The sequence below is a fragment of the Hippopotamus amphibius genome, chromosome 5 (genome assembly GCF_030028045.1).
Source record: "Hippopotamus amphibius kiboko isolate mHipAmp2 chromosome 5, mHipAmp2.hap2, whole genome shotgun sequence".
In the NCBI taxonomy this organism is placed as follows: Eukaryota; Metazoa; Chordata; class Mammalia; order Artiodactyla; family Hippopotamidae; genus Hippopotamus; species Hippopotamus amphibius.
The window spans coordinates 106346217-106418305 of NC_080190.1; the positions used below are offsets into that span (position 1 = coordinate 106346217).

Sequence of the window (72089 nt, forward strand, 5' to 3'; positions counted from 1 at the left end):
CACATTTTTAAAAATATAGAAATAGATCAATCAATTGATTGACGGATTGAAGATTGGAAAAGATTGATAGTACATACTTTGCCATCTGTAGATATGAACACAGAACCACCAGAACAGCCGCCATTTGTAAATAACTTATATGGTTATTTATCAGCATACATCCCTGAAAACCAGTTCAGGATATAGACGTATCTGCATAAACATTATTTGGAAGAATATACAATAAATGTTAACATTTATTTGGTAGGATTGTGGATAATTTTTCATGTCTTTTTTATTTACTTACACTTTTCTATATTTTTATATTTTTTAAACTAACAGTATCATTATTCTTATAATCAGGAAAAAAGACTATATGTTTATTTGGGGAAAAAAAATAAAGCAAAGGAGATGAACCCAAGCAACTAATCAACCAAATAGCACCATTTCCATAAATTGTGAAACACAAATGGTGTTTGTTTCCTAAAATAATAAATGCTTTGATTCTAAATTTTTATTATATAGTGTTCTGATTAAAATAAATGCTTACTGGGACTTCCCTGGGTAAGAGTCTGCACTCCCAATGCAGGGGGCTGGAGTTCGAGCCCTGGTCAGGGAACTAAAGCCCTCGTGCATGCTGCAACTAAGAGAGTTTGCATACCACAGCTAAGGAGCCCACGTGCCACAACTAAGTAGCTGGCAAGCCACAACTAAGACCCAGCGCAACCAAATAAATAAATAACTAAATAAATAGTAAAGGGGAAAAAAAAAGGTATCCCTGTCAGAAATTCTACTTGAAAGAACAGAGATATGCCTCTTAAAAAAATGCTTATTGAAGAAAATTTGGAAAATATAGTAAAAAATTTTTTTAAATCTTCCTAAAAATTAAGATATTGGTGTATTTATTTTTTACACAAAATTGGACACATCTTATAGTTTGTGTCTTTATTTCTTAATATTTAGATAAGATGATATACTATTATCAAATGTTCTTTGAAAATATTATTAATGGGTAATAACAGTTAATAATAATTAACTGATAATTAATAGTGAGAATCTACCATTGTTTATTCCTATATTCTTGGAAATATAGGGTTTTTATTTTTTTATTCTTCTCTCTTACAAATAACACTTTGAAAAAGAAACTTGTATAAAAATCTACTCTTCTGTGGCTTAGTTTTCTAGGAGTGCATTTTGGGGGCATGAATGTTTTTAAATGACTCTTGAAACATATTACTAAATTGCTTTCCAGAGAGCCTCTTTCAATAGTCCCAGTCATCTAAACTCACCTCATACTTACCAATTTAGAGTATAATTTAAAAATAAATCATCCATTTTCTAAAATGTTTTAATTTCTATTTGAAAACTAGTTACATTGAATTATTTTTGTGTGTTTATTTGCCATATAAATGACATTTTGATGGCAAAGAGCTATTATCATAGCACTATATTGATGACAGTTATCTAACAAATAAATTATGGGCCAGAAATTTTATTGAAAGATTTTTTTAAAAGTTTAACAAAAGCTTTTTAAAGAATTTTATCTATGACTCTTTTTTGTATAGATTTTTTTTTTCCAAAAAAGTGATAGCCTTGGGACTTCCCTGGTGGCTCAGGGGTTAAGAATCCACCTGCCAGTGCAAGGGGACATGGGTTTGATCCCTGGTCTGGGAAGATCCCACTTGCCATGGAGCAACTGAGCCCATGCACCACAACTACTGAGCCTGCACTCTAGAGCCTTCGAGCCACAACTACTGAGCCCACCTGCCGCAACTACTGAAGCCTGCATGCCTAGAGCCTGTGCTCTACAAGAGAATCCACCACAATAAGAAGCCCACACACCACAAAGAAGAGTAGCCCCTGCTCACTGCAACTAGAGAAAGCCTTCGGGCAGCAACAAAGACCTAAAGCAGCCAGTAAATAAGTTAAAAAAAAATTGTTGTGTAAAAAAAAAAAGTGATAAGCCTTTATTAGTCCACAAGAGGAAAGTATTCTGATCTTACAGTATTTTAATTTCAGTTGGTAAAGTGGTACAGAATTTTTAGTATTTGTATTAAGCCTAGATCATAATTGCTCTTCTACTAGATCATTAAGGATAAAAAGAACTATATTCAGCTTATAGCTCATGGTATTTTTCGCTGACACGTTTGTAAATTAACATTCAAAAGGATTTTTTATTTCTGTGGAATATTTTTCATGCAGTTAGTATGTGGTACTGTCAGGTAACTGCAGTGGCATGTTTGCTTACTTTAAAAAAATTAACTTTTAATGTTTAGGCTTAGATGCTTTAATACACAGGGACTTAGAAATATCAAGGGGGGAAAGCTTTTCAAAGAAACACACATAACTATAAACGTTTCTCACCAAACCTTACCTGCTGCCAATCACCATTTACTATAACCCTGGTATCAACTCCAGTCTTAATTATAACGTTCCTTTCTACATTACTGTAAATCTTATCTTAGTATCACACAGTTCTTAGGTCAGCTTTTCTATCTCCACTTCATGTGGGCTGCTAATCCTAACTAAAACTCTTTCACATAATTGAATCAATGGCTTTGGTTGTCTATTTTTTAGCAAGTCCTGATCACCTAGGAATAGGACAACTTACAATTGGCTATTCTCTCATTTGGCAAAAGTAAAAACCAGGAGAAAAGAGGCATGTGGAGATCACCATACACTGAAACCATAGAATTTTCCAACATCCTCATCAGCACGGGGTTGGTTTTTTAAACACTCTTCAGATAACTTCCTAGTTAGCAGCACTATCCAAGTGTCACAGAACCCATTCACCGTGATTCACTCCCCAGCAATTTCTAATTTTACAAATAATTGGAAAGAGAATGCGTCAGAAATAGCTTTTAGGAGAAAAGTTTTTATTTATGTAGAAAACATTTTAAGACATATTCAAAGATTTTTACTAATAAGGATTTAATGGGTTCCACGATAACAGTCCCATGAAGATCATCCCAACACGCTAATGTGTATGCTAAACGGATGTTCAAGAATTTCACAGCATGTCTATTCATTTAAGTAAATCTAGATTTCAATAACAGTTAACAACAAAAAATGACTTTTTTGTGTGTATTGAAAATTATAAATTATTTGCTACTAACTCTCCGTATGTACTGTATTGGAAAAATTGGTTGGAATTTCAAAGCAAGTTCCTAAATATAGTCTTGGACTTCTTTGACATGTCTTAAGCAGGAACAAAATAATTACGAGTCATTTTAAAAGTCTTGGACCTAAAAGGAAAAAGTTTAATTGCACCTAGGTAAGAATGGGCACAGCACAGAAACTACTGGTTACATCCTGGCAAGAACAAGAACAAGAACAACTGAAAAATCAGCTAGGGGTTGAGCGTGTGTGCTTCTTTTTTAAATGCTTGGGCATTCACCCAGTCCTGTGGCTATATGACATTCCTGGGCAGGGCATGCTGGTAGTGGAAATAGTGAAAGTTATTCAAACCACTGAATTCTCCACTCTACAATATGGAAACTGGCAGACTTTACCTCAAACATAAGTTCTCCACCCTCTCCCTCACCACCTCCAACCTCACATCTAAAATATTAGGTTAAACACATAAATTACTTTAGGTCTTTCTTCCAGCAGGCACTCAAAGAGAAGCTGAAAAAAACCTTAGCTATCCTGATTTTGAGGGTTGTATAGTGTTTATAGTTATCAACTTATAAATTTATACAAACTACATATCTATAAATACAAAAACAAATAGCCTCTGTTAGAAGTTGTCAGAAATGAGGATGGTACAGTTAGGGATTTTTGTTTATCAAATAGCTTCATTGTGAAAAATTACATCTAAGATCAAAGATGATTTGGTGTTTTTCTACTGCCAATATCCAAACAAGCAATTGGCAACACTTTTAGACTTGGGAGAGAGTTCCTAATCAGAAGTGTGAAGTCACAGATATCTCACCTTAAAGCAGGGTAAGAAGATAGGTCTCATCTTGAATGCCAACACCAATGGGTTAGGAGTGACTGCCCATAGCACCTTGTGCAGAACAATGTTTCTAGCCGTTAGCTCTGTCTGCCTCACGTGCCATGCCTGACTTAAAACTAAGACGTTAATTGGCACACCCAGATTTGTGCCAGAGTCCGTCACTTAGTAGCTGTGATCCCTTGGGCAAGTTATTTGATCTCCTTAAGTCTCAGTTTCCTCATTTGTAAAACAGGAATAATAAAAATGTTTAATCTTATCGGGTTGTTTTAAGGATTAATAGATTAATGTTAGAAAATAGAGTCTGCCCCATGATAAGCGCTCTATAAACAAAAGCTACTATTACTATTATTAATATCATCCGTGAATGTTTTTAAATTAAGTCCGTGGTTAAAAAATTTTTGTAAGTACTAGGCCCTGAAAGCATAACAAATAAGATGAAAGTGTAGCTGTTGTAGAGGTTTGGCTGAAGGCCCAAGGACCCCACCTGCTTCTGCACCACCCACCTCACCACACTCAGAGAGACATCTTCAAAGAACTCCTAGGATCCCAGAACCTAGTTTGAAAATCTGTGAAGAAGGTTATTTATAAGTGAAAAAACAATGCTGTTCTTTTGAGGTTTGCTCTCCATTTGTTAGCCAGTTAGGCTTAAATAAGAAAAGTCATAGTCAGGGCAAAATGGCCAAATTTAAGGCAGAGAGAAATTCACTAGAAAGAAACTGCTCCTGGAGGTATTAAGAATCAGACAGTAAATTTACATGGTTACCATTAGAATAAGAAATTTTTAATTGAGATTATTTTTGGCAAATAAAGTAGGATTAAAATTCAGTGAGTTTAAGGATAAATTAGATCCTTGGTTTCATATTTATATCTAAAACATGGCTAGATTTAGTCATAAGAATTTAGCTAGAAAAAAATAACTCCCAAGGGCCAAAGATCAGATTAAGGTAAGCAAGGGGCTGAAAGTAGGAACTCACAAGAGTGAGTGGAGAATGTGTGAAACACCTGTCAAGCACAAATGCAAGCAGGGAAAAGAAATGTGCAAAGTGCTCACTTCGAAAATTCACATTGCAAATAAGTTAATTAGATTTATAAAAAAGGAATATTGTTACTAGCAATTATCCTATAAAGTATATTTTCTCCTCAAGGATGAATTTTAAAATAGAAATGCCATGGTGTGTTTGAATAGCTTATGCTAATTAGTCGCTGTAGAATACAAACAGCGTATGTGATAATTTAGATCACTGTTTACTAAAGAAAGAACAAAGGGTCTCTAATAGAGCTAAAGAAATAGACATGATCTGAATGATAATAATTATCTAATATACCAAATTGACTGGATTCATTAAAGGAAAACATTCTTTAATTATTCACCAAATTTACCTGCTCAAACAAGGTAAGTTCATATGAAATTCTATAGTTTATTCTGAAACGTTTCTACATCACATCTACAGATCATGAAAACTTTTGCTTAAGAAGTACTCTTTTCAATATATTTTCCTCATAAGACTTATGTAAGTCCCTTCTCTAATGACCGTAAATGAGAGAGCCACATAAATGTGTTGTAACTTTACTGTTTAAAAATTTTGGAAAGCTTTCAACTCTGAAACTAAAATATAAAAGACCTTAAATATATATACCATATTCTAATTATTAATCCTACAATGAAAATACTTTGAACATACTTAAATTATTATGATGGGACTCAATTACATAGTACAGTTTCAACTGCTTACAACTTTTCTTTAATGGCATGATTAAGTTTTGCTTTCTGTGTGTACATATGGATAAAAAATAAAATGACAGTCTCTTAGATTATACAAAATGCCAGATTTTGCCTTTGCAGTTGCCTCATTAATCTTCTCCAACAATGAATTATGTTAATAAGGAAAAAAAGTGTTAAAAAGCAGGACATTAATAACAGTGTGATATATCGGAAACATTCTCAAATCTGATTTTTCAAGTCGCTTCATTTTATATATATATTTATATATATATTCATTTCAAGTCACTTCCATTATATATGCTGAAAACGGACTTTACAGTGGCAAAGCAGCCAATGCAAATTTATTCATTTTCTGCTTGCAAATAATATTACGTCTGCATCATTTAAGCTTAGTTTCCCCCAAAAATGGCAATTCTGAGGTTCAGAGTCACAATGATACTATAAAGAAATTGCTCACATTAAAAGTGGCATAATGTCAGTGAGTTTAAATACTTGAAGAGTAAAAACATCCCCTTTTTTCCCTCTCATATTCATAAATGGCTAAAAATTGCAATGAAATTGATCACCTACACAGGCAAGATGTCCTCAGATTCTCAGCTCATGTTCTTGGATTTTGTGCTGAAACAAAGGTGAAGGATATGGTAGTAACTTTCAAACAGCATGCAGTAAATCTTACAAAAAGCATTTTGGGTAACTATTATTATGGAATTTCCAGACTCATATTTTTAGAGTTCAAACACTGAGAAGAAATATCATGCCAATGAGTGTTCAATAACTTTTAGGATTTAAACTGGCTACCTAATGAAGACAATACTTCCATTCCTTCATCTTGGTGATATAAAAGCACCAGGACTGTACTCATAATCTTTTTCAAATTATGTATAAAAATAATGAAGTAGCCATAATTGTAAATCTATCCTGCTGCTTAAGGAGAGGGATGGCTTGGGCCTGAAGGACCTCAAGTTTTGTAAGAATTTAATAAAAATGAAGTATTTCTCACTGCTTTTAGAATATGATCTGAAATGCAATTAAAGGAAAAAATAACTCACATCATCCTTGTAATATACTTTCTAAAGGGAGTTGAATCATTACATTTATACATGTTAAAATTGTACTGCATTAAGAAATCACTTATGAAATTCTTGAAAGCCTAGGATTAAGCAACATTTACATTTTTATATCAAGCTGCAAACTTAATCTTAACTTGGAGAATCAAGTTTAATCCTATGTTAAGTGTTATATACCAATGCCAGCAAATTAATATTCCACTGTACAAGAAATACTTCTGGGTGCTTTTCTTTAAAATCTTTTTTGGGCATCAATTTTTCATATTAAATATTTGATTCTTAGCTTTAAAATGAAGAATGAAACATTAAACTGGAAAAGAGTGAACAGTATGGATTTCTGATATTATATTAGTACTTATGGGAATGAAAACATACTGTTTCCTAGCAATGGAAAAAATTTAAGGCCCTAAGTACTCCTCAAATACCGTGCACAGCCCTTCCCAGTTCCCACAGTTACACAGACCATTATGTGGGAGGATGCGAAGCCAAGCAGCATTGGGAGATGGAATAAACAGCTTTCAACTCAACTCAGTTCAGAGAAGAACTAACAGATGGATCTCAACCTACTATGGCTGCTCTATGAGCTGAAGAGGAACACTGATGGGATGAGTTCAAGCAGAGGCTGGATAAACACGTGTAGTTTTTCTGTTTCCTTCAGTTTGGAGATTTTATTAGTCTATATAGTTAACAGAGATACATACATGTTGATATGACATAAGGTCAGCTAGACATCATCTCATCAAATAGTGTTTACATGGCTGGCATGCATTAAATAGCTTCAGAAAAATCAAGGTTATAATTTTTCTAAAAGTAACTTTGCTAAGCTCATGATGAGACTCCATACTCCACACATGTAAATCTAAAGACCCTTGACGTCATCCATGAGAAAGTAAAGAAGTGACCCAAATTGGGATGTGATTGAAAATCCTTTGCACATCAAACAATGCATGGTGTCATTTCAACAAATATTTGTGAACTCTGAAGAGAGGTCAATCAAGCTTTAAGTCACTGTGATCATCTGGGACCAAGAACACCAAGGGAAAGAACACTGGGAGAGTGCCCTGCCAAGAATTAAAAGAATACCCATGTGTACGGGGTCAAGTAAGAGGGTTGTGTGAAGGAAATCGGTCATTAACAGTGCCAAGTGCTGCAGAGGTGAGGATCTGGAAACTAGTCAGTAGTGGCCTTTAAGAAGGTAGTTTCAAATATTGAAGCTGCAATCTAGGTTGCAGTGGGCTGAGGAGTGAATGGATGCCCAGGTAGGAACCCTGCTGTATATTCTCAAGTGACGATGTTCTCAGAGTTCCATCGTATGTCCTTTCCAGATATATTTGACACTCCTGATGGGACAGTACCACATTAGAAGAGCAACAAAACTTTTTCTGAATCTCTGAGAATCAGACCATCTGTTTTGATTAATTTTAAGCTTAATTATAAGGAAAAAGTCTTGGAACTATTTTAGATATATGTTGAAATTGTGTTTTACTAGAAATTTTGACTAAGAAGCATTGTGTTCAGTATTTGGTTCATTTGCCATGTACTTGAGTCTACTGCTGCAAGACACTGAGCAACACAGAAAAAATCATCCTCAATGGGGCTTACAGTGGGAATTATGTGTGTTTGAAACAATGGAATAGGCTTCTAATTCAGTTGGATAGTCTTTAGCTTGGGGAATTTTCTTCTTCAGCACAATAAAGTGTTCTTCAAGTCAGATACTTTGGCTTATTTACTCACAAGCTTAGCATTTTCAAACTATGTCCAAGATGACTGACAAGTCTAATCTACTGACACCTTTTATAAGTGTAGATATTAATCAAAGACTCCCAAAACAGTTCACATTCTAAAGGCTATGGAAAGTCAATAGTACTCGACTAAGGTCGAGGTCTGATATAAAAGAATCTTCTAACATAGATATGGATAGGATTAAGTGGCAATAAAAGGATCTAATTTAGCAAGGTACACATTTTTATCAGCAAGTTAGTCTCCTCTTATTAAGCTCTGAGTTTACTTCTGAATTGGACATATTCTTTCTCTCATTTAGCAACTGGGGAATGGGGAGAGGGAACACTTTGTGTACTGGGGTATGGTATTTAACTGAATTCCTGTTAAGGTCTTATTGTTTAATCACAGCCAAGATGGTATCTAAAATGGTGCCATCAAACTGAAATCTTGTTGCTACCCCAGATTTGTAATTCTGTAAAGGAAATAATTCATTGATGTTAAGAAGGCACATCATTCCTCAATGTATATATTGAAGTATTTACTGTTGGGCCCTATACAGAAAGGGTTTGCTGACTCCTATTATAGATTATTAGAATCCCAACCAAAAAGCAAATTGTAAAGTACACAACACACACACGGAACATGAGATGATTGGGATTTTGAACACTGATTAGGTATTTGATATTAAGAGATTAATTTTAGTGAGGTAGCATAGCATAAATACGCTATGCTAAAAAAAAAGCACATCAAAATTAAGATCTTAGGATATCACTTTCCTTAATAACTTGGGGCAGGACTTCCCTAGTGGCGCAGTGGTTAAGAAACCCTCTGCCAATGCAGGGGACACAGGTTTGATCCCTGGGCTGGGAAGATCCCACATATTGCGGAGCAACTAAGCCCGTGTGCCACAACTACTGAGCTCAAGTGCTGCAACTACTGAAGCCCACGTGCCTAGAGCCCACGCTCTGCAACAAGAAGCCACTGCAATGAGAAACCCACACTCAATGAAGAGCAGCCCCAGCTTGCACTAGAGAAACCCTGCATGCAGCAATGAAGACCCAACACAGCATCCCCCACCAAAAATAAAAAAAATAAAAATCACTTGGGCTGAGGGACTACAGAAGCTTGTGATTTCACCCTTTTGAGAAAAGGTGATATTCTTTCCCTATTCAAAAAATATGTGGAATGAACATTAGCCCCAAGGCCCTACAATTTTACTGAACTGCTTTATTGGATAGGAAACCTCTAGGTCAAAGGTCCTTCATCATCTAGGTCCCCCAAATAGTAGGTATACTCTACTAAGGTGTCAGTTTCCTTGAGTACACTGATGGGTTTTCTAGGAAGAGCTTGTCTAATCCTACAGACTTGTCCCGTATAGCTGACAGAGAATTGGGAGGCACCTAGAAAGTAATAAATTTTCAAGGTGAAAGTATTCTTTCTCCTTTTTAATACGTTGAAGAAGGACAAGGCAAAGTGCTGTGTATGCATTACTAACTTAATCTGCACCATTTTATGGTTCCACCATCCTATCCCTGAACTCCTCTCAATTACTCTTTTTTAAAATTGCTGAAATGAAAGGCCTCTTTGATTAAGTTCCCTGATTGTCTAACTTTGCATCTTTTCCCATCCCAAATGGCTTATAGAAGAATAGATAACAGAACATACACTGTGATCCCATTATCCATCATAGGTGACTGTTTTCTTACAAGTTGGTATTCAATACATCTGCTGAACACATGTATGACCAAAAAGGAAGAGTCCATTGACTGAAATGGGAGCTTACATTTCGAGTGTGGTGTTAAGCCATCAGTAGTAACAAAGAAGGGCCAGCAAATAGACTAGGGTGCCAAAGGGTCGGTGACCTTCAGAAGGCACAAATAGGGCAAGAGTTTAGGAGGATTAACGGCTCAAAAAAAACTGCCTGAAGTCTAAGGTAGGATTCTAATAAACACCCTTAAGCCGACGAAATACTAAAATCTTATAAGGAAGCAAATTTAAGACTACTCATCAAAGAAAAACTATACCTACATATATAAAACTCTAGTTGTTTACCTAGAACTAAAGTAATTCTTAAAATAATTTCTTCACATTTCCTTTGCCATAAGTGAGAAGTATAAGACCCTGGGTTAGTACTCTTGGAGACTGATCCAATTCCTGTAATTGTCACTGTTTGGAATGAGCTAATTGTTTTAATGATTTAAGTGACAACTACTTGAAAAATTAGTGTGGTAAAACCTGCTTTGGAGAATCACTCGTCTCATGGAAACACCACCGTCTCTGTTTAGGAATCTAGGTGCTACCAAAATCCAAGAGGAGGACATAAGAACATAGTACAGATAAAAACACATTTGTCTTTCATATGGTTAAATATAAATGCCAACACCCAACATGACTCTTTCAAAAATACAAAAAAACCATATCAGTAACTAAAACATCAGATCCAAATATTTTTATTGATGCACTGTTGCGGTCTACACTACATGAAGGAATAAGCTCCAATAGGGTTCCTTTCTAGTTTTTTCACATCTTCCTTATATAAACTGAACATTTAGATGTTAGTGGTGGCTATGCCAGTCATTAATTTCAAACTTTGCAGCAAGTGGCCGATACTTAATCTTGTCACTTAAGTTATGGAGATGGTGTATGTTAAAAACCACAAGACTACTTGCCTTGAGATCTCTATGGTAGTGTTTGCCAAAGGCTGGGTTTGGTCATTGTGTTCTTGGGGAGTATGCACACCTATGGTGGTGTTGGTGTAAAGGGCCCCAAAGGCTTGGTGTGATCCCACATATCCTATGCATGGCACAACACAAACTACTTCTAAACAAAATTAGCTTGATAGCTATATTGCCACGAGATACTAGCAGGTAAAAGCCTTAAAAATGTTGCTGATGTTTTTAGATAATCATTCACTTAGGAAATGATTTTGGGCTCAGACTATGTGCCAGGAATTTTATTTGAATATCATCTGTAGTCTCTAATTTCAAAGTTTTCCCAAATGTTAAATATTTATTGAATGAGTTTGTTACGGGGAAAATACTGAAATGCAAGTTGAGAAGCCCTGGTCTAAAACTGACTGCAAAGTCATTGTAGTTCCCTCTCTGGGAATCAATTCTGTATTAGTTATCTCTTAAGTCTTTACAGTTTCTTTACACCGAAAAAAATTCTACAATTATCACGACCATTTTATATGTTGTCTCTCAACAACTGTTGGGACATGTTCCAAGAAGACTGTCTTTTGTATATCTTTCACTACAACTCTAAAACATACCTAATTATGCTTGGAAGACTAGTATTTTCTTATTGCCAAACTGATTCTATTGGGGGAAAAAAAAAATTCAGAAGATAGTACTAATAGCACGTAAGGCTCCATGCAACTACGGAGCCTATTTTTTATTCACTTCAATTAACTGAACAGATTTCCTGTGGTCCATTTTTAAATTTCCTTTAGTTCAAAATTCAGACAGTTATGACACACACTAAGATCTACAGGACCTTTAACTTTCTTATCTAACTATAGATCCAATAATTGAATTTCCTATGCCAGCTTCCAGGCATTGCTCTGTGACGACCTGTAGTGAAAAAGAAAAAAGCCCAAGTAACATTTTTTTCCATAAAGCTAAACATGAATTTTCTAAGTTTCAACTGTGTCCACTTGGTGTCAAAATATCCTTCATGAGACTTATGCATAACTTTATCAACATTCTAAGCAAAACAAAAAGTTGGTAACTACAGTGGTCCAAAAAAAATTACAACAAAAAAAATTCACCTTGAAATAGAAATTTCTGGTCAATATTGCCTTAGCCAAAATACTTGTCAGGTAATCTTTCACTTTATTTAGGACATCTCCTGTGGTGAGGGGGTTTGGTTTTTTCCTGAAGTAATCCCACTTTATCTTTAGTTATTAAAAACTGCTTTTTAATCTTGAGCACTCTGAGTAGTTCCACTTAATCCCTTGGAACCATAGAGAACGTATCCATATAAACCATATATAATATATCTAATTCGGCTACATGACAGTTCTTTTAGAAGTCTAAAGATACTAGGAATTATATGCAATACAGGCATCCCATCAATTCACCATTTTCCAAACTAAATCAAAATTCTCATGTCTTTAATAATTAAATCTGGATATCTGGTCATTCTATGATTTCCTTTGTTCTATTACACTACCACTACAAAAACCTTTTAAAAAAGTATGTTTTTTCACCAAGACTTGAAATTTATATATTTACTTATAATCCATTAATCCACTCATATGCAGCAAATATGAGATGAAGTAGTTTGCTTTTCAACCCATTTCCAAAAGTATGTACATTTCAGGCAAAATATTTCAATGTTTTCAACAACCTACAGAGAATTCCAAAAAACTAATAAAAATGAAATATGCTGATTACAAATCACTGCTATCTATTAATTAAAGCAGCTCTCCAAGCATTACTAGGAGGTAGTTTGGGTCTTTTATGCACTTCATATAAAGAGAGACAAACCAAAAAACCCTTAATAGTCTACAGTTCAAACTTGTAAACCTTAAGTACAAAGGTATCTGAATTATATACAAGTCAAAGTTTACAAAGGTGTTCCCATAACCCCAATTAGTCTAAATTAGCATATGTTAAAAGCAAAGAAATCTGAATTAAATGTCAGAGTCAACAAAATTCACAAAGCCAGAAGCAGTTCAGTGCTCACAAGTTTATATTTTTAGGTTTGATAAAGATTCTTGTGTATTTTCTAAATACACAGACAAAACAGTTGTGGAAGTTTACATACATGTCTTAGGACACTTATACTAGGTAGGTAAATTACATTAAAAAATTGGTCTTCGTAAAAGATCTTCCCAAAGAGCTTTTACAAACAGCAGGCAGAAGAAAGTGTTCTTTTATGTTTACAGTGTTTAAAATGCTGATTCTCCCATTTCATAATGGCCTCAACCATCCTTCTCCTCAACCTAAAATTTTGTTCTCAATAGCCAGCATACTCCAAATTAAGTACCCAATGTTATAAAATTCAGGGCTAGAAAACATCTTTTTAAGTGTGCTTATCCCTAATAAGGATTTTAAACTATCTTGACCGGTTCAACCTCACTTGAAAGTAGGGATACAGCAGGAAAAAAATCTTTCCATTTAAAATCCTAAAGTGACTAAGAAAAAACACCTGTTAGTTCTAAGCATGTATATTATGTACCATAGTTAAGTTTAAGGATCTGGGTGACTGAACGGCACAAAAGTTGGGGTTCACATCTAGTTCTTCAGTTAAAAATCATCCTTTTAAAAATGAAAATGCTACAGCCAATTAATAGCATGTGCTACACTGAGGTTGGGTATCTCATTTATAGTCATGTGATATAACAATTGGTGTATTAGGAGGAAAGAGTAGTTAAGGATATTTGGGGGAGGAAAGATTAGACACTCAAATTCCTAACACAGCTGTTTTATACAGAAAAGATGTCTCCATAGACAGACCCCTTTAAAGAGCTAAAATCCCACAAAAGTTGCCCGCTAATAAAAAGAACATGGGCTTCAGAATCAGACCTGGTCAAAACCCAGCTCTACCACTTAGTAACTGTGTTACATTAGTCGAATTAAATTAGGCAAATTTCATCCAGTCTTTCCTCTTTTATAAAATGGAGACAATAGCACCTACTTGTAAGGGATTTGATAAGATAATGTAAAGCACAATGGCATGTGCAGGCACTAAAACAAAAACGCTACTTTTGGAATTATTCAGAAAAATAACTTTTTCATCCTATGTTGATAACATCCTAAAGACATAAATAAAGCTTACTTGGTTTTAAATTTTATGATTTTTAAGACCCATCTTCCACCACACTTTCCCCTGTATCATCCTACTCCAGTCATCTTCAGGCCTTTTAACAACACATTGTATTAATACAAATTTCTAAGCCTCAATCTTTTCATTCCCTATTTTTTCCCTATTCTCCCACCCCTCTCCCCACTTCCTTTCGTCTTGGCTCCCATGTATTATTACATGGCTAAGATAGGTCACGCCCCTATTATGCACCAGGCAGTGTTCTAAGCGCTTTACATGAATTAACTCCTTCATCTCACTCTTCATCAGGATGGCTCTACCAAAACCAGCTCATGTTTTCCCTCCCAAATTTCAAAGCTACACATTACTGTTCAGTTTCCCCTTCCTATAACGTTTCTTTTCTCTTTTTTAGCTCAATTGCTAGGGTGCTAAGATTTTGTAAAATACCTAGTGAATATGAAAAATGAGGGCCAATAACAATGAAAAAGCGGGGACCGTATGAAGTAACTGTTTCTGAGACTCATAAGAATACATGATCTTGATTTATGAGAGGGTCTGTTACTACAAAATGAATAGGAAATGAACAGTTTATACTCTTCCCCTTCATTAAATAAAAGCTCTAAAATATTTTTCATTAAAATATAAGTTACAAGAGAAAAATTCAGCAAATGTGTAACACATAATTCCGCCAGGCTCCACAGACAAAATTATGAATATTCCATTGTTACCTCTCTGAGACCAATCATAAGTTCTTATTATCTATCAACTTCCTGAAATTGTACTGTAAGTCAGAAAAAGAATATACTTAAAAAAATAGAAACATCCAGTAGTATACCTTAGTACTAAACTATTTTTTTAAAAAAAGATCTAGAAGGGAAAAGGCAGTCCCCTCGAGATCATGAAACAAAATAAGTTAGGCAGTCAGCAAGTAGAAAAATCTGTCAATTCTGTTTCTGGTAAAATGTTTAAAGAAACTTTTATATAGGCTGAGGCTAATATATTCAAGAGTATAAAGATTTTTCCTTTGGATTACCTTTCTAAAAACAAACTCTTAAAGTATCATATTTCAGTTGACTAAAAATATAGCCAAATCTGTCACAACACAACATAAAAGGTAATGGACAATAATTATAAAATATTTTAAATTAACAGTAACAAGCCATCTACATCAAACCTTGTTTCCAACTAAAACCAAAACAAAAGCACAACAATCCCGTAGTGTACCAAGTGTGTATTTCCATTTACTGTATGCAATCTAACAAAAATTTGGTCATAATTTACCAAATATACATAAACGATTTAAGTCATAAAAGAAAATTCAGTTTAAAGAGAGTAAGTTCATATCTTAAGAAAAAGTAAAAGTACATTAAGAATGTAAAGCCAAGTCCAGTTTCTATGCAATAAGTGAACTGTAGTCTAATAAAGCAGATTTAGGTGATTTTCAGATATATATCTTTTCTCTTTAATATATATTTATATATAGACAGATCTACCAATTGTAAACTATGGTTTATTTTAAAGGAGAGGGATAAATGGGATGAAAGAAATCTTTATACTATACTTACATATTCACAAAGCAGAACATTTTACGTTTAAAATACTTTTCCATTCATAGTATCTTTGCCCAGCTAACATCTACTTTGGACCCCACCAGAATTCCATTTTACTCATTTGTCTAGAACATTGAGAAAAAGATGTACTCTTCAGTCTTAAACAAAAATCAGACCAAAACCATTTCTGTCAGTGTTTCAGTTCTGTAGAAACTATGATAAAGTTTTGGTGACAAATGATGCATCTAACCATGTAACTGTACTTTATCTTTGATTTATCCGAGCAGAGACATCAATGTCTAACGTTAAACCATTTTTCTACTGAAATCAGAGACAATAAGAAAGCTTGTCTCTTAAAAAACCTATCATCTTTTCAACTTTGATCAGATGGAGCACCAAAAGGATTATGTCTGTCAAAGTGTACTTCGCAATTTTTTCCACACGACTAGTGTAATTTAGTTACCTGATATAAAATAGGAAAATATACTCAATTTCTATTTAAAAGAAAGCTGAAAATACGATATCCCTCAATCACATATAATACACAATATGTTCCTGATAAATGTTGTGCATGATAATATCAATTATGTGAAATGCTGCTCTGAGTCAATCAGCTAATTCATCTCTCATCAGACTAAATAAATCTGGCAATTTCAACTTACCCCTTATACCCTGCAGAATTTAGTTAGAATAAAAATTGTAAAGCCTCTCAATATTTCATTTGTAAGATTTTTGCAGATTGTTGAAATCATGGTGACTACTAGAAAGACTATATATCAAGATGTAGTGACTTCAAGGAATTGAAGAATAAATTATCATAATTTCAAACACTGAATACCCAAGTATGAAACAAAAGAGAATGCACTTTTTGTGTTAATTTTAATGATAAAAAAGGGCACAGGAGTAAAAACCTGATATTTCACTTATATTGCATAACAAGCTAACCAAACTGGACATGGAGGATAAATTATAAAACAAATCATTTCACTTATCATTTCTATGACTTTTCTTTTGATTAGATTTCTGTCTTTTCAAATAGGACTGAGGTATAGTACACTGGCAAAAATAAAAAGAAGCAAACAAGAGTAGTGCCAAAGTAACAGATACCCAAAACCAAATGCCTTGTCAGAGAAAGTCATATAGTAACCATGTAGCAGATTAGAGCAGCAGGATAAAGTTACTTCTAAATCATAATCATTTTGGTGGTGTTTGTCAACCTCACCACGGTACTCTGCAACATCATTCTTCATGTGTAAAGTAGTAAAATTCATGTCAAAAAGGAAAAGGGGAATGGAGGAAGTCAGTTAGTTCATTCCAATAAATTACCTCTCCAGTTCTTATAAACATGCCCATCAGCACAAAATTGAGAAATAATACCTAAGACTTGGTTTAAGTTATGAAGCAAATTAAAATGGAAAATACAGAAAAGTAGAACCAATGGGGTTGAAAACGCCCCTCACTGAAAATCTGTATTAAAAAAAATAAAATTAATAAAAAATAAAAATAGAAACAAAACTCTACTAGCACAAACTAGCCTGAGTGGTTTGGTGGACAGAGTGATTAGGTCAGCTGTCACTGTACTCTTAATAAATGGATTTTCTCCACTCACGTTAGAGCGGCACATGAATGTAAGCTTTTAAGAACAGGTACTATATTTTCATAGGACCCATATAGTTACTGTATATGCTATAAATAAAAAATAGTTTTACTTTGATAACTGACTGAAGATGTGTGGACTCCATGTAATCCAACCACAAGGTTGTCTGCTGTACAGTCCTGTGCAAATATAAAAAAAAAATTTTTTTGCTATAAGGCTTTGACCCTACAGTTTTCACAGCAACATAACTACCATCCAGCATGTACCATATTTTGCAAGCCTTCAAGTTCAACAATTCAAATTGTTGATTCATATTATGTCCAAATGCAGCATCCTTGAGGAGTATAGTAGGTCAGTTAGTCATCTAGAGACATACAAACATCTCCTGATTCATCCCATCGAGATGCATCATTCTGATCTTCTCCATCATCAACCAGCTCTTCATCAGCTTCTCCTCCTCCGTTCCCCTCATATTCTTCATCCCGAGGGAAATCTGTATCCTGTCCCTGATCTACACCTTCTTGCCCTCCTGGTTGTGATTTATCTGCACAGTCTACACAAACACCATAGCGCCGAGATCCATGTCTTATTCCAACACTGGCTGCTAACATGAAGATCTTCTTACACACCATACATTTGTATTTTTTATCCTTTTTATGCACCTAATTGAAGGGGGGAAAAAATCCAATATAAGGATAGTACAGACAATATAATCCATTTGAACCACTCAAATTAAACCTCCCATTAAACAATGAGTAAATACATCATTATCTTTCTGTATGAAGTTCTGTACTGGTTCATAAATCACATTCACTGTTTAAAGCAATTTATTTAACAATCTACCTTCCTTACATTTGCAGGTAATAGTGTGAAAATACCTTAAACTTCACTGATACAAATACAGTCTCTCGAAGATCAGTTATATTTAAAGTTTCTTACCAGGGAATGTCTTTTTACATGTTCTCTGCGAGTAAACAGTTTTCCACAAATGTCACAGCTAAATGATCTGACTCCCGTATGAATGAGCAAATGCCTTTTTAGTGTTCGTCTGTATTTGGCTACATAGCTACAATGAGGGCATTTTAATTTGTTCATGATTAGAGATGATTCACCTTTGAGAAAAACAAAAACAAAAAACAAGCGCACTTATTACATTTTAAACAGAAAACTTGCTATCAAAAGCTTGTCTGTTTCTGAGAATAAGCATTATTATAGGCCTACTGCTATCTGAGTTTTTTAAAACCTAGAATGCGGAAGCTTGTAATTGATAAAAAGTATTAAGAATTCTGTATATGTTTGACTAATACTTGCCATTTTCCCAAGTTTCTTGTTTTGGCCAAGATTCAGGCAATAATCCATACTTGAAATCGTTAGAAGCACTTGGTATCAATCCGTACTTGAAATCATTTGGAGTACCTTGTAGCAATCCATACTTGAAATTGCTTGAAGAGGCAGGCATCAGGTCATACTTGAAATCATGTGAAGGACCTAATACAATTGAAAAGTGATTCTGATGTAATGATGGTAATTAAGATGTGCCTCTTATAAGAATAAAAAAAAACAGAAAATAAATCTGTATTTTATGAGCATTATGATAGAACAGCTTAATATAAAATAGTAATTAAAAAACTTATATTTTAGCCTAAAACTGAGATGGCCTCATACCTTTTTATCCTAATTTATAATAACCCGGTTGGCAGGCTATTAGAATAGAAAACAAACTACAGTTTAAAATACAATTCAAGGTACTTCCCTGGTGGCTCAGTGGTTAAGAATCCGCCTGCCAATGCAGGGGACACGGATTCAATCCCTGGTCTGGGAAGATCCCACGTGCCACGGAGCAACTAGGCCCATGCATCACAACTACTGAGCCTGCACTCTAGTAACCACGAGCCACAACTACTGGAGCCCACGCGCATTTTTAATTCCATCTTGAGTATGTATGTAATTTCTTGGATCCAGGAATTCTTTTGGCAACGTGAACATATTCAGAATCCCCCATAACTATTGTCACCCTATTCCAATCAACCAGTAACTGCTGCCTCTGGATTATTTTCAGTCACTTGCTGTCTCCCAGCTCATACTGTGTTGCCTTCTTAGAGTTTATTCTCAACACAGCAATCAGAAATTCTTTTAAATAAACTTTAAATCAGAGTAAGGTACTACTCCACTCAAAAGCCTGCAAGGACTAACCATCTTACGCATCGTACAAGCCAAAGACTTCCAACATGCTACAAAGCCTTACCTGATCTAGCCCTTGCTTCCAAACCACCCCCTTGGTCACTCTACTCCAACCACACTGGTGTCTGTGCTATTTGACCACAGTAAGATGGCTCCCGCTTCATGGCCTTTGCACTTTGCACTTTTTACTCTGGCTGGAACAGGCTATCTAGGACACAGGCATAGCACACTCATGCAACAGTTTAATAATTTTCCTCCCAGGCACACAATTTTATAAAAGAATGCTTGCCAAATGGGTTTTCTAAGAATTCAATTTCCTGTATCTATCTGCCAGATGTATTGCCTCTTTTAAAAATTAAAAGAACTTAAGATTTCCCTCTTAAGGAAAAAGTGGAAGTATCAATACCCAACAATACAAAAAGGTCTCTAAGGTATTTAAAAACTGTAATTCATTACTACTATTGTAAATTGTTTTGTACTTGGAATACCTTTACCCAATACACCTTCCTTTTTTTTAATGGTAGGAAAGCCCTCTGAATCTATAGTTATATAATCTAACTGTAATGTAATACTGCTTGGGGTAAACTTTTAGAATCCTAAAGTGAGACACTGTATCTGTATGTGTGAGATGCAGATAAGGTTGGGAGTAGTAGCCTATGAAGGTTAATAAATTTTCAGTTTCACATTTCTAAATAAAGTTTGAGCTTTATGACTCACAGCTTTTGTCCAAATCAGTGCAAAACAAAGTAAACTCTAAGAGCAGGGACTGTGCCTGTTTACTCACCTCAGTATTTCTAATGTTCAAAACATACACCATTTAATTATTTGTTGAATAAACCTATCTAGCAAGCATTAACATGTACATATTTTTTTACTTGATCAAAATACTTGGAAAACTAACCTCAGAAATCATGTTAGATATGCTACTATCCAGCAAAATGTTATTCACTACATAAAAATAAAGAGAGCAGCCCTAAAACAACTGATGATTTGACAACTCAAGATTCAGAACTGAAGATTTTTAATACTTGAAATGTTTCTCTACATCTATAGTAAAGATACAATCCATGGTCCAGGCAAGAAAATCATATCTGGAATACACAACGGTAATTCAAATTAAGAAAGGCCTCATCTCAAAGTTCTTTCATCTCTCCAAATTCTTGTAACCAATACAAATTACTTTTAGGAAGTATAAGAGCAACTTGAACAAAGGTACTACCTTTGAGTGGGAGGGAGAAAAAGAAAACTTTGGAGTTAGAGGATACAGAAAATTATATTACAATTGTTACAAATGCAGACTTCAAAAACAAAAGAAAGCCACAACCCAAATAAACCAAATTTAAATTTAAATAAACCAAAAACCAATTGGCAGTACCAATTGACTAGTATCATGGCAGTACCCCCCCCCACCCAATAAAATTGTGCCAAAGCATTTAGAAAACAAATATACAGTAAAAGTAAACACACAAACAGCAAATCTCATGTAACTATTTTGGATTGCAAACAAGGATAAATTTAATGTTCAAATCATCTGATAAAATAACCATTTGAAAACTGAAAAAGGTATTTCCTTAGCAATCCAAAAAAAGAAAAAAAAACCTCCAAAGTTTTCTTTTTCTCCCTCCCACTCAAAAGCAATACCTTTGTTCAAGTTGCTCTTATACTTCCTAAAAGTAATTTGTACTGGTTATAAGAATCTGGAGAGATGAAAGAAGTCTGAGATGAGGCTTTCTTAATTTGAATTACCATTGTGTATTCCAGATATGATTTTCTTGCCTGAATCATGGATGCCTTTTATTATGTCATTACTGTAGATCTAGAGAAACATTTCAAGCATTAAAAATCTTCAATTCTGAATCTTGAGTTGCAATTCAAAAAACCGAAGGATCATTAAGGTCACTAAGATCTACTTCATAACTGTGCTTACGGTTCAATAAATATCCTTCTGGATACATTATTCCATAACGGCAAACTAAGAAGAAAACACCATTTTTGAACTCAAAACCATAACACAAGGGGATCTCAGTTTCAAAAATACTTTTTTTCTTTTTTTTTTTTTTTTTTGGGGGGGGGGGGGGGCGGCATGCCGTGCGGCTTGCAGGATCTTAGTTCCCTGACCAGAGATAGAACCCCTGCCCCCTGCAGTGGAAGCACAGAGTCCTAACCACCCACTGCCAGGAAATTCCCCAAAATACTCATTAATGGATTGGAATGTCCCCTAAAGAGAAATGACTCTAAACCAAGGGTTTGCTTTTTAAGAATAAGATGAATTACATGGACTATTCTCCACTGAAAATGTTTATGTGCACAAATTTAAATTTTACATCTGAATTCACGTGACCAACTAAAGAAATCCATTCTTGAACCAGATTTCTAAAGCAAGAAAGCAAGTGCAGTGAAGTACTCTTGGCACTATTAGTGATTTTCTGTACAAGAGACAAGTCTTCAAAATTCAAACTATCTAATCTGTAAACTGCTAACTTTAAAATCTTTGTAAATTCTTTTCAACAAGTTAGGAGAAACCACCTTAAGGCAATTTCTTCAGAATTATGGCTTAATTTTGGTCCATGGACACTGTATATACAAAAAGCCCCTGAGAGCTTTCTGTAAGAGTACAGATAGTTGTCCCAGTTCCCATCAATTGTTTAAAGATTTCCAAAGCTACAGAAATTGAATCACTGAATATCCACATCCCTTTGTGTACCTTCAGCAATGTCAATTTTGCCACGTGCTTTCTCTCTGTATGTGCATACACACCTTTTGTGTACTATTTGAAAACAACTTGCATACTTCAATCACCTCACCCCGAAACACAGCATGTATCTTTTCAGAACTTTCTCCTACATAAACCACATTACCCTTACCACATCCAAGAATTCTTTTAAATTGTTAAGACTATCATTTAACTCAGACTACATATTCACTTTTCCAACTATCTCCAAAATGCTTCATGGTTTTTTTTTTGGATCAATGGTGTAATCAAGATTGACATAATGCTAAATGCATTCAGCTGGTCTCATTGGTCTCCTTCGACCTAGTGGTTCCTCTGCTTGTCTTTCTTGGTATTAACATTTTAGAATCTGGACGTGTTGGATTTGGAAAGATCTGTCTCTTTTTTTTTCTCCTCATGATTAGAGTTGAGTGAAACATTCTGGCAAGTAGACTGTAATACATAGGTGTGTGCTAGCTAGTGCATCATTAACAGCAGGCATACTAACTTTAATCACTTGGTTATGATAATGTTCATCAGATCTCTATTGTAGAGATATCTTTTCTCCTTTGTGAATAAAAGTAACCTGTGATATGATACTGAGGCCATGTGAATAGGCTATAACAAACTTTCACCCAGTCATCATGGGGTAAGCCCATCAACAATGGCTTACTATCTAATGATGATCCTGAATCATTTCCTACGGGAGACTGTAGCAAAATAGGTATTTTTCCAATTCTATCATTCTTCTACATTTATTAGCTTGGCAATCTTCTGTAAAGAAAGCTTTCTCCCTTTTTATCTATATTATCCTTTAGAATATTCATGGAATCTTTGTCTTCATGTGCAGGACACTTCCCCCAAAGCAGCTGTGGGAATACTACTATTTAGAATTAATATTTTCTATAGCCATAAATGACCATACTATTATTCTACATCAAAGCTAATACATTAGTCAACCATTCTGATAATTACCATTCTCATTCCATCTATACACTAGCAGGAAGCCACAAGCTTTGTTAACTTAATTGCTTTTGATATTTAAGCGTTTAAACAACTCTAAATAAATGACTCCCTCAAACAAACAAGAAATACCTATCCATTTGTATTTACCAGGCTTCTAAATTCTATAATCAACATAGCTGACACAGACTGAAAGTGTTTATACCCAACACTTTCCTTTAAGGAAAAGAAACTGCAGCAGGTCCTTAATAAACACATACACAAATACCTCCCAATCTTCAAATCCTCTTAAAGGTACTCCTGATAAAATTCTACTGTACCTACCAGCATCACCTCCATCTTGACTGGAGCCGGCTTCAGCCAATAAATTTGCATTCGAACTCCTATCACAATCTGGCCCTGAGAGTAGAGCACCATCCAGATCTGAAAAGGAGATACAATAATCTGTTATTTACAACCACGCATTAGCCATCACCCAAAACAGCACTCTCTTCTTGGAACTGTTTTTTAAGCAGACCAAATAGAGGATATCTACAAGTACTGAACAGCTACTGTGTGCTTAATGCTACAAGGCACAAAAGCATACATAAGACATGTTTTTCAGCCACAGGAACAAGTGCATACTCCACAGGAACAACCGCACACTGGCTAGGAATGCGTTTTAGAGCCTGGCTCCATCACTATGAGCATGTGCCTCAGTTTCCTCTTATGCATCCCCCTTTATCATAGATTTGCTACAGAAATTTAATTAGTTGATGCAAGCCAAGTGTTACAATCATGATGTCCAATACCCAAAAGACAGCTGCTACTGTTTACTGTATGTCAAGTATATCTCAATAAAAGTTCTAAAAAAGAAAAAAAAAAGATAGCTGATACTGCTAGTACTAAGTACTAGATATATACATTATTGTTTCTTTATTGGTTCAGAAGTGGAAAAGACCAATTAATACTAGATTAGCAAGGGAAGACTTCAGAGAAGAGGTAATTCCTAAGAGTTAATCTTGAAATACTGAAAAACAGCATAAAGGGTATACTAATGAGATAGTACTTTTGGTTCCAGTCTGCTATTTCCCTTGAATCTGTTCCATCTCTTCTTTTTCTCCACCACTGCCTTAATTCAGGCACTCATCATTATTCTCCCGGATTAGTTAGTGAATTACTAAAATAGTTTCTTGGTCTCTTTGCTGCAAATTATAGTGCTCACTCTTCATTTCCCACAACATTGCTAACATTGCTAGAAAGAGCTTCCTAAAACATAAAACTTATGTTGCTCCTCTTTTTTTTTTTTTTTTTTTGCTGTGCATGGGCTTTCTTTAGTTGTGGTGAGTGGGGGCTGCTCTTCGTTGTGGTGCGCAGGCTCCTCATTGCCGTGGCTTCCCTTGTTGCGGAGCACGGGCTCTAGGCACGTGGGCTTCAGTAGTTGCAGTACATGGGCTCAACAGCTGTGGCTCACGGGCTCTAAAGCGCAGGCTCAACAGTTGTGGCGCAGTGGCATGTGGGATCTTCCTGGAGCAGAGACTGAACTTGTGTCCCCTGCACTAGCAGGCAGATTCTCAACCACTGCGCCACCTAGGAAGCCCGTTGCTTCTCTACTTTTAAAATCATCAATGGTTCACCAGTTTTTAGGTTAATCTTCAAACTCCTTAATTTAGAATACAAGGTCCTAATAGTCAAGAACCATTAATACTCTCTCAATCAAAGTCTCAGAAGACATTTTTCAAATGCCACTTTTAATAGGCAATCTCTCCTCTACCTCTCATTCAAGACTCATCTTAGGTATCACCATCCTATACTACCAAGAATTCAAGATGAGGAGTGAAGTACGCATTACTTTCATTTCATTCAATAAATACTGAGCACCTTGGAGGTCACCCAGCGATCTTAAAAAAGTAGTACTGGTAGATTAGCTGGCCAATAGAAACAGTGGCCTGTGTTGTGAATGGAAGATGTGTTAGAGATACAATACAGACAATCTGAGAAATCTGGCTGTAAAGGGAAAGAGTGAGATACAGGGTAAGGGTAAGAGTTTGGAGGCTTTTTTAAGGTGAAAGTAATAAACGTTTAAATGCTGGAAAGAAAAAGTCACTTAATAAAGGGAGAAGACAAAGAAGAAATCCTGCAAAGAGAAGGAATTACCAATTTTGTAAGATTCCTAGAGTCTGGGATCCAGAAGCATAGACAATCAGTGTATATATAGAGAGAAGTTTGAAGACAGGCACTTAAAGACTAAATGTCTATTGGCTTTTTCTTTCTCTGTAACACAGAATAGTAAAATGTGAGGTTACTGCCTAGAGGAAATGGGTTGGAAGTCAGAAGGAAAAGTAAAATAGACACAGACTCCTTTCCTATTCCTTGAGAGCAGGGATACTACCTAGAGTTTATTTTCCCAGTATTTATCATAATGCATGACAAATAAAAGGTTTTCAACAACTGCTGTTAAACACTGGCTTGAATGGTCTGCCCTTTGTAACCTGTGTTACTAATTTAGTTTTAACTTATGAAGAATAGTTTCTCAGGAGTTCCCTGGCAATCCTGTGGTTAGGATTTGGCACTGCCATGGCCTGGGCTCATCCCTGGTCAGGGAACTAAGATTCCAAAAGCCCCATGGCGTGGCCAGAGAGAGCGAGAGAGACACACAGAATAAATTTCTTAGTTTTCTAGTATATAATAATACTAAAACATTCATAAACTAAAAAGTAATTAATTGAAATTTAGTGGCTCTGCTTTCCTATGAAAAGTTAAATGCATTTCAATAAAAAATAAAATTTAAATCGTTACTTTTCCCAGTATTTTTTGAAAAAAGTCATTATTCAAAAAAGTGTACAGTCTGTTCAGAGGGCACTTCTTAAAATTCTGCCAAGTAGGTCTGTAAATACAGAGTTTCTATTTATGTAACATTCTATAGTGATTTGCTGAAGGCTTTCCTCAGCTAGTTCTTAAAGTAGACATTTCCTGTCTGCTACCCTACCTGTAAAGTACTAGGATTTACTTTGTGATCTTTAACCTACATGGACACTAAGTACAGAATATCTCAAACCTAAAAACTTAATGGATGTACACAGAAAGAATACATTTGCCAATAACAAAATCATATCCATACTACAGATATTAAAACCCTTTTAAAAGGTACCAACTACTTGGTTCTTGATACCAAAAATAAACCTCAAAACAGGCGAGCTCGTCCAGGTTGACAACAGCTTTCATAATGACACACTTAACTTAGGAATCAATACATCTTTATCACTGCTGTACCTTACCTGAAACCAGCCAAAGGAAACTACCTAGCAACTTATTTTTAATCAGTTGAGTTGATGTGAATAAGACAGAAGCCAGGCAACCAACTATTCACTTGATATAAGAATATATTCTGCTTCACCCAGGAACTCTTGGTCATCATCTTTTTCCCAAAAAATTATAGGATTAAAAAATAAACTCTAATATACTTCGCTTCTGTGACATTCAGGAACTTCCTATGGAAATCTTTCTCTTAAACTTAGCAAAAAGGGCTAAGATCTCGTGGCAAACAACAAAAGACCTTTTCTGAAGAGCTATTAAAACATTAGTTTTTTAAGATTATAGGAGGTATATGTACACTATGTAACATCATTCAAATGATCAGAGCTAAAATGATCAGAGATAAACCACATACAATTTCTTCTTTTTTTTTACAGATGTATTCTTTTCAGTGAACATGTATTAACTAATCCCCTCCCTAAGAGAACAAAAAACAGACTTTATGCATAAAGTGCTTTTATATGCAATCTCATTTAAATTTCATTACATATTTATACAGTAAGAATATTCTTATCCTCAAGGTTTAAGAGGAAACTAAAGCTAGTGCAGAATGCTGCACTGTTAACTGCATTACACCGCCTCCTGACAACATGAGCACCAAACATTGCACTAAGCAAGCAATTTAAAAAAAAGTACAATTTGCAATGTTGGAAATGAGAGTGCAGAAGTAATGCATTTAACAGTAATACATTTTTTTCTATCTTCAAAGCAACTGCCTCCTTAGGATTCATTTTTTATACTTCTCTGATTAACTACATATTGCATTCTTTTAAAAAATGATAGCTTATTTATTCACTGGTTTTTTAAAAATTATTTACTTTTTATTTATTTATTTATTTATTTATTTTATTGGCTGTGTTGGGTCTTTGTTGCTGCACACGGGCTTTCTCTAGTTGTGGTGAGCGGGGGTACTCTTCATTGTGGTGTGAGGGCTTCTCACTGCGGTGGCCTCTAGAGCACCGGCTCTAGGCACGTAGACTTCAGTAGTTGCAGTACATGGGCTCAATAGTCGTGGCTCACGGGCTCTAGAGCGCAGGCTCAATAGTTGTGGCGCACGCGCTTAGTTGCTCCGCGGCATGTGGGATCTTCCTGGGGCAGGGATTGAACCTGTGTCCCCTGCATTGGCAGGCAGATTCTTACCCACTGTGCAACCTAGGAAGTCTTATTCATTGGTTTTTTAAAAAACCTGATTACCAAGCAATGGAAAGAGAATGAGATTAAAAAGAATGATAAAAATCTCAGTCTTTACCTTCTCAACTGTATAAAAATTACAACTATTTTCTTCACAAGGAAAAGAGTAATAATATTTACCCGTGTCACAAAGTTGCTATGAAAAGTAACATTAGCAAATAAAAATACTGCGTAAATTATAAAGTGCTACATAAATCATGATGTTGTTAAATGAGGTTAATCTTGGGGCATGTGGTTACAAGTTCCTCTTGGACCACAGTGGGCTGGGCTAGCATCGCTTCCAAAGCATCTGGTGTATACTATAGCACCTGCCTGTAAGTGCTAAACAAAGCGATGTTGGGAATGAGGTCTCCCTGACCATTTGCTTTTAGTTCTCAAAATTCCAAACATGAGGCAGGTGCAGACGAATCCAGATTTTCTTAAAACACAAATATTCTTGAAAAAGAATGAAATGGGAGAGAGGACATCAGAAAACAAGGTTCTAGAAATAACTACAACTCCATCCTACAAAAACTCAGATCTATTCAATTTTCATTTTCATGTAAATAGCAACACATTTCTCTGAAGACAGTTTCAGAGAACTAAGTCTAATTTTTTTTCATAAGCAGTTATAGATTTTTTTTCTCTTCATTCATTGTGATTGGTGTTTTTTTTCCCTTTCACCAGGGAGTAAATTCAGTTACAAATGAATTATATAAAGCACCCGACAGTTCTATAGCAGCCTAGAGACTCAACAAATAATCGTTTCTCTCTACCCCCAAACCTGATGATTCAAATAACAGACTAGATTCTACTGTTTCTTCTTTGTTTCTATTCAAACAAGGCTGTTATTTCTTCCATGACTGGGCCTTAACAGGTCTCCTCAGCACACCTCCCACTCCAATCCATGAACACCACCCTCCAAATGTTTTTGCGTTAAAGGCAAACATAAACAGATCGGATCTCTAATTTAAAACTTCTCAATTTATTACCATGTCACACAAAGAATTACAATCTGGTCCTAACCTACTGACCCAACCTCATCTACCCCTACTACACTCCCCTGTCTATTCTTTCACCCACTTACTCCAATTTCTTGCCACCTTGCACCCTCTCCTGGCAAACTCCTACACAATACAAGATTTGATTCCACAAAGCTTTCTCCAACTCTCATGAGCTTTCTCCAACTCTCTCCAACTCTCCAACTCTCAGGAACCTCCCCCACTGCGCCCTCTGCCATACTTCTGATTAACATTTCCCACATTGCACAGGTATGTTTCTGCCTAGCAGCCTCCCTACTGTGAACAATCTTGACAGCAGTATCATCTGAGATGTTGCTCACTTTCTTACAGATTTAAATAAAAATTTTATTACCAAATCTCCTCTTATGATGCGGAAAGCTATTTTGGAGTCCCAGAAAAGTAATATGTGGTTATAACATAATATTTCTGGTTATCCCAGAATACTAAAGCTATATCAGAAATAAAACATTCAGTCTTACAAAAATGTTCAGGTGTTGACACTTACAGGGTTTAGACAACTTAATACTTTCAGCAAGCAGAAGTCACAAAAATGCTTTTATAAGTGATCCACACAAGGCTTCTTCAACACACAGCTTTAGTTGGGACTTCCCTGCTGTTGCAGTGGTTAAGAATCCACCTGCCAACGCAGGGGACATGGGTTTGATCCCTGGTCCAAGAAGATTCCCACATGCCATGGAGCAACTAAGCCCATGCACTACAACTACTGAGCCTGCGCCCTAGAGCCCTGGAGCCACAACTGCTGAAGCCCGTGCGCCCTACCCTAGAGCCCATGCTCTGCAATAAATAAGAGAAACCACCGCACTGAGCAGCCCTGACTCGACACAGCTAGAGAAAGCCCATGCACAGCAACAAAGACCCAACGCAGCCAAAAATAAAATAAATAAATTAATTAATTAATTAAAAAACCACACATATCTTGGATCAAATACGGCAAGACAGGGAAGGAAAGGAACAAAGGCAGAGGAAAGAAGGGAAAAAAGATTTGCAGAATATTCCTACTACCATATAGTTACCTATATTATCATCCTCTTAAGATTAAATATTGACGAGTCATATATTAATATATTTTACAGTCCATTAGCTAATGGTGGACATTTTTTAAAATGAGCATCAGGCCTTCAAACAACTACCCTTTAATACCCAACTGTAACAGTTTCTAAAGGAAAACGACTTTAAATCACTCTTCCTTCATAACATACTCAACTAAAAGGATGCCTGAAAAGTAAAGCAGTACACATCTGGAATCCCTTAAGAAGAAAGAAATAATTCAAGTCCATAAACCTGTTATGCAAAACACTTGGAGTAAGATGCAGAATGCATAAATTTTCAGATTTTGGAAAAGTCATAACTACAATACCCCCAGTGGGGTCTAGAGTAGCATCCTGTTATCAAAATGGTGTTTCTGCAACAAAACATGTAGATATTCACATTTAAGGAAATAAGTAAAAAATATAAATAGGTGGTTTTGCTGCCAATTGAACGCCAGGTTTTGTTGCCAAAATGATTTTTTAAAGCTTTGGTTAATTTTTATAGCCTTCAAGATTTCATAATTATGAAATTTTCTTTCCTTCTAATTAAGAGACATTATGTGTGATAAACTCAAGACAAGTTAAGTGGCCAAACCAAGTCCAATGCCCAAATCTCCTTTACTAAAGCCCAGGTTCCATGGTTTTTAAACATTTTAAGTAGTTGATATAGTAACTTTATATGGCATGACCAAAATACTGGAAAGTCTCAAATCAGATGGCCAATTTTCAAAATTGTAAAAATGTTTAAGTTAAAAAAACAAAAACCTTGATCATTTAAGAAAGTATTTCAAGATTCTGCAACATCTGAAAGTGATGCCCTATTATCAGTTATCACCCAAAATATAGAAGGGCCTAAGTGCTGGTTGGTAGATAACTAAAAAAATTTACTTTAATTAGAAGTAATAATTCACTATTTCAAATAGGATGCATTAGGATATCTTAAAGATACAGTTTGAGCATTCTTTTCTCAAAGTTGTTTTCTAAATACTCAAAATATATGCTTTTTAACCAAAAGACAATTATACAAATTGAATATGTTAAAGCTTCAACCTGATTTCAACTCTACTTGTGAGGATTAATAAAAATTCACAAATGCCACAGAACTGTTTTCCCATTAGAAGTACAGATGAAAGGAACTTGTAGATTGTTTAAAAGAACTCTAAATTATATCCTTTGATCAAGTAAACCCACCTTGCATCTGAGTATTTGTACGGCATTATGAAAAATTCAATCATCTATATGAAATTTTACCAGCTTTTATTAAAGACAAAAATTATATAATCTACTGTTGCATTTACTAGAAAATGCTTTTGAGGAAATTGTGTATTATGAGTACTTGGTGTCAACTAAATAAAACCCCACTGGAGAAATTCCTTTCAGAATTCAGTATCAGGAAAGTCTGTCATCCTGCAGAACTGGTATGTCTCCCCATTTTAAAGGGTTCCTTATCATCTTAGAGCCCAATAAAAAGCTTAATTAGGCTACCCATACTAACACCCTTGACTAGCACACTTTATTGCTAAATTTTATTTTTATTTTGATAATTTTTCTTGTCATTCAAATTCTTTGTTCAAAATGAGGTATGTATTGCATGCATATATAAAATACATTACAGGCAGAGTACAGTTATTTACAATAGGTGCAACTTGCTAGTGTGACTGGCACAAATAATACAAAACTACAGATTCAGAAAATCCATGTTCTGTGAGTCCAGAGTAGATCAAAAACGGGATTAACACCTGACTTGTTCTAACACTATAGATGAGCACACTTCGTAAAAAAATTTTAGGCATTATTTTTGCCCCTACAATTTAATTTCTAATCTTAGATTTACATGTACTTTTACTTGGCAGAAACCTGTCTTCTGGTTGTAAATCAGGAAGACAAGGTTTTGAAATTTTTACATTATCAAAGCAACTTATTAATGGTACCTTTTTTTCCTATTAACCAGAATTGTTTTTCCTAACAGTTTTAATTATCCCATAAACCCCAATAAGACAGTAAAAAGGACAGAAGTTTCTAACTTTTCCTGAATTCTACTTTCAAATATCTTCATATATCAAAAATTATTTGAAAGGAATCTCAGTAGTGAGTCAAATAATAAGTATACTAGCTTCTGTAAGATTTTTTAAAAAAATACCATCTGAATAAAATCCCTGATAAACCTTCTTGTCTCAGTTTTACATTTCTTTATGAGGCATCCAAATACCACCTTCAACATTATGTGACAAGAAGACAACATTATTTAGAGCTGTGATTTATAAACAGTAGGCTCACAAGAGATCCACAAATCCAAATATGCCAAGCACTGCTTGTAGACTAAATGAATAATTCACCATGACTTTTCAGATGTTTAGGTAGAGAATTTTACATTTAAAAGCATTTAAAAAAAAATAAATAAATAAAAGCATTTATTTCACTATTTCTTCAATAAGTAAAAAGTATACCCAATAATGTGGAATTCATTAAAATGTTAGAAGTTTTAAATGGGCCTCATTTTTTAAAAGACTGGGTCACTAGTTTATTGATTGCTAAAGTTTTAATGTCAGCATGGAACCTGCCTCTATTTTTACTAACTGAATGACCCTGAGAAAGGCCTTAACCTTGGTAAATACACACCCACTGCATTCTTTATTGGTCAGAATTTGCTTGGAGAGTTCTAGCCAATTCTGTGCACCAAAATTTCAGGGTGAAACAAACTGTAACTGTTAAGAAGGATGTAACGGGGATATGTGTATAAAAACAGATGATTGAACTTGGTGTACCCCCCCAAAAAAATAAAAAAATTTAAAAATTAAAAAAAAAAAAAAAAGAAGGATGTAAAGGGTTTGGAATTCACAAGGTGGGAGGTACAGCACTTAGCCTAGAAGAAGGGGACTTCAGGGGAATTTCTAAAATGTTAATATCTGAAGGGTTATCAGGTTGATTGGAGAGATTAGAGGTTAGGCTCAGATTATACTACTAAAAATGGTGGAATTAGGAAGTTAAAGAGAAGCAAATTTTAGCTCAATATAAAGTAACTTCTAATAATCATTCATTCTACGCTAGAACAGGCTGCTTAAAAAAGTGTTCTAAAGGACTTCCTAGGTGGCGCAGTGGTAAAGAATCTGCCTGCCAATGCAGGTGACACGGGTTCGAGCCCTGTCCTGGGAAGATTCCACATGCCATGGAGCAACTAAGCCCATGTGCCACAACTATTGAGCCTGTGCTCTAGAGCCCATGAGCCACAACTACTGAGCCCATGTGCCGCAACTATTGAAGCCCATGCGCCTAGAGCCCATGCTCCACAACAAGAGAAACCACTACAATGAAGAGCCTGTGCACCACAATGAAGAGTAGCCCCTGCTCTCAGCAACTAGAGAAAGCCCGTGTGCAACAACGAAGACCCAAAGCAGCCAATAAAATAAATAAATAAATTTATTAAAAAAAAAAGTTCTAAGTATTAAAACAAAAGGCCAGGCTGGGGCTATAAGACCACCTATCTAGAATTTGGTAGACAGCACACTGCACTGGAAAACTTATTTTAAATAATCTCAATAGTCTTTAAGGGAGACTAAGATGACCATGACAGCTATATTTTTATGTTTGTCATTCTTCATAATAACCTATAAAATAAGTACTATATTCTAAAGAAGAGGAAACCGAGGGCAAGAATTTAGCTTAATTTGATTATGGTAAAATAGTAAGTGGCAGAGCTCATTTTTCAATCCTGATTCAATCTGGGCTCTTTCCTTTGTATCAGTAGATCTCAACCTTGGTTCATAGCACAATCACATGTAGAGTTTATAAATTTCAACAACCAGGCCACATCCCAGATCAATTAAATCGAAATCCCTACCAAAGAGATCCAAGCATCATGGTCGCCAGTAAAGTTCCCAAGTAACACCAACATGCAGCCTGATCTACACCAAGGGCTGGCAATAAAGCTTTACTGGAACACACCCATGTTCATTTGTTTACACTTTATGACTGCTTTCATGCTACAATGACAGAGTTAAGTAACTGACTTTATGACCAGCAAACCCAAAAATATTTACTGCTTGGCCCTTTACAGTAAAAATCTGTCAGCCTCTAGCTCTATATCATATTATGTCCTAGCTCTTAGAAGACCCATTTTCTGCCACTGAATGAAGGTGGATTCAGAGGCACTAAAAAGTTGTGAAAAATTTTAACAGCTGGCATGTAGCACATCACTGATACAACCAAATCTGTGAGTTAAGCAAGGTTCATCAGATACTAATGTGATATTAATGACATAATAGAATTATCTTTTATAAGACATTGAGATAAATTAAAAGCATATTAGACTACCAAAACTAATTTATGATAGACCTAGTCCATTGATAGAACCTCAGCTATGGGTGCTTGATAAGATAATCACTAGTAATGTTATTTTTGAAAGTATGCACTGTGGTTCAAATTACTGCTCTTCTTGTCTTTGAATCACTCCAATTATGTGTGGCATTAATTTTAAAAATGGGGTTAGCTCTGATTAGTTTTGTCAATCAATTACTACCCAAAAAGATCTGCTTACTCTTTATATTGTGTGTATCTATATGAGTTAAAAAAAAAACACTACAGGGTTCCCACCATAGTATTAAATGCTTAATTCATGCAGCAGAAAGACAACATAGCTCTAATTCTGAGAACTGCTTCAAGGTCTTCTACATTAAAAATTAAGCCAAAACAAAGTGCTGCTAAGAAAGTCTATTTACCATTAATACTTTAAAGAAATTACCTCTGGGGTTTTATTGCTAAAGAGTTGATAAGTAGGAGGGGAAGATCAGCAAAAAGTATTCATTACACATGCATACTAATTTTCACATGATTAAAATTTCTACCAATGAAAACTAAATCCAAACCTGAACAGCCAGAGGAACCATTTCACAGAATTGTGGCATTTTGCCCTTTGGGAACTAAAAACAATGCTCTCTTTTTTTTAACAAAAAGCACTCCATCCCCAGATAATCACCATCACATGAATTAGACACTGAACCAACCGTTACAGAGCTCTGAGGCAACACAACCAGTAAATCATATATGACAGTGGTGGACAAGCCTGAAGTCTGCATAGAAAAACCACAAACCCACTGGGCTACTTCTTCAAATAAAAGTAAGTTAAACACAGAAATTAAGTTAAAGGTATAGAGAAGTTTCAAATCTATTTTCACTCTTCAACAATGGTCCCCCTCACTCTTTTTTTTTTTAAATTTTATTGGATTATAGTTACTTTACAATGTTGTATTAGTTTCTGCTGTACAGCAAAGTGAATCAGTTATATGATACATATATCCGCTATTTTTTAGATTTCCTTCCCATTTAGGTCACCACAGAGCTCTGAGTAGAGTTCCCTGTGCTATACAGTAGGTTGTCATTAATTATCTATTATGTACATAGTAGTGTATATGTCAACCCCAATCTCCCAATTCATCCGACTCCCCCATTCCCACCTTCGTAACCATAAGTTTGTTCTTTACATTTGTAAATTTATTTCTTCTCTGCGAATAAGTTCATCTGTACCATTTTTCTAGATTCCACATATAAGCAATATTATACAATGTTTTTCTCTTTCTGACTTACTTCACTCTCTATGACAATCTCTAGATCCATCCACATCTCTGCAAATGGCACTATTTCACTCCTTTCTATGACTGAGTAATATTCCATGTATATATGTACCACCCCTTCTTTATCCATTTCTCTATTGATGGACATTTAGGTTGCTTCCATGTCCTGCCTATTGTAAATAGTGCTGCAATGACCATGGGGATGCACGCATCCTTGTGAATTACAGTTTTCTCTGGGAACCTTCATACTGTTCTCCATAGCGGCTGTACCAAATTACATCTCCCCCAAGGGTACAGGAGGGTTCCCTTTTCTCCACACCCTCTCCAGCATTTATTGTTTGTGGACTTTTAAATCATGGCCATTCTGACCAGTGTGAGGTGATACCTCATTGTAGTTTTGATTCGCATTTCTCTAATAATTGGTGACCCCAAGCATCTTTTCATGTGTTTGTTGGCCATCTCTAACCCACACTAGGGCTTCCTAGGTGGCGCAGTGGTTAAGAATCTGCCTGCCAATGCAGGGGACACCGGTTTGATCCCTGCTCCAGGAAGATCTCACAGGCTGAGGAGCAACTAAGCCCGTGTGCCACAACTATTGAGCCTGCGCTTTAGAGCCCATGAGCCACAACTATTGAGCCCATGTGCTGCAACTACTAAAGCCCACGCGCCTAGAGCCCGTGCTCTGCAACAAGCCCCCACTCACAACTAAAGAAAGCCCGTGCACAGCAAAAAAAAGACCCAACACAGCCAATAAAATAAAATAATTTAATTAATTAAAAAAAACAAAAAACCCCACACTACAAATGTGATATGTTAAGGTTCCCAAAGGAATATATATATATACTGAAGAGAAAGGTCTCAGAGTCCTCTCTCTTACTAAACTAACACAAATGAGAATGAAAATGAGGTAACAGTGGGACAAACTTAAAATATTTCAGCTTCTGTAAGATTTATGGGGAGAACAGAACAGGAGCTCTAAATAAAGTAGAATAATCCCATTAACATTTGCAAAGTTCTATAAAACAATTGTTTAACTACAAAAAAAATGAGAGTAAAGAATGTTATCTAGATCTCAAAAATGTTCTGACATGACAAACTGATCACATATTACAACCCAAAGGTTTTTTGTTTGTTTGTTTCTTTTTAATCTTTTCCAACACTGGGTACATAAAGTAAGCAGAGCCTAAAGATCAGGAAAGTCAAAGAACTATATACATGGTGTCCACATGCCATAAAATACAGGCAAATTCCATATTTAACACAAGCTTTGAGAAACTCACATATACAAGCTTAGAGAAAAAACTAAGATATACCAAATCTTATATTTGGTATAAGATTATATAAGATATAATATGTGCTTGTTTGAGTGATTTTTCTCCCTTCTATTATAAAGACTCAAATTTTAGTATTACTTATGTGTATTACTTTTATAATGAAAAAAATACACTAAGAATACACACAAGATTATATCCAACCAGAATTAGAATGAAAGCTGAGATACCTTTGTATATACAGTATTTACCTGGTTCCTCCTTGATGAATGACAAATCTTCTTCTGGATAGGCAACAGGTGGCTGCATCACTGAGCAATCTTCTAAATTTGTTTCATTATTAGGTGGTATATTATAAATAAATCTCTTGGTAGCCTGGGTTTTCCTCCTTGTTTTGCCAGTCTCTTGAATTCCCTGGGAGCTCATATTATTCCAAATAAACACTTTTGTTTGACCTTGAGACTCATTTTCTGTCAATTCAGGTGAACCATCCTGGACCCAACCACTGTCATTCACTTGGTAGTTTTCTATTTGGCCCTCGTCGAGGTTACAACCATCATTTTCAATTTTTACATTACTTGCCAAATTCGTAAGATTCCGTGTTGCCCAAAAACTGGCGATTTTTTGATCCCGTGATGAAGACAAGCCATCTCTGTTAACTGGTTTTCTATTATTATAGTCCACAACTACAGACTCTGGAGCTTCCGATTTAATGCTTATATTTAAGGCATCTTTAATGAAATTCCGGCAAGTCTGCACAACTTCACTCATTTGAAGGTAGCTGGCTACTGTCATTACTTCAATGGCATTTTGGCTTGTGAGCACCAGGTTACCAGAATACAAGAAGTCCAAGATGACTGAAAAACCTTGAACTGCAGCAATATCTAAATGGGTAGTATTGTTTTGGTTAGGGCTTTCTTTGTTTGAAAAGCAATATAAAGTCTTAAAGAAACGGCTGCCTGCAACCAGGATGTTCTTATGAGCTTTAAAGATTTTTCCGCTCACCACAATGCTGACATCACAAAGAATACCTTTCTTCCTCTGTTCATTTAGTTGTCGAAGAAGTTGATAGCAATAAGAGTTCTCATTTGGCCTACTATTAAAGTCACAGTACCCCTCCTCTGATGGTATTTCTGACTCCTGTAATAGATGGAAAACATTAATATTAAATTTTATTTACTTTTTAAAGCCTCCAGACCAGACAATAAATCATTATCAATGCAACTTTTTAAAAAGCAGTATCAAATACACTAATTTGTTAGTAACCATTGCATATTTTGAGGCTGAAGTATTCACAATCCCAAATATTGAGAGGAAAGGAGTGAACAGCTTGCTGCAAGCCACTGCTATTATTTTAAAAAAAAAGTAACATCCTGAGGAGCAGCAGAATGTCATTAAAAGAATATGTATCACATATCATGCTATCTTTTCAAATATAGCTGAAAACATGGATTAAGAATTATTTAAAATTAAAATAGGGAATCCCCTCATGGTCCAGTGGTTAGGGCTCAGTGCTTTGGGCTCAGTGCTTTCACTGCCTGGCCAAGTTCAATCCCTGGTCTGGGAACTGAGATCCCACATACCATGTGACACAGCCAAAAAATAAATAGCAATTATTTTCTCATGTAAAAAAAATGCTCGTTCACAAGAATCAAATTAATTTGCCTTATTTCTTTAACTGATAGGAATGCAAGTAGCCTTTCCGACTGATCTTAAAATTTTCAGGTTAGAATACCCTGGGCATCTCATCCTATTTAACACTATTAAAAAGTGAATTTTAAGTCTTGGCAAACACTGAGTCAGATAGCTTAGGTCAATAAACTTAATTAAGTCTAACTAATGACAAAGTAAGTTAAGACCCAAATAAAAAATGTGCTTCAAACTACAGGAATACCCAATTATATAATTTCCCAATCAATTTTCAAAATGACTTATCTCTTCAGGATCATAAATACTATCCATCATGTAAAAATTCCTGAACTCAAAATTCTTAATGTTTATAATCTTAATTTTATAAGTACTCATTACAGTTCAGTTTAGCATCACTAAAGCTATGGTAATTTCCTATAAAATAACATGATATCAACAGCAAGAATAAAGGAGTGTGATCTAAATTTTGGAATGCTGCCTATACTAGTTATTAACTATGTGTCCTTGGGCAAGTCACCACCATCCCTTAAACTATAAAGCAGTAAGTACTATGAATGTTTCTAATTAAGAACTTCAGGACTTTACTCAGAGTGCCTAAGTGGGTAAGCTCCCTAAATTAGGCAGGTGTCTATTCTCTCAGCACCTTGTTCAATAACTTTCCTAGATAACTAAGGTAATTAAAAATTGTTTTCCAATAGAAAAAGTGCTTAGACGTTTCTTGTAGAAAAGATAACTGACCATGCGGACCTTATTCAAGTGTTAAAGATTCATTATTTTCTTTGGCACAGAATATTAACTTAAATACAGGTCATTACTATAAAATAATGAGATACATAAATAACAGATCCATGAGTATATGAGCCTGGGGAAAACATGGAAAAGACACATACTAGATTGTAAACATGCTGGGAGGACTGATATACTTGGAAAGGAAAAGAGAGGAGGAGGAATAAGAGGAAAAAAAGGTGTAGGGAACAAAGCTGTTAGGAATGCAAAAAAAAGTTCTCATGGAATATTCTATATGGTGGTGAGATTCCTAAGCTATCCCACATCTCCACTTAACCCCATCATGGGTATGGCTAAATTATAAAATATTAGTTTTCATTCTGAATCCTGAACACAGGGGGTCATGCATATAACAATCCCAATTCTCTGAAACTAAACCAGACCACATAATCCATCTAAGCATTTTCATGCTGCTTCCAGGTATGAGAAGTCAAATGAAGGAACCAAAATACAGTACTAGAACTCCAGGACACTTCAGTATTTCACAAGAATAATGAAACATTACAGATAACCCTGCAAATCTGGACTACATGATCACTACAGAATGAACCACAGGAAGCAGAGAATTTCCCTTCCATTTCCTTGGGCTGCATCCCTATCACTTTCCACTGCCTCGAGTGCATGCTTCAATTTCATACCTATACTCTACCCCTACTCCCACATTCTCACTTTATCTTACCAAAATATCCCATGTTCTAAATTGGCTATATTCTCCTCCTACTAAAACACCCAATCCTAAACAAAAACTGCTAAGAGCCACAGCTGGAATAAAGTAATCGTACTTCATGATTAAGTCCCAAATTTTGCTTTGGGGGGCTGGACGAAATGAAGTGAGGTTAAAAAGACATTTTAACTTTTAGATCTTGTATACAGACCAGTAAGTTGTGAAGTTTCAAACTATTTAGCAAAGGGGATGGGAAATGTTTAGGACTTGTATGAGTATATAAAGGACTAAACCAAAACTAAAAATATCTAAAATAGTTACTGCTGCATAATTTTCTACAGAAGCATCATACTGTTTACTTTCATGAGGTCATTTGAATAAGACTTTTTACTAATTTGCCTATGCTCTCTAGTCACTACAGAAAATTTCCAAAGTGCATCTCTCTTTGATGCAGGCCCAAAACTAAGCTTTGCTATGCATGCCATACCTGCCCAGTGAAGCTCATTTAGTTCAAAATCCTAACATATACTGCAGTAACAGTATGAATACTTGGAAGAAGGAAAATTTTAAGCACTGTTTAAAATTTGGTAACCCATCATGAAGTGTCTGTGGAAGCAGTGAATTAGCATTTACAAGTCAAGAAGTGCCTAAAGTTTACACAGTAAGCAATTCAAAACACTAAGAAGGAGGTGGCTATGTCACAGCAGTCAGTTTAGGCCATGGTCACTGTGCTCTGAATTTTTTGGGCCAGTCCCAATTTCTGTAATTCTCTGCCATTATCAGACCAAATGTCCTAATTTTTAAAAATAACTTAGACAAAAGCCTAACCACCAAAATATCTGCCCATTCCATTTTTGATACAAACTATACAAACCAAACACACTACCCAACCACTATTTTTTCTCATTACTATTGTGCAAGAACAGTAACGTTACCTGTTTTTACAAGCAACACTAACAGTTTCTCTTTCAGTACTGAGAAGAGCACTATGCCATGTTTTTGTAGCACCTATTAAATATGCTCTTCACAATGAAAGGTTTACAAGTCAAAAGTATATGTACTCTACAAGGGGAGTATTATTTGAAAATATGGGTAAAACAGAGCAAAATAAACACTACAATAAGCTGCCAATATTATCTGCTGAACCAAATAAATTCCTAGTACTAAAGACAAAAATCGTAGTAGATCCCTAAGAACTCAAGCCATCTCTCTCTCTGGTTCCTTCCTTAACATTCTATGTCCATTCTTGGTACACTGATAAACATGAGGTATCACTGATAAGTAAAAATACACTGATAAAAAGGTTTAAATATTTCCAGAACTGGTCTTTTTAAAGACCAGTTGGAAAACTTTCTATTCCTTTTCCCAAAAAGGAAAACATGACTTAGCCCAGACATTAGTCTAAACTAGATAAACAAGGAGATTTTAAGGAAATGGACATTCAGGCTTCAAAAATCCATTTGTTATACCAGCAATTCTATAAATATGAAAAGTCTTCTGTTATGTTATTTGTGAGGATGCCCGTAAGTAAAATCACAATTTTAGATCTGGAAGATACCTTAATTAACTCTTCCAAAATTAAGAAAATATAGAAAAGTATTCATTTGGGTTAAAATCCTCATAGTGTATTATCTTCAAATTTATTTCCAGAAAGGCCAAAAATATTAAATATTTTACTCAGAGAAAAAGCTCCTAAAACCTTGAAAAACCCTGACTTTACTCAATAAGAATTAAGTGCATGCCTACTTTAGACAGGTTCTACACTGGGGACCCAAAATGAATTAGTTCCCAACCTGAAGTTATCACTTCAAGATTCTTAAGGTACTGAACAGTATAAACAAGGGTTTTATGAGAGCAGAGGGGAGGTGTATCTGATACAGGTTTTTTGTTTTGTTTTTTTTTGGAGGTGGGGGAGGAGATGCTTTTTGAAAGAAAGATCTGAGCAGAGCCTTAAAGGATGCAGGAGTGGAATGGAAGGATGAGCATTCTAAGCAAGTGAAATAGTGTGAGGAAAAGAACCAAGATGGTCTACAGCATCCTCACAATTCTAGATTTATGAAAGAACTTCAAGGGGATCCCCAAAAAGCCCAAGAAATGCAAATACGCTCTTACGAATTTTTTTGGAGCAAAAAGTATCCAAACTTGTATCAGATTATCAAGAGATCTGAATCCTGCGCAAGATTAAAAACCACTGCTATAGTTGCCTACTTGGAGTTTTAGAAGTAGTGATTTGATTGAATTAGCAGATAAAGAAATGACTGTGGTAGCAAAGTGGAGGATAATTATCAGCGGATGAAGACTGGAGGTACCATGACCAGGGGAATCTACTGTTAACAGTGCAACATATTGTATTTGCAAGAAACAAGAACCTCAAGAACCTTAACTAGGTAAGAGAGATAATGCTGATGGGGGAGGGGTAGAGTGAGGCAACCTGGAAAAAAATTTGGAAAGTAAAATCTGAACTTGAGTGATTAACTAGATTTCAAGGTAAGGGTGGGGACGGAGATTACAGGAGTCTTCACAGCATTCTACCTGGGGGAGCTAGATAATGCCACCAACTTGTAGAGAATCCGAGACCACACTACCCAGTCTCCTCATGCTTCTGAGGGCTAACAGTGGGAGAGAACTTCAGCAGCAGTGAGCTCATCTGTAGTCAATCCATAAATGATAAGAAAATGCTATTTGGTTAAAAAAAATCAAGTAATTAGTATTTACTTCTCTACCCAGAATTTTAGTCCTCTTTTGATGAATGGATTAGTAGGAAAAGAAACCATTTCCAACACAAACATCAAAGTGTAAAATGAAAGCATTAAAAACAAAAATCTTTACTACTTTTGTTGTAGCAACCCACTAGAACAGTATACTGAAAGATTAAAACATCAAGGTCCACATACAAACCCAAATTTTAAAACTCAAATTCAATTTCCAGCATGAGGACAAACAAGGCCACAGTGAACATGATGCCAAATAGATGCCTGCTGGTAGTACTGACAAATTATATAACAGTAGAAAGAAAGAAAGATCTCCCTTGCAATCTTCTATGACTTCTCTGATATCCTTGAGTGATGGCATCTTCTCTTGCAATTTAAGTACTATCCCCCAAAATTCTAAATCTATAGGTCTAGGGTAGAAGTCTTCAGGTGATTATAACTTCCAGCCAATTTCAGATACCAAAAATATGCTTTATTACCAGCTCTCCTCAAAACCCTCACATACACACTACACGTGTGCTTCTAAACAGCAACTTACACTTATTTCACCATGGTCCTCCCCTGCTTAAAACTGCTAAATAGTTTGCCCATTTGTTAATGGAATAAAATATCAATACAATCATGAAAAGATCATCCATAGCCTGGAGTCTGCCTAGCCATTCAAACTTGATTTTTCATCCTGCTCAACAACCAAATCATCTACTTCTCAGACACCAAGACATCAATTTCCATTATGCACAAGCTGCTTCCAACTGCAATGCCTGGAAAGCTCTCCTCTCTTCAACACTGATTCATTTAACACAAGTTAGAAGCCAATTCTACAAGTTTCTTGGTTCCAACCTTCACAAATAGAATTGATGACTTTCTTTGGTGTCAACTATAACTTGAATATACTTATAACTTGAATATACTTCTAACATGGTTATCTATCATTTTATTGTCAGGTCTGTCTCTCCTTACTAGAATACAAGTTTCTTGAGGGCAGAAAAATGTCTTATTATATAGGTTTAACTTCAGTGCCTTGTATCTACCTAATACGTGTATGTAAACTTAAGAGGGAGAAAGAAGCCAGTCCTAGATACACTATAAGGTACAGCAAAAATCACAAGGGAAAGGAACCAGCTTTTACCAAATCAAACACAATGAATGACTGTTAGAACCTATACAAATATTACACAAATTGGTAAAATAATGGGCCATAGGCTCTGTAGTCATCTGTAATGCCTATTTCTCCTTCCTAATCTTTCTTCCAAAATCATTAAAAAACATTTTTGCCAAATGCTAAGGAGGCTGGTAGATCTGTCTCACCTTTGCTTTTGTAGCTCACCAACACATTCCAATTAGTAATTTTAATCAGATCACCGATCTGAATTAAGTATTTACTTTCTGGAAAGGTTAACTAAATTTATAACAATAACATATTTGAGTGCGTGTTTTAGGTTTACTAAACTGGAAAGAGCTGACAGAATGTGTGATTTAGGCTATGAAAATTTCACAACTGGGTAGAAAGTGATTTGAACCAAGATACAGGGTAATCACTATTATTAAAGCAATTTTAAAGTCCTCTGGGCCAAATGGTCAAATCCTATATGAGCTAATCATTGAACCTGATTCCAGATTTTGTCAGTTGTTACTCAAAATAGAAACTATATGTTGTCTCTTATATGCTTATAAATACAAGGATCTTTCTGAAATAGAAGGCTCCAGAAACTGATTCTGAAAGCATATTTATAGACTCTCCCATGAGCAATCCTTAACAACCAAAATCCAAATAACAGAAGACTATCAAAGGTTTTAAGAATGTGCCACAGGGAATTCCCTGGCGGTCCAGTGGTTAGGACTCCACCACTGTTTCCAATGTAGGGGGCATGGGTTTGATCCCTGGTCTGGGATCCCGCAAGCCATGGTTAGGACTCCACCACGCTTCCAATGTAGGGGGCACGGGTTTGATCCCTGGTCTGGGATCCCGCAAGCCATGGGGTGCGGCCAAAAAAAAGAATGTGCCACAGTTTTTTGGCCACCACCCTGGAATTAACAGAAAATAACTTTTCTCTTACAGAAGGCATAAGAAAAAAAATTAAGTAACCTTTATTCACATACTAAGATCTGGCCAAACTCCTCTCAAAAAACTGGCTTTCTCAACCTGAATGTCCATCAACAGTTGAATGGATAAAAAAGATGTGGTATATATATACAATGGAATATTACTCAGCTGCAAAAAGCAATGAAACTGGGACATTTGTAGAGACATGGATGGACCTAGAGACTGTCATACAGAGTGAAGTGAGTCAGAAAGACAAAAACAAGTATCGTATATTAACACATATATGCAGAATACAGAAAAATGGTACAAATCAACTGGTTTGCAAGGCAGAAATAGAGACAGAGATGTAGAGAACAAGCATATGGACACCAAGTGGGGAAAGTGGGGAGGGTTGGGGGGGAACAAATTGGGAGATTGGGATACCAAATTGTACCCTCTAAATATATGCAGTTTATTGTATGTTAACTCTATCTCAAAAAAAGTTCTAAAACAAACAAACAAAAAAACTGGCTTCCTTAACATTTAAAAAAAGGGAGGGGAGGATAAAGGGAGTGAACTACACCCTAGCCTCAAACTTAATTCCTGCCTAAGGAATTCCAAAAGTCGTATTTCAGTATTTTTAAGACAGGACAAAGCTAACGCAAGATGTTCTTTATGAAGGTGAGAAAAACTGCATGTATGATGAGAAAGTCTCAGAATGTTCAAAGAACTGAATGGCCAAAGTCTCTAAACGTATGAAAAGGAGAATTTGTTTGCTCTAGAATCAAGAATGATTCCATGAAATAAACTGGCTTCCAAACTGGAAAAAACTCGTAACACTGAGACGTGAGGTACCAGGCCACACAAAAAAAAATGTTATAGTTATCTGCAATAAAAATAAGTAATGATGATAATAAATAACGGTTTATCATTTACTAAGTGATCACCTACTGGCATATATACTTTGCATACATGAGGAAACTAGAAGTTAACCTATTTGCTTGCAGAGAAAGAGGATTAAGACTCAGGTCCCCCCCCCCCCCCCCCTCGCTTTAGGCTCTAAGAATGCTCTTACAGACTGTGTTATACTGCCTCCTACAGGTAATCAAAGGCTACAGGGCAATGGAAAAAAAAACTGATTTAACTCTCCCCATGGGAAGAAATAACTCAGTTCTTGAACCTAACACTCATGAATTAAGAAGACAAAAATACTCCATAGATGGTACCTGGGGTCAATCACAAGGTAACACCCCAAACTAAGGTCAGCCTGAATGAAAACAGAGACATGATTAGGATCAGTTCAGAGTGGAAACATCCAAAATCCAATCAAGGGAATCAATAAGCAGCCTTAGACAAACATGGGTTATTAAACTGTACTATCCTCAGTCTGATGAAATAATGTCCTAAGAGAAAAAAAGGTGGCCTGCAGGTTATATCTGTAAAAGGGGAGTTAGGGGGGGGCCAAGGGTAAAGGAGGGATAATTCAGGAATTAAGTTTAGAAAAGGTTTTACCTAGGAATGAATTCCCTAATCCAGATATATGCCTAGGGGAGAAGGATACACCATACTAAGTCTATCATAAGGTTATCCAACTAATTCCTCTTTCCCTGATTTCTGTCTGGCTCACTAAGCAGCTAATTATAATTTGCACTCCCATTCAGATCTACCTACTACACTGAAGAAGATAAGAGTAACTGGTCTCCATTCTGATTGTCATTTTAAATTTTTCTAAATAACCAACTTACCATTTAGAAAAGCACACTTTCATTTTCACAAGCCCTTCACCTCCATCATACTACTAAATCACTTCAAGAATATGTAACTCTTTAAAGCCTCTAGACTCCTATTCTGTAAAATGGGAACTGAACAATCACTTGCCAGAGTAAGGGACATCTGTGTCTGGCATACAGAAGACAAGTCTGGCACTTCACTGCCCAAGCTCACAAAGCTAGTAATTGCAGAAAGCTGAGAGCTGAACCTAGACTTACTCCAAAACTCTTTTTTTCCATTGCAACATTCCTTATAGACTCTAGTCTCATTTATCACCAAGAACTGTAAGACCTGGGACAACTTACTTAACCTTTCTGGGCCTTATATCTTTAAGTGACCTTCCTTCTAGGGCTTAGGCAACTAAAACTTGTGCAAAAACTGTTGCCATTGCCCCCTGAGAAAAACAACCCCATGCTTTAACGTTAAAGCCTCAACTTCTGAGAAACCTCTGCGCTACGGGGTTATTGGAGAGTGCCTAATTAACTCCAGTATAAGTGTTCTGAACAGCAAGATCACTCCAATAAACACACAAAGGGACTAATATCTGAAAGGTGACTTTCTAAAATCAATGACTGGCTACCAATACAGAGGAATAAATTCCATCCACCACCACACGCTAATAGTCTAAGAAGGACTGATCAGTGTTTGGCTTCAAAAGGGATTATCAAAATGGTAAGGCTATTATCTTTAGATTAGAAATATTAAAACAAGAGCTAAGGAGAACTAAAGCATAGCTTACTTGTTTTATAACTAAGAACTTATGATTTCAAGGAGTTTGGGAAATACACTGTCTACCAGTCCAAATCAACTATTTGGTACAAATAACTTTACATTAAACATTTAAAATATTCTAAGTTTAAAGTAAACTGCATTTATAAGAAACTTTTTGAAAAGGTAGGATGATAGAAAATCTCAGCACAAAAATCTGGGTAGAAGGAAACAAAAACTGCCATAATTTACCAAAAGTACGCCTTTGGAGAGAAAAGTTCAACAAGTTTAACGGAGATGAATTTAGTAAAATTATTCACGAAAAAGAAGCCTTATCCAAATAGCTTCCTCCACATTTGCATACTGTTCTCATATTTCACATTATCCTGACATGATAAAAAAGAATTTTCTCGGTTGGATGTTCTTCTGAAAGGGGCAGCGTCAAAGGTTAAGGAAATTGTTTAATTCATTCTTCAAAGAGTTACCAGATTTGACTTCCACCAGCACGCTAAGACTACCAACATAAAGCAGCTTTTCTAAAATCACAGCTAATAACATTCTGACCACAAAGCCAACCTTACAGGGTTAAAACCTTCAACCTCGCTCACTAAACTTTCCTTTTGATTCAACCCGATGGGCAATGAAATTTGAGTCATGAAAAAATTAAAACAAATTCAGCGCTAGGATTAGAAAATTGTCATCTCCTCCCCCTTCCCGCGGCCCCCCACCCCCCGCCCCGTAACTTTTGAAAACTTGTTCCCAGGTTTTCCAACCCCCCAGGCGTAAGCTCCCTACACCTATCTCCCAACAAGAAAGCTGTCTTCACCCAGAAAAGTGGGTTTTTTTTTTTTTCAACTAACAAACCTTTCCCCCAAAGTGGAAGCAGTATACACCGTACCTGGGCGTTGGCTTCGTGGAGTTTGTGCTCGGTAGAGACGTGGTGCCTCAGAAGGAGGGTTTTCTTGTAGTTGCGGGTCCCTCGCGAAAGCTCGTCGTGGCCCACTTGAGGCAGGTCCCCGCCTCCCCCGTCCTCGGGGGTCTTGTGGCACCAGCCGCAAGACATAAGGCCAGTATCCTTGGAATAGCGCAGCCAGGGGAAATCTTTGAGCCAGGAGGTCTGAAAGGAGCACTGGAGCTTCTGCATTAGGGACTTGGGCCGCGCGAGCGGGAAGTGCTGGACAGTCTCTCCTTCGCCAGCTCCCACACCGCTGCCCTCCGCTTCGTCCCCGCCATCGCCGCCCGACCGCCTGCTGCTGCTGCAGCTGCCGCCTTCCGCCCCACTGCCGTCGCCCAGGCTCGCCCCCTCCTCTTCGTCCTCGGTGCTGTCGCTCAGGGACGCGCCGTCCTGCAGCAACTCCTTTCCCTCCAGCGCGTCCAGCTCCAGCTCCACGGCCGCGGGCCCTCGCCCATTGAAATGCCTCAGGGGCCACGCCGAGGTCTCGGGGCGGCCGCGGCTACTGCCATTGTTGCCGAGCCCCCCGCCGCCGCCGCCGCCTCGGAAGGCCAGAGTCCGACGGTTCCTTTCCGCTAGCAGGGGGCCCCCCGCGCCACCGCCGCCCAGCGAGGTGGGGCCGCCCGCGTCTTGGGGGAGCAGCAACTCCTTGGTTTCCTCGGCGGCGGCGGCGGCCGCCCCGGCGGAGGCCTCCAGGTCTTGGGGCTCCAGGCCCTCCAATTCCACTTCCTCGTCGGCCCCCCGCCCATTGAGCTGCTGCGGCGCTGGCAGCTGGGGCTGTCTTGGCTGGGGCTGCTGGGGCCAAGCCGAGGCCTCCCCGCCAACGTTATTGTTCGCGGAGCCGCCGCCGCCGCCGCCGCTGGCGGTGACCAACCCGCCTCCTCGGAACGCCAGCGTCCTGCGGTTCATTTCACTGAACGACATGGCGCGCGCCGCCGCCGCCGCCCGGTGCCCCGGCTCGCGCCCGGCCTCGGGCCGCGTCCCGCGCGCTCCCCGCCGCTCCCCCTCCGCTTCGCCCCCGCCCCCACCCCGGGCGTTCCGGTCTCGCGGGGCCCGGCCTCGCCCGGCCGCCCGGCTCGCGCTCGCTCCCCGGGGCTGCCTCACGCGTCCGCCGCCGCCGCCGCCGCCGCCGCCGCCGCCCGCCGGGCCGCCGCCTCCGGCCGCCTCCTCCGGCCGCCTCCTCGTCCTCCACCCCCGCCCCGCGGCGCTCCGGGCAGCGTCCCGCGCGGAGAAGGGGGCGGGCGGCGGAGAGGTGAGCAGCGAGCCGGGGCGCGTGGGGCCTTCGAAGTTGAGAGGCGGAGTGCGGGGAGACCCTCCGCTGCCCCCTCTTTAAAGCCGCGCGCGCACACCAACCCTCCAAACAGATATCCTTCCTCCGGCGCGCCGAGGAGTCCCGACGCCGCTGCCGGCTTCCGAGGCGCCGAGAGCGAGAGGCACGTTAAACTGCCGAGCTCCGCCACATAACGAACCGACAATAAAGCCGGCGGAGCGTTTCCGTCCGACCAGGCCCTGGCGGAGGTCGAATGGCAAATGAACAACGGACCGTGCGCCCACAATGCACCGGGGTAGCAGTAACCGCTGGAGGGGGAAAGGGTGGGGGCCGGGCTGGGGGAGGGGGGCTGGGCTTGGGGCTGGGCTGGGGTGGGGTGGGGGCGCCAGGGGACCGGGAAAGGGGCCGGGCCGCGCCTCCGGCCTGGGGGCGGGGGGTGCGGCCGCGGGGAAGGAAGTCGGCCGAGGGGCGGGGGACAAAAGGCCGGGCGGCGGGCCGGGGGTCTCGGGGAGGGGGCGGGCGTGTGCGGCCGCGGCCGGGCCCCGCCGAGGACAGACAGCTGGCGAGTGTCAGGGTCCGGCCGCCTGCCCGCCGCCCGCGCGCACCTACCCGCGCCCGGGACGCACATTTCCCTGCTCTCGCCACGAGTTCACCTGGGACTTTGGAAATAACTGTGCGGTGGGAGCGGCGCTCCAGCCTTGTCATTTGCTGGGGGTGGGCGGCGGTGCCCGAGGAAGTGAACTTATTTTGTTCCTTCACAAAGACTGGACCAGGCTGTGCCTCTTCACGCGAGGAGGCTACAAGCCACGGACACCTCCCCGTCTGAGGCATTGTGTGTGCGAGGCAGCAGCTCGGGCCCAAGGCAATAATCATTTCACAGAAAATGCGCCGCCCCGAGTGTCTTATTGCTGTGATGAAATGGAAATTTAAATAAAAGGTCGAACACGTGCGTTCAGTGGGAAGTATTGACATGGGTGTTACATCACCAGCAGCCAATCAGATAACTGCAGTCGTGTTTATACTTCTACAACCACCTTGTGAGTATTACAGTATGTCATAACGTTATAAATATTAGGCAGGGTTTTCCCCAAGAGTGGGGAGGAGTCTGCTTGTACAGACGCAGCGTGCGACTCCGCAGATCGCGTGTGGGAAGACAAGAATTGATTTTTGTCTTTTTTTTTTTAACTGTTTACACTGCATGTGGAATTTAGAATGATCAGAAGAACAGATGGAGCTGGAAATGAAACTCTTACAATAATAATCGTAGTCAAGTTTTTCAGAGAAAGGTTTTCCAACTTAGAGCCCTTATATTCCTATTTTAAAGAAATTTTAATATGCTAAATTTAGCAAATTCTAAAGTGTTTAGACTCATTTTACTATTTTGAAATGTGAAACAAACTTTTAAAAACAAAAGAAAAAAATGGGAAATAAATTTTACTTTTATTCAAACCAATTTCAGGTTAAAGATTCTCAAACTGTGGAGGAGCTTTTTACTCTTTTAAGAAATATATTAAGAGGACTAAAAAACGGTATCTGTAACCTTAAAAATAAAACAAATAACTCAGTAAATTTAAAAATTTAAATATTAAAAGTTTAATCACAAACTAGTATAAAATATGTTCAAGATAATTATTGAGTGGGGGAAAATGTTACTTCTTATATTAACATATGTTAAGATGTGCATGAGGAAAAATGAGAAATACAAAGTCTACAGTTGTAGATTATCTTCTACATTATATATTAATGGAAAGTTATATATGTTTAATAAAGAGTATGTGTTACAATTTTTAGGCTCTGGCTTTGTGATTCTGTCCTCTTAAGTTTCTATTTTAAAAATATTAAAGCTTTGAATATATCATGTGGCATATGGAATATGGTATGTTTTTCAAGATTAACCTAAAAAAAAACAGATTTTCTCGGACATATAAAATACCATTTGTCTCAATATTTTTAAATGGACTAAACTCATGCACAGCCAGGCTCATTTATTACTAATTGTATAGATTTATTCAAAGCAACTTTCACTTGATTCACTGTAATTTTAGTATCTGTAGAAATGAGCAGTGTTGTATATCAAACAAAAAATATGAGTTCTACCTTATAGATGAAATGTAATTTTAATGTAAAGAATGATGGTACTAACCTGCCACAAACAGATTTTGGCTTTGAGTTATTTTTTCAGTAATGATCATATTGCCATCTATCCATATTGTCACCTGGCCACCAGTGATCAACAGCTTGAAATGCCAATATAGGTCCTCAGGTTGGTATAGTTCGTGGGATTTTTAAAAATTTTATCCTGCTTTGTTTTAGTTGTTGGAAAGTTCAGGACATTGGAGTCTTATGACAACCTAATTTGTATGTTGGAGAAATGAGAGGATTCTGCCTGCTTGGCTGTATGTGTTATGTGCTTCCATGTAATATGCAGAAGAATGTTATACTAATACTGTGCTTTGTCCTTAATGCACTTTTTAAAATTCCAGGGACTTTGCAAATAAATACATTATTTATTCAATTTTAATTGCCACTGCCTCTTCCATAAAAAGAGGGAAGAGTTACCGAACTTAATTGCTTATCTAGGGTTAAGGTGATAGGAAGTAAAATGTACTTAATTTTTAATTTCAGCTTTAAAGGTTATTTTCATTCCCATACTGTTAAATTCGTATCTTTGCTTCTTTTCATCTTATATGCCTAGTACATGAAAGGCAATATATAAGTTTATGCTAGTATTATTATTTTTGCTGATTCTGATAGGACCAGAATCACCAAAAATGCTTGAATCCATAAAGTTGTTAATTATGTCCGAACTGTATTTTTCTCAGACATATATCTTACGTTATATTTTGTAAAATTCACATTGTCTCCTGTCTGCAATTATGTTTAAACATGCACTGATTAGGAATGAACAACACTAGATTCAAGTAGTGCATATAAATGAGCTAAATTTTAGGGCCACAGACTGCCTAACAGCCAAACAGTGGGAATGTGTGGTGTGTGTGTGTATGTATTTATATTTTTATCATTTTATATGTATAAATATATATAAAGTTGTCTTCCTCTAAACCCTGAAGGAAGATTGAATCAGAAACAAAGTTCAAGAGGATAGTAATCCACAAATGTCTCAGAATACCCTGTACAAGGGAACTTTGAGTAACAAAAGGGGATCTCCTGTTCTGTAAATGGAGTTTTAAAGAATTCCCCCACCCCTTCCAGTCTCTTACTAGCGAGCAGGGATCTGTTCTCCCCTCTAGCCCCTATATTTACTGTTGGGGTTCTACCATATTTAAGGGGATTCCCCTTTATGCTTACCAGGGGAACCCCTCCAGAGTGGGGCATCCCCAAACAACTTGTCCCCTAATTTCACTTTAGGCTACATGGAGCTGCTGCAGGTTACCTTAATAACTCTTCCTCTGTGACTCTGTGATGAGGCTGAGCTCCTATACCTGGTTCAGCTGATTTCTAACAGTCAAACTTGACTGTCCTTTATTACCTTGGTAGAGGCACTTTGCCTCTGTCAGCACTTTGCCTCTCTAGGTTCTAGGGACAGTGGTCTGTGATTCTGTCTGTGGCATTGACATGTGTCATCCACCAAAATAAAGTACCTGAGAATAGAGTCTGTGTATTATTCAGTCTTATACTCCCCTACCCCAGCACAGAATAGGCAATTAGTAAATGTTTGTTGGATAATCATCTTCCCTTGCAATCTGTTTTGATAGGCCACTTTTTCTTTTGTTCCCTTAGATAATTAAAAATATTCTTTTTAAAGATATCAACCTGCTGTTTCCATTACATTTACATTAAAAGCAACAATAATCATATAACACACAGTGAAATATTATTCAGCCCTTAAAAAAAAGGAAATCCTGCCATTTGCAACAACGTGGATGGACCTTGAGCACGTTATGCTGAGTGAAATAGGCCAGACACAAAGGGAAAAAGACTATGTGATACCACCTACATGAGGAATCTAGTCAAACTCGTAGAAGCTGAAGGTGGAATGATGGTTGCCAAGGCCTGGGAGGAGAGAGAAATTAGAGGTATTAGTCAAAGGGTACAATTTCAGTTATACAAGATGAATCATCTTAGAGATTTACTATATAGCATAGTGCCTATAGTTAACCATACTGCACTATACACCTAAAATTTTGCGAAGAGGATAGATCTTAAGTGTCCTTATCACAACAAAACAATCCATAGACTGGGCAGAAGGAAACTTTGGGAGATGATGGATATGTTTATGGCATAGATAGTGGTAATGGTTTCACAGGTGTATACTTATCTCCAAACTCATCAAGTTGTATACATTAAATATGTACTGCTTTTCGTGTGTCAATCATACCTCAATAAAGAGACTTAAGCAAAAACAATGATAATCATGTAGTTGAATATAAATAATATTAGCACCATTTTCTGTGTTGCTTACAGTGAATTACAATTTACAAACTTCGTTGTGAGTTAAATCAGGGTAGGTATTATTATCCTTATTCAACAGATGAGGGAACCCAAGTACAAAAAGGTTGACTTGCTTAAAGTTATTGGATGAGGCAAAATTTACCTTTGTAAGTTGATGACAAGGGTAATAGTCTAAGGCACCCTTAGCTACTAAAACACAAATGATACACTTAACGTTGTAGCTGCATAATTGTAGGCTATACTAAATTTTAAATATTTTTATTGTCCAAATATTCTCATAGCAGAAAAGAAAAAGAAAAAAGATTATCCATTTTTGCCAGCGCCCAGAACTAACCACTATTGTGTAAATACCATTTTCTTTTTTTGTGCCTAGCCAAAAAAATTTTTTGGCATTTATGAATTGGACTTAGAATATTTTTGCTTTTAGTTTTTAATATTTTTAATATGATTAAATGTTTTGTATTTTAGTGGATATAGAGACACCATAATTGATTTAATCCGTCTTCCATTGTTGAACATTTCATTGTTTACAGTTTTTTGTTTGTTTATAGATTTGAGTTTTTGCCATTATAAACAACTCTTTAGTGAATATCCTTGAAACAAACTTTGTGTTTTAATTTCTTTGGGATAAATTCTAAAAAAGGAATTTCTGGCAAAGGGAACATTTTATAAAGTCCTGTTAGTGTCACCTGATTGCCCTCCAGAAATGCTCTGAAAAGTGTAAAAAGTACCAAAAAAAATATATTATTAGGGAGGTATTTTTATAATACGAGGGAGTGAAAGACCTAGTTCTAAGCAGAATACAAAGGCCAGAAACCTTAAAGGAAAAGATTGTCAGAACTGATTATATAAATTATAAAACTTTTGTTTTCCAAAACCATAATAAACCAAGTTTTTTTTAAAGTGAACTAGGAAGAAGAAATAGGGATATATATGACAAAGGCTTAATATCTCTAATATCCAAAGTGCTCTCATAAGTCCATAAGATAAATACATATCTAGTAGGAGAAAAAAAATGTGCAAAGGACGTGTGTTAGAAAATCACATAAGAAGAAATACAAGTGACTAGTAAACTTACGAAAAGATGTGCAGACTTGGCCAATAACCAGGGAAATGCACATTAAAAACACCAGGAGATATAATGTTTTAACCTGTTGGAGGTATAGGAAAATGAATATAATTGAGAATGGGGATAGGAATAGCTTTTCTGGTAAGCTGTGTGGCTATATGTATCAAACTATAAAATATGTATGTAGCTTTTTACCCAGCAACTTCAGTTCTAGGAATTTGTCCTAGATAAGTATTAAAATGGCTGTGCAAGGATGTTCATGGAGTCACAAGCATCTGTTTATAAGCCTAAAAAACTTGAGCTTCCATCGGTGTGGGGTTATTTACATACATTTGGCACATGCCTGTAATGAATTATTGACCACCCATTAAAAAGGCTGACATGGTATTATGTAAATCCAGGGCTTATTATTGAGTAAAAAAAGCAATACGTATATTAACAGATATAACAGGAATAATTAGTGCAATTAATAGCTACTGAGCAGCTAGTTTGTTAAGCACTGGGCATATATACATCACTGAGCAAAACAGCCATGCTCCTGAGAGCATAAATATAAGTTTATATGTGACTACAAGCATAGAAAGTAGTTTAAAATGATGTACTATCCATACTGTCTTTTTTTTATCCATACTGTCTTATACTGAGATTATAATTTATATTGAGTATATAATCCAAAAAATAAACCTATTTTCGGTTTGGGGAAAAAAGTTAACTTTGATGATATGTTTTTCCCAGGACTTCTGGAAAATACTGTTCTTTCTTCTTTTTCTCCATTTTATCTTGATCTGATTTTACCCTGCCCCCCCCCCCAAATAAACTCAAAGATTTAAAAGTTAAAAAACCAGATTCTTAGAAAATTCCAAATCCCTTTAAAACATAATTTATTTTTCAAAAGCTTGTGTTTACATGCATAAGTTCAGGGAAGCATCTATCTCAGTAAACCATACATTCTAGCCCTGCCCTCTAATCCATTCTTATTGTGAAGACAGTAATCTTTTTAAAATGCCAATCAGATTTTATCACCCCACCCACATTAAAACCCTACAAAGGTTTTAATTATTTTCTGTTGGTCTGCATATCAAAACAATTTAAAGGCCTGCAGAGCCCAGCAAGTTCTGGCTGCCTTCCACCAATCCAGCCTCACCTTCTTCCTCTAACCCTCTCTTACAGAAGCTAGCCTCCTTTGGTCCTGCAGGTTTGCTTTGATCCCTGTCTGGCCTTCCCCCTCTGTAATGCTCTTCTTTCCCTTCTTCTAATTAATCCACATTCATTCTTACATCATGTCCTCAGGGCAGTTTTCCCTGACCACCCACACTCCCCAACATTCAGATATCCTGTTGCAAATTCTCCCAACACTTTTTCCTCTCTCCTTCCCAGCACTTGTTGCAACTGCAGTTTTTAAAACTGCAGTTTTTAAAACTGCAGTTTTTATTTTTGTTTTTATTTATTTTTGGCTCTGCCCGGAGGCATGCAGGGATCTTAGTTCCCTGACCAGGGATCAAACCTGTGCCCACTGCGTTGGGAGTATGGAGTCTTAACCACTGGACCATCAGGGAAGTCCAAAATTGCAGTTTTTAAATGTGTATAATTATTTGATTATCGCATGCTCCTCCAATAGACTGATAGCTCCATGTGAGCAAGGAGCGTTTCTGGATTTGCTCAGATTGTATTTCCAGTATCTAGAAACAATGACTATAACATAGCAGGCAATCAGGAAGGATTTGTTGAATGGATCAATAAATAAATGTGCAGATTGGCCGGCACTAGGTACACACAACGTTGAACTTTCAACAAAAGGCTAAAACAGATTTTTTACTGAAAAAACTAGTACAACAGAAATATGGTAGGTTTTAAGTGTTGATAATATTTGCGTGTTATACACTGTAAGGCATTTCCATAAAATATACAGTTGTAGGAAAGTTGTTTTGAAATTTAAAAAAATTAAAGCTAGTGAATAAAAATTCCCATGTAAACTATTAGTTCATTAAAAATATACACAGAACTTTTATCTGTGAAGTTATGCTTTTAATTTAAATTCTAAATGTAATGATAGCTAACACTTTTCTGATTGCAGTGTCTATATTCTAGTTAGTCACGAATAGGAGTTAGTTTACTCTGAAAGAGTTGAAGTAAAAAGTAAAATGCCTCCTTTGTGTACGTGAGTTGCACAAAAATAGATTCTTTTTACAATATGAATGTTTATATAGGCTGCAAAGAATGAGAACGATGGAGTAGGGGAGGAGGTTGATATTTATTTCTATTGAAAACTGAATTATTAAAACCACATATAGATTACTAGTTTTTGTAGGAGATCTGTCCCAGATATTTACAGACACTGTTTGATTCACAGATTCATATTCCTGCTAGGCCGATTGATTAGGCTCTGTTCAGTAGCCATAGATCCCACACTAACCCACCTCTTTCAAAAATTTGCGAATACAAACCAATTACCTTCAGAAGGACCAGGTGAGAAAACACGGAAGGCAGAAAGATGCCAAGTCCATAAAGGTACAGTGTCATGAAGAAATACCTTAACGCAGGGCTTTCTAACATAATTTCAGGCAGTAACTTCATAGGAGGCTTACATACCGGAGTAAGGTAACTCCTTTCTCCCAGAATTGGGAGGTCATGTCAAAGTCAGAAAATACCACACTTTGAAACTAAAACTGAGAGAATCAATATCAATAATGAGATCAGTCTTTACAAAAGAAACATACCATCCCAAAGCTGTGATTAAGGTATCTCCCATGTGTTCAAGATTGAGGGTACATCCCAGGACCGGAATGTAACTGCTTCAAAGAAAACACTAGTACTTTCAGGTCTAGTCCAGTGCCCTTCAAACTGAGGTGTGCTTAGCCCTGGAGGTAAACACAGAATTTCCAAGGGATATGTGAGCACATAGGTGGATTTTTTTAAGATAATTAGCTGTCAGTCTTTCAACTTCCACACCAATTCGTTTTCCAAAACTGAAGTGCTGGAGAATGTTCCTCTCAAGCTGGTTTTCCTTTCCCACCTCCCTTTTCACAATCATCACCCTTCTTCCACTTCACCAAAAGAGGCAAACCGTCCATCCATCCCTGATCTTTCTGTTTTACATTGCCCCAGGGTGGAAAAAGAGCACCAGGGACAAATTGAGAAAGTAAATGTCTGTAATTATTTGGCAGCTACACTTTTGCAGCTCTAATAATTTTCAGCTTTTGCTTTCAACAAAACTGAAGAAGGCCCTAATTGAAGTGTCAGTTGATCATTAAAAATAATTTTCAATGATAGATCACTAGGGGTTTTATGCACATATCTTGGAAGGAGTTTAAGAAATTTTGTGATGTAGTTAAAACAAAAACCTTTCTAGTCCCATCATCCATAATGTTTTGTGAACAAATGTTCTCAGCACTACTCAAAAGAAGAAAAAATTTTTCACTCTAGAAAACAATTTTTTTTTTTTTGGCTGCTCTACCTTGCTGGAATCTTACTTCCCGGACCTGGGATTGAACCATGCTCCCTGCAGTGGAAGCACTGAGTCCTAACCACTGGACCACCAGGGAAGTCCTTAGAAAACAAATTCTTGGCACATTATTTAGTTGAAAAAACTCAACTAATTAAGAAATGTATTTCCAATAAATGTTTATGTCATTTAATATCAATATATTTATGTTCCTTTAACCAAATGTGCACTAATAATTATAATGATAACTCATTTCAGGATATTTTATAATATTTAGGGTGACAGAAATTTTTTAAATTAAATTTAAATGGATAATAGACTTCTGAGTATAAATATTATAAAACTGTGGGGAAGTGGATGGAAATAATAAATAATAAAACAAATAATAAAGTCATAATTAGATTTTCCATATGTTTGTTAATGTATTTTTTTAATGATCTTTCTTTTTTCCTTCATTAGTTTTTTTATTTGTTTTGGGTTTTTTTGTTTGTTTGTTTGTTTTTTTTGGCTGTGCACGCTGCATGGCACATGGGATCTTAGTTCCCCAACCAGGGAAGAACCTGTGCACTCTGAGGTGGAAGCTCAGAGTCTTAACCACTGGACCGCAAGGGAAGTCCCATTATTTTTTTTTTTAATTGAAGTATAGCTGATTTACAATACTATATGTTTCAAATGTACAACACAGTGATTCACAAGTTTTAAAAATTGTACTCCATGTGTAGTTATAAAATATTGGCTATATTCCCTGTGTTGTATGTTCATCTATTGATATTTTAAATGAATGACTATGGGTATCAAATAAATATGGCATAAAGATTCCATTGATTGGATATTCTAAGAAGATATTTTATTTTATTATTTTTTTATAAATTGATTTATTGGCTGCATTGGGTCTTCATTGCTCCTCATGGGCTTTCTCTGCCTGTGGTGACTGGGGGCTACTCTTCATTGCGGTACACAGGCTTCTCAGTGCAGTGGCTTCTCTTGTTGCAGAGCGCGGGCTCTAGGTGTGCAGACTTCAGTAGTTGTGGCACATACACTTAGTTGCTTCATGGCATGTGGGATCATCCCCGTCCAGGGATCAAACCCGTGTCCCCTGCATTGGCAGGCAGATTCTTAACCAGGGCACCACCAGCAAAGCCCTAATTTTATTTTTTAGTGTCAATATTTACAACATGCTAGAAATGACATTCATTACAACAATTTGAACTTACAAGGAAAATATCTCAAATGCTACCTTAAGAATGTGTAGGGGCTTCCCTGGTGGCGCAGTGGTTGGGAATCTGCCTGCCAGTGCAGGTGACACGGGTTTGAGCCCTGGTCTGGGAAGATCCCACATGCCACGGAGCAACTAAGCCCATGTGCCACGACTACTGAGCCTGTGCTCTAGAGCCCATGAGCCACAACTGTTGAGCTCTGCAACAAGAGAAGCCACTGCAATAAGAAGCCTGTGCACTACAATGAAGAGTAGCACCCCCCCCCCCCAAAAAAAACAAAAAACAATGTGTAAAAGTGTACATAATTTTTCAAAATTATTTTGGGGAGGACACTGATCTGTTTCAGTGTTTCCCAAAAGCTATTTTTCACCAGTTGGTGGTGAAATGAAAAATAAAGACAAATTTTCATAAAGTTAAATTTGTTCAATTTAAGACTGCTTATTATTCTGAAATTATATCCTTCTGATGTTTTAGGCTTAAGATATATATTTTGAAATTAAGACATTAATGGATGGTAGCCTTTTTAATGCTCTTTTATTGCTCCCCAAAATATTAAAAAAAATTTTTTTTAATAATTCACAAAATTCAAAACCCTGAGAGAACCACTGGTCTAACAGAATGTAAAGGGGAATATTTTATAAAATAGAATATTCCGGAATTGTTGAGGAATGGAGAGAGCCAGTTTACCACCTAGTTTAATGGATATAGCCAGCAAGCATTTTAAAGTCTTTCTTTTTCCCTACTGCATGCCAAACACTAGAATTTAATAGATAAATAAGATTGTCGCAACCCCCCAGAAACTCACATTTCAGTGAGGGAGATTAATATCTTAATTAACAATTATAATACACCAATATGTATAAAATAGATAACTAATAAAATAATAAAATAAAATAAAAATAAATGATTATAACGATGAAGTGTTGATAGCGATATGTACAAATTGCTATGGAAACGGAGGACAGAATGACTGAAAAAGTGAATTGCTAAGGAATATAGATCCTTGAGCAGGGTTTTGAGATATAGATATGAAAGTTGCCAAAATAAAAGGAAATTTATTCTAACAGTAATGAAATTTTTAGTACTTAAGTGTGTGTGGACTATAAAAATGCTTGAAGTGAGATTTGAAAAGAAAGGAGCAGGAAAGATCAATAAAGAGTTTGTATTTTATCGTGAAAGCAATGGGAAAATGAAAGATTTTAAAGCAAGGAAATGGCTAAATCCGATACTTCTTATTAACATCTAATTCCTAATTGTCGTTCATCCAACAATCTGATTTTAGTTGGGCCTCCTATGTAGTCATCCACTAGGAAGAAATTCCCTTGGTAAATGAGGTGGGTAATCCTGCCAAGTAAATGTTCTATTGAAAAATAATGAATTGGGTACTTCCCTGGGGGCTCAGTGGTTCAGAATCTGCCTACCAATGCAGGGGACATGGATTTAATGCCTGGTCCGGGAAGATCCCACATGCCTCAGAGCAACTAAGCCCATGTGCCACAACGAGTAAAGCCCACCACACACCCTAGAGCCTTAGTGCCACAACTACTGAGTTCTCATGCTGCAACTACCGAAGCCTGCACACCTAGAGCCCATACTTCACAACGAGAAGCCTGAGCACCCCAAAGAAGGGTAGCACCCCCAACCTGCTTGCCACAAATATAGAAAGCCCTCAGGCAGCAAAGAAGACCCAATGCAGCCAGAAAAAAAAAGAAAGAAAGAAAAGAAAAATAATGAATTGGCAATCTCTTCTAAATTTGATTGGTTTGAGTAGTGTCCAAAATCTTATAGGCTTTAAATATAGTGATCAAGCCCAGTTTGGGGATGCCCATACCTGAGCTGAAGATCTGAGGTGGTATTATTGCCACCTCTTGCAAGCAAGAAGACCTGCCTGAGGAGCTAATAAGACTTCTAATGACCTCCTGTATAGTACCCTGAAAACTACATACCCATCAGCCTCCCACCTCTCAGGTATGCAGAGAATTCCACAGTCACGATGCCAATAATTTCATAAAAGATGGTATGATGCTTTAAAAATCCTTAACACAACTTCCAGAAATGAAGATGAAATTTTTTTAAACATTTGTGATCAATGAACATAAAATTTACCTCAAACTTTATTACTCTTGCAACAAGTGCCATTAAGAATAGCTGTGCTGAGAAGTATCAAGCAGTATCAGCAGTATTTCATTCTGTGGAACTGAAAATCACAGCCACAGAAAGACAGAGAAAATGAAAAAGCAGAGGACTTTGTACCAGATTAAGAAACAATATAAAACCCCAGAAAAACAACTAAATTAAGTGGAGATAGGCATCCTTCCAGAAAAAGAATTCAGAATAATGATAGTGAAGATGATCCATGACTTTGATAAAAGACTAGATGCAAAGATCAAAAAGATGCATGAAACATTTAACAAAAACCAAGAAAAATTAAAGAACAAACAAACAGAGAGAAGCACTACAATAACTGAAATGAAAAATACACTAGAAGGAACCAATAGCAGATAAACTAAGGCAGAAGAATGAATAAGGGACCCACAAGACAGAATAGTGAAAATCACTGATGCAGAAAAGAATAAAGAAAAAAGAATGAAAAGAAATGAAGACAGTCTAAGAGACCTCTGGGACAATGTTAAATGCACCTGTATTCGCATTATAGGGGTCCCAGAAGGAGAAGAAAGAGAGAAAGGACCCAAGAAAATATTGGAAGAGATTATAGTTGAAAACTTCCCTAACATGGGAAAGGAAATAGCCACCCAAGTCCAGGAAGCACAGAGAGTCCCAGGAGAAACATGCCAAGACACATAGTAGTCAAATTGACCAAAATTAAAGACAAATTATTAAAAGCAACAAGGGAAAAATGGCAAATAACATACAAGGGAACTCCCATAAGGTTAACAGCTGATTTCTCAGCAGAAACTCTGCAAGCCAGAAAGGAGTGGCATGATATATTTAAAGTTATGAAAGGGTAGAACCTACAACCAAGAATACGCTGCATAAATAGGATCTCATTCAGATTGGATGGAGAAATCAAAAGCTTTACAGACAAGCAACAGCTAAGAGAATCCAGCACCACCAAACCAGCCCTACAACAAATGCTAAAGGGACTTCTCTAAGTGAGAAACACAAGAGAAGAAAAGGACCTACAAAAACATAAACAAGATTAAGAAAATGGTAATAGGAACATACATATCTATAATTACCTTGATTGTAAAGGGACTAAATGCTCCAACCAAAAGACACAGACTGGATGAATGGATACAAAAACAAATCCATATATATGCTGTCTACAAGAGATCCACTTCAGACCTAGGGACACATGCAGACTGAAAGTGAGAGGATGGAAAAGGTATTCCATACAAATGGAAATCAAAAGAAAGCTGGAGCAGCGATAGTCATATCAGATAAAATAGACTTTAAAATAAAAAATGTTGCAAGAGACAAGAAAGGACACTACATAATGATCAAGGGATCAATGCAAGAAGAGGAGATAACAATTATAAATATATATGCACCCAGTATAGAAGCACCTCAATACATAAGGCAAATGCTAACAACTATATAATAGGAAATCAACAGTAACACAATAATAGTGGGGAACTTTCACACCCCAATTACACCAGTGGACAGATCATCCAGACAGAAAATTAGTAAGGAAACACAAGCTTTAAATGACACAATGAACTAGCTAAATTTAACAGATATCTTTAGGACGTTCCATCCAAAAACAGCAGGTTACACTTTCTCCTCAAGTGCACACAGAATATTCTCCAGGATAGTTCACATCACATTTTTGGTCACAAATCAAGCCTTGGTAAATTTAAGAAAATTGAAATCATATCAAGCATCTTTTCTGACCACAATCCTATGAGATTAGAAATCAAATTACAGGAACAAAACTGTAAAAAACACAAACACATGGAGGCTAAACAATATGCTACTAAATAACCAAGAGATCACTGAAGAAATCAAAGAGGAAATCAAAAGATACCTAGAGACAAATGACAATGAAAACACAACAATCCAAAACCTATGGGATGCCACAAGAGCAATTCTAAGAGGGAAGTTTATAGCAATACAATCCTACCTCAAGAAATAAGAAAAATCCCAAAGAAACAATCTAACCTTACACCTAAAGAAACTAGAGAAAGAAAAGCAAACAAAACCCAAAGTTAGTAGAAGGAGAGAAATCATAAAGATCAGAGCAGAAATAAATGAAAGGGGAACAAAGAAAACAATAGCAAAAATCAGTAAAACTCAAAGCTGGTTCTTTGAGAAGATAAATAAACTTGGTAAACCTTTAGCAAGACTCATCAAGAAAAAGAGGGAGAGGACTCAGGTGAATAAAATTAGAAATGAAACAGGAGAGTTACAATGGACACAGCAGAAATAAAAAGTGCCAGAAGAGACTACTATAAGCAACTGTATGCCAATAATATGGGCAATCTGGATGAAATGGACAGATTCTTAGAAAGGTATAACCTTCTGAGAGTGAATCAGGAAGAAATAGAAAATATGAGCAGACCAATCACAAACAATGAAATTGAAACTGTGATTAAAAATCTCCCAACAAACAAAAGTCCAGGACCAGATGGAGTCACAGGTGAATTTTATCAAACATTTAGAGAAGAGCTAACACCCATCCTTCTCAAACTGCTCCAAAAAATTTCAGAGGAAGGAACACTCCCAAACTCATCTATGAGGCCACCATCACCCTGATACCAAAATCAGATAATGATGCTACAAATATCACTGATGAATTTAGATGCAAAATTCCTCAACAAAATACTAGCCAACAGAATCCAACAACACATTCAAAGGATCATACATCATGATCAAGTGGGGTTTATCCCTGAAATGCAAGGACTCTTCAACATATGCAAATCAGTCAGTGTGATACACCATATTAACAAATTGGAGGATAAAAACCACATGATCATCTCAATAGATGCAGAAAAAGCTTTTGATAAAATTCAACACTGATTTATGATAAAAACTCTCCAGAACGTGGGCATAGAGGGAACCTACCTCAGCATAATAAAGGCCATATAATGACAAACCCACAGCAAACATCCTTCTCAAGGGTGAAAAACTGAAAGCATTCCCTCTAAGATCAGGAACAAGACAAGGATGTCCACTCTTGCCACTACTATTCAACATAGTTTTGGAAGTCCTTGCTACAGCAATGAGAGAAGAAAAAGAAATAAAAGGAATCCAGATTGGAAAAGAAGCAGTAAAACTGTCACTGCTTGCAGATGACATGATACTATACATAGAAAATCCTAAAGATGTCACCAGAAAAGTACTTGAGCTAGTCAATGAACTTGGTAAAGTTGCAGGATACGAAATTAATACACAGAAATCTCTTGCATTTCTATACACCAACAATGAAAGATCAGAAAGAGAAATTAAGGAAACAATCCCATTCACCACTGCAACAAAAAGAAAAAAATACCCAGGAATAAACCTAACTAAGGAGGTAAAAGACCTATACTCAGAAAACTATAAGACACTAATGAAAGAAATCAAAGATGACCCAAACAGATGGAGAGATATGGCACATTCTTGGATTGGAAGAATCAACATTGTGAAAATGACTATACTACCCAAAGCAATCTACAGATTCAGTGCAATCCCTATCAAATTACCAATGGCATTTTTCACAGAACTAGAACAAAAAATCCTAAAATTTGTATGGAGACACAAAAGACCCTGAATAGCCAAAGCAATCTTGAGGGAAAAAAATGGAGCTAGAGGAATCAGACTCCCTGACTTCAGACTATACTACAAAGCTACAGTAATCAAGGCAATGTGGTACTGGCACAAACACAGAAATATAGATCAAAGGAACAAGATCAAAAGCCCAGAGATAAACTATGTTCAACTAATCTATGACAAAGGAGGCAAGGATATACAGTGGAGAAGACAGCCTCTTCAATAAGTGGTGCTGGGAAAACTGGACAGCTACATGTAAAAGAATGAAATTAGAACACTCCCTAACACCATACACAAAATAAACTCAAAATGAATTAAAGACCTAAATGTAAGGCCAGACACTAGAGGAAAACATAGGAAGAACACTCTTTGACATAAATCACTGCAAGATCTTTTCTGACCCACCTCCTATTGTAATGGAAATAAAAACAAAAATAAATCAAGTGGGACCTAATGAAACTTCAAAGCTTTTGCACAACAAAGGTAACTATAAGCAAGATGAAAAGACAACTTTCAGAATGGGAGAAAATATTTGCAAATGAATCAACAGACAAAGGATTAATCTCCAAAATATAGAAACAGCTCATCCAGCTCAATATCAAAAGAGCAAACAACCCAATCAAAAAATGGGGAGAAGACCTAAATAGGCATTTCTCCAAAGAAGACATGCAGATGGCCAAGAGGCACATGAAAAGCTGCTCAACATCACTAATTATTGGAGAAATGCAAATCAAAATGACAATGAGATATCACCTCACACTGGTTAGAATGGGCATCATCAGAAAATCTACAAACAGTAAAAGGTGGAGCGGGTGTAGAGAAAAGGGAACCCTCTTGCTCTGTTGGTGGGAATGTAAATTGATACTGCCACTATGGAGAACAGTATGACGGTTCCTTGAAAAACTAAAAATAGTGTTACCATATGACCCAGCAATTTCACTACTGGGCATATACCCAGAGAACAGCATAATTCAAAAAGATACATGCACCCCAATGTTCATTGCAGCACTATTTACAATAGCCAGGACATGGAAGCAACCTAAACATCCATCAACAGATGAATGGATAAAGAAGATGTGGTACATATATACAATGGAATATTACTGAGTTGTAAAAAGCAATGAAACTGGAACATTTGTAGAGACATGGATGGACCTAGAGACTGTCACATAGAGTGAAGTGAGTCAGAAAGAGAAAAACAGATATCGTATATTAACTCATGTATGCGGAATATAGAAAAAATGATACTAATCAACCAGTTTGCAAGACAGCAACAGAGACACAGATGTAGAGAACAAACATATGGACACCAAGTGGGGAAAGCGGGGTGGGGGGGTGGGGGGGACAATGAGGGGGAGGGATGAATTGGGAGATTGGGATTGCCATATATACATTACTAATAAGAAAAAAGATATCGAATTGTACACTTTAAATATACGCAGTTTATTGTATGTCAATTGTATCTCAGTAAAAGTTCTTAAAGAAAAAAAAAAAAAGAATAGCTGTGCTAGTATACCTCTGTTCTCAAAAGGGGTGGACCAGACAGTGTGGGTGGAGAAGGAAAAATTCCTAAGTACCTTTGCATAGACGGCTCAAAGTAGTTGCACTGCATACAGTGGTTCAATAATGTCATGGGCACGTACAAAGACAGTCAAAGTAAATGAGGTAAGTTGTTTTCCTGTTGGTACACTGAGAATCAAGTCATTAATTGTGGCTTGATATATTTTTTCACTGCTTTGAGGTGTGTTTCCCCAGGCCAGTCACAGTCAGTGTTGTGCTGTGCAAAGTCATTATGCCTCACTGGTCAGTGAAACAATTAGGCTCATTGAACAAGTACAATTCAGGTACAGCCTACTTTTTTCTTCTGTTTAAGTAACCTCACCTTACAACCGTGAGATTCTGTTGACTCTTAAATATTTCAGGATTTTCAGGTTTGCTCAAGAGGCATAAATGATCAATTCATGATTCAGAGATTTCTTCCTTCTCACATGCTCAATAATGGTAACTTTAGTTAATATGTTTACAACTACAAAGATATCCACAAATGATGGGCAACAGTCACACATGTAGTTTTACTCTAAAGGACTTCAGTGAAACTTGGGGAATATTGTGAAACTTGGGAAAATCACCGAATGTCTCTAGATCCTGTTTTACTCATTTGTAAAATGGAGCTAATGATAGAATGGTAGTAACCTCATATGTCTGTTTCACAAACGTAATGAGATAATATATATAAAGCACTTGGGGCAAATGTCAACCAACAAATGAATTTACTCAACTTTTCAAATCGTTACTACATGTCAGGTGCTGTACTCAGTGATGGAGATAAAATGGCGAGTAAGAATAGACACAGTTCTTGCTCTTGTGAAGCTTATAGTCTAATGGAATGGACTGTAAAAAGTAAAAAGAAGGGGAGGGGAGGGAGCTTATCATAGAAAAACTTGACTCAGCTCCCAAGGGTGATGAGAGCAGATTTCTCTGGGAAAGTGTCTCTCGAGCTGCTATCTGCAGGTTGGTGAAGAGTTAATTCAGTGATACGGAGAAGAAAGACGGCTTTCCAGCCGGTGCTGAGGCCTGCAGAGGAATGGGCCATCACAGGTTTGAAGGTTGGACACCAAGCCTGAGTGGCTGGAGCAGTTGAGGTGGGAGCAGGATATGAGATAAAGTGGGTCTGAGATGAAGTGGGGGGGATCCATTGCGTACCAGTTGTAAGTTTGTCTTTTTGATGAGAACAGTGAGAAGCTGCTGAAGGGCTTTTGAATGAGGTGGGAGGAAAGGACAGCATGAAGTCCCATGATCAGATTTGGATTTTGAGATCATCTTGGCTATAGAAAATGTATAGGGGTAGGACCAGAGGAAATAGAGGCTATTATAAGAGATGATGAGGGAATCCTCCTGCGGTCCAGTGGTTAGGACTCTGTGCTTCCACTGTAAGGGGCACAATTTCAGTTCCTGGTTGGGGAACTAAGATCTCACAAGCTGCATGGTGTGGCCAAAAAAAAAAAAAAATGATGAAAGTTTGGACTAGATTGATTATGGTAAAGGTAGAGAGAGCTGGACACATTTGAGAGATATTTAGGGGGGATAATTTATAGGAATTGTTGATGGATTGGATGTTGGGATGAAAAAAGAGCAACGTGTTGAGTATCACTCATATACCATTCCCTGAGACAGTTAATGCCAGCAGAACAAAGTTTGGGGGTAGGATTATGAATTCATGTTTTGGAAATTTGATTTTGAGGGTTTTTTTTTTAAATATTCATGGCTAAAGCACATTGGATATATATGTATCATAAACAAGTATCACGTATACAAGCCTGCACATGCACTACAGATGTCATCTGCATATAACTGGCGACATTTTCAAGTGGAAAGTGGGCATACTAAACCTGCTTCATAGGAATGTCGTATGATGAGCAGAAAGTACCTAAGCACATGTGAATGACTGTGTTAGGCTAAGAGAGAGTAAGCAAATGGTACTGGGTCCAGTAGCAGAAGCGTTATGTGAAAATGCCACTACGAGGAGTGTCAGACAAGCAGGATCCTGTATCCAGTGTGATGAGAATAGTCTGGTATATACCATGTCTGAAAGTCACAAGATCTCTTAGTGAGTTACTTAACTGAGATGTTTTCTAAATAAGCAGTTATTGAATCTGAAGCCTGGAAGGCTCTTATTAATAATAACTTCAACACTAAAGTATTCAAAGGAAGTTTTCATGGAAATTCATGAACATTTCTTGAGGGTCATGAGTTCAACGTAGTAAGGTCAGAGAAAAATTCCTGGAACTGAAGCTAGAAACTGACCACAAAAAGAAGTGGGAAGGTGTGCTCTAGGAGAAGTGAAGAATGCAGAAGCTTTAAAAAGCACAGGTCCAATGAAGGAAGTGAAATTATCTTGGAATTAATAGCATTTGGGGAGTGACGGGAGATGATACTGGCTAGGTAAAGGGAGCAAATGATGGAAAGCAAATGAGTAAATGGGACCCATTAAAAGACAGTAGGCAAAGGAATGATGTATCAGACCTGCTTTTAGATAGAAATGTTCAGACCATCATATACCACAGAGATTGAAACTGGAGATATAGAGGTATCAGTTATGATGCTATTGCAATAGAACAGGTAAAAGAAAAAAGCCTGATGTCCAGGAGGTGTTTAGAAAGTAGTCTGGATTGGAAATATTTAGAGATATATATTTGGTAATTATCAGCTTATCATGGGTAATTAAAATCAGAATAAATGAAATAAACTAAGGAGAACATGCAAAGTGAGAAGAGATATAGAATTTAAAAAGAACCCAGTGAAACAGCACCATTTAAGGAACAGGTGCAAGAAAAGGGTCCTGAGAAGGTCTCTCATCCAATAACACTCATTCTCAAAAGTTCTTTATATCTAACTTAGATCTGTCATGCTGTAATCAAAGTCTATTTCTTCTGTCCACTCTCCAGTTGAGATAGAAAGCAGCTGTTCATCATCTTGTATATAACAACCCTTCCTTTGCTTGAATACTGTTATTAAGAAACCTGGTAGTCTTCTCTAACTTAGGCTAAATAATTTCTAGCTCCTATTTTTCTAACCCTTTAATCATCTCTGTGACTCTGTTGAATCTCTTCCACTTTCTCCACAAACCTCTTTAACTTGCAGAATCCTTGGCTGGACATTGTACTTTCAAGACTCACTTTGAGGATTATGGAAGAATTTTCTTAAGTTTCTTACATGGTATGGTAACTTTATGTATCCCAATGTTATGCTTGGACCTACTCCATGTTCAATACAGGATTTCTAGTAAACCAGTTTATTTGGGCTATTTATGTCTAACTAGCTAAGTTTTTTGTATTTATTATTAACACTAAGTCCCTTTTGATTGTGATGATTCAAAGAGATTATTCTCAATACTCTGATGTGACCGAATGAAATAAGTTATCTGTCCCTGGTCTCACAGATATCACTTTGGGCAGGAGGTAAAAGCTTTGTACTCCATGTACTTTCAAGGGTGACATAGATTAAGAGCATGTTCTTTTTCTTCTCCCCTTTCTCGTTTACACTGTGAAATCAGATTAAACTCTAAACGTGAAGGAACCTCCCTTATTTCTCTTACCTCACATGTCTGTCTCCATTACTCCACTGTGAGCTCCTTGAAGGAGGAGTACAATTCTGGCTATTTTTATATTCTCAGCCCACTTTTTTTTTGGGGGGGGGGGGTGGGCTCTGCCACAAGGCATGTGGGATCTTTTCCCCAACAAGGGATCAAACTCATGCCCCATGCAGTGGAAGCATGGAGTCTTCACCACTGGACCGCCAGGGAAGTCCCTCAGCCCACTTTTTTATCTCAGGGAAAATCACATTTGATGCCTATCTTAAATCCAATGTAGAAAAGGAAGGTCTTGACTAACAAAGGCACTCGACTTCCATCTTGCTTGTCATCTCCAAGTAATTGGTAGTAATTTACTTATTCCTGCGCAATGTGATTAGAAGGACTCTAAAGCAGAGTCCTGGATCATCAAAAACTGCTGTGGCCAATTGGAGCTGTTGGGACTTAGAATTGTGAATTGCTTTAGCAAACTGTTTACTGTGGATGTGGGGCATAGGAAAGGAGGCACGGGTACCCCATATTTGCCACCGAAAGCAATATCGGAACTATGCCTTCATTCCTATACAATGCCTTGGTCCCAGACTAGTCGTGGACTACTCCTATAAGCAAGAAAACAGCACTTTGTTCCATTTATGGATCATAGCAAAAACAACAGAAAGTCCCAGAGGTCATGGCCCTACTTAAAAAAAAAATCTATCCACCCACCCATTTTGCCCAATTGCACAAGACCTATTTTTAGTAGCTCTTGGAAGTTGTGTTAGTGCTAATCTGCGTGGTTGCCACACATGGTTCTGAAATGTCATTACAAGAGTTTTGTTCACGGTTCTTTCCTGGAAGCTGCTCAGAAAATAGTTTTGATTTAACTTAAAAGTCAGTGAAAATAATAGAGTGTGTTTTTGCTTTAAATTAATCAAAAAATTCAGCTATTTTAAAATTCCACAAATAATCTATGGTGTTATTACTAATTGTTACCTTGATAGCGAATTGTCCAAAGATGTAGTCCTAGACAAAGAACTCAATCACTGAAACTTTAGTGATGTCTTTGCCAGATGTGTAGAGTTTGGTATAAAAGCCGAGCTAACAGGTAGAACAAATGGAAGAATTAGTATGTTGGGTGTATGGTCCATTCCCTGGAATGTAATAAATAGTCCTGATGAACCGCCAATACTTTCAATTTTAGATACTTTTGTTCTTTTGCTTCTTTGTTTTGTTGTTGTTGTTCCATGCTTCTTCACTTAACACGAGCCTCCATGTCTAGGCTTTGGAGAATAACCCCAAAGATATATAAATTAATGATAAGTCAAGTTGGTTGATCCACTCATGATAGGTACTGCATCTAAAGTCTACAGTTAATGGTGGAGATAAATGCTCTAAAAGTATAACGTCACAGTGAATTGAGAGAGAAACATTCTGTCACTACATTCTTTCTGAGTTACTTGATCCATTGACATGATTTTAAGTATCACTTGGTTAAGACACCAAGTCTACAGCTACACTCCAAAACTTTCTCCAGAGCTGCTGACTGTCTGCTACATGAATGCTCAGGTACACCTCAGACTCCACAAGTTTCAAATTATTAAAGTCATCACTCCCGTCAAACCTCCTTCTTCTCCTAAAATCTCTGCTGTGCTTGGTATTGATGCTACACTCCACAATTGTCTTTAACTGTTCCATTTTCTGTATTTCCCACATTCAACCTATGACCAAGCCTCTCCAGTCCACCTCCTAGTTAGTTCTTGAATGCTTTTCCTACTCTCCACCTCTGCTATCACTGTCCTAGTTCTCTCCTGTCCTGAATACTGCAACAGCCTCTTAAATAATCTTCTAATTTCTATTTCCACCCTGTCTGTAACTTACCATTTTCACCTCTTATTTTAAAATTTCAGTGGGTCTTCAATGCTTGTAAGATAAAGTTCAAGCTCCTTAACCTGGAATTCAAGAATTTTGTGATCTGGCCCCCATCTAACTTTCTATTTTAATCCCTCATCATCTCCTTATATGTCTTGTCTTTCACTTTCCTC

At 37.0% G+C, this 72089-nt stretch overlaps 1 protein-coding gene across 2 annotated transcripts; it reads right to left on the bottom strand.

Annotated features, from left to right (window-relative positions):
* Positions 1-13133: 13133 nt before the first annotated feature.
* On the bottom strand, positions 13134-49831 carry ZBTB10 (zinc finger and BTB domain containing 10). Of its 2 annotated transcripts, none has more exons than XM_057736928.1 (6): positions 49736-49831; positions 36844-37732; positions 23544-23642; positions 18677-18853; positions 18305-18477; positions 13134-18027 (listed from the first exon to the last, which is right to left on the bottom strand). In XM_057736928.1, exons 1-6 carry the CDS (start codon positions 49829-49831, stop codon positions 17722-17724), a joined length of 1740 nt encoding a protein of 579 aa, XP_057592911.1. In that variant the 3' UTR covers positions 13134-17721. The 2 variants fall into 2 exon arrangements, with proteins under 2 accessions (XP_057592911.1, XP_057592909.1); XM_057736926.1 differs by lacking the exon at positions 49736-49831 and adding an exon at positions 47803-48836.
* Between the last annotated feature and the right edge of the window lie 22258 nt (positions 49832-72089).

Coding starts and splice junctions, on each gene's coding strand:
- ZBTB10 (XM_057736926.1), bottom strand. CDS start 48,780: ATGTCGTTCAGTGAAATGAACCGCAGGACGCTGGCGTTCCGAGGAGGC. Junction 18,478..18,676: donor ACAAGAAACTTGGGAAAATG/GCAAGTATTAGT, acceptor TTTTTCTCAAAG/GTGAATCATCTCTAATCATG. Junction 18,028..18,304: donor ATGTAAAAAGACATTCCCTG/GTAAGAAACTTT, acceptor CCCTTCAATTAG/GTGCATAAAAAGGATAAAAA.